Source organism: Dromaius novaehollandiae, chromosome 1 (genome assembly GCF_036370855.1).
Source record: "Dromaius novaehollandiae isolate bDroNov1 chromosome 1, bDroNov1.hap1, whole genome shotgun sequence".
NCBI lineage: Eukaryota > Metazoa > Chordata > Aves > Casuariiformes > Dromaiidae > Dromaius > Dromaius novaehollandiae.
This window is the reverse complement of record NC_088098.1, coordinates 173,185,718-173,246,665: the sequence shown is the minus strand read 5'-3', so window position 1 is coordinate 173,246,665 and position 60,948 is coordinate 173,185,718. Positions and strand designations below refer to the sequence as shown.

Here is a 60,948-nt window from a genome sequence, read left to right as displayed (position 1 = left end):
ATAAAAGTTACCTTATCTGGAAGTCAAAAATCTTCATGCCCTGTTGTATCTTCCTTTCCAACCATTCTTGTAGTACTACTTGTTATTGTTTGCACTGTAGGAGTACTTAGAAGACTAACAAATAATAGTCTTGTTGTCTTGTGCATGTGCAGAAGAAAGAGAGTCTGTTTTCACAGAGCGTAAACAAAAGAGAGAAAATTGTGACAGGCTGGACGATTTCAAAGCTTACTTATGCCCTGAACAGAGAATTAGGGCCTGTCCCTCCTCACATATGAAATCTGAGACAGAGAATAGACGTTGTGAATAGGCAGTGGTGATTGCTGTTGTTACTACTCTGTCCAAAGTCTCTGTTCAGTAACTGGGTAGCTACCCTATGTGTCTTGATAACTATCCATAGTGACTCGTCTAGCAATTTAACTGCTTGCTGTGATTTTGTTGTGTATTTTATACTACAGCTTTAGGAAACTCCAGGACACTAATTTAGAAAGGTGTCCTCTGTAATTCTAGCTAGGGGAAACGAGCCAGAAAATGGGTAATCCTGGGTGCTATAATGGCCAAGTTGCCTAGGGCATAACACTGAATCGCTATTGATCTTATTGCCTCCAGGGAAGAGCTGACTATGCTTACCAGCGCTAACCATTTGGGATACTCATGTTCACAGCAATGAGCTCAAAGAAGTGCTCAGGATTATGAAGTTAATTGCAATTACATTATCCTGTGTGAATAATTCAGACCCAGCGCACCCCTGTGTGGTTTGGCTGTTCTCGCACCAGATTGCTCTGGCCCGTGGCAAGGGCACTATGGCAGATGTCTGGAGGTGATGTTCACAGCTCCTGCTTTCCCCACCACGCACATGCCTGACAGACCGAGCTGCCTGGTCACCTGCTAGGCAGGAGGGAGAAAAGCATAAAATAGTTTCTTTAAATCTCGGACAATGAAGGATAATACGAAAATATTTCCATGTCTGAATGTTGTTCATCCCTCTCAAGCAAAGACTCAGCGCTACAAACCAATATATGTATCTGGACCGTGTTAAAGGACCGCATTTCAACATAGGGCCATTTTTAATCTCAGGGGCTCTCCTATACATGAACGATTTGTTTATGTGGTTTTCTACTACACTTGATTCAGTCTTCATGCTTCATCAGCAACGTATCTCTAAAAATACATGCACTTTCCTTGTTGTGAATCAAAAGTCCTAGAATCAGCACGTTTCAAAGTCATAAATGCGTGCTTTGGGCTGAATTCGTTTCTTTCAAACACAACAAAGCCTCGATTTGTGATTCTCATTCCTATCACAGCCAAATCTGCATAATTACAACCCTGACACCACCAGGCTCTAATTATATGGCTCACAGGAGGAATGACAGCCTGGGACGGATCCAGCTCGGAGTCCGCAGCGGGGTCTGGGCGCCGCACCTACGGCCGGGCGGGGACCTCTGCGTAAAGCCCGGGGCTGGCATGGCCCTGCCGCCCCCCCGCCAACCGCCCCGGCCAGGCCCAGGGCTGCGGGGCGGCAGCTCCACGGGTCGCCGCGGAGGGGGCGGCGCGGCCCTCGCCCCCCGGCCGTGGCGCTGAGGGGGCTGCCGGGCTGCCGCCCTCCGCCCGTCCCCAAGGGGCGCCGCTGCTGCCCGCCGCCGGCTGCCGGCAGGGGAGCCGGGCGGCTCTTTGTTCCCTCTCTGCGTGTGTGGCGCCGGCTGCCGAGTGGGAGGGGATCCCACCGGCTCCCGCGCCGCCGCTGACAGGAGGCGCAAGAGCAGAGGAGGCGGCTGCTGCGGCGCCGCGGCGGGGCGGGGGGCGGCGGCGCAGCGCAGGGAGCGGACGGGCGAGCGGCGCGAGCCGCCCGCGCCAACGGCCGCCCGCGCCAACGGCCGCTCGTCCCCGCGCCAACGGCCGCCCGCGGCGGCGGGCGCTGCCCAGCGGCGGCGCAGGTGCCGGCCGCGGCGGCGGAGAGGGAGGATGGAGGCTGCCTTGCTGAAGCCGGCGATGATGGCGGAGGTGAAGGGGAGCGGCGCCGGCCCCGCGGCGGGCTCGGTCGTCAGCGCCGAGCTGGAGGTGAAGAAGCTGCAGGAGCTGGTGCGGAAGCTGGAGAAGCAGAACGAGCAGCTCCGGAGCCGCGCCGCCGCCGCCACGGCCACTGCGGCCGCCGCGGGCCCGCCCAGCCCGCACCTGCTGCTGGCCCCGCCGCCGGCCTCCGGCGGGCTGGGCCCTGCCGGCCCCCCCTCGGCGGTGGCCGGCGGGGGTGGCGGGGCAGCGCCGTGCGTGCCCAGCGCTGTGCCCACCCTGCTGTGCTCCGCCGCGCTGGGCCCGCCGGAGCCCCTCGCCTACTTCAAGCCCTCGCCCGGCCTGGCGGCGCCTTGCGGCGGGGGGCAGGAGGCGGGCGGCGGCCCGGCGGCAACGGTGCTGGACGAGGTGGCGGTGCTGGAGCTGGAGGACGGCTGCTGCGGCCAGGACGAGGATACATGGTACATGCGGCTCGCGGCGCTGCCCTGCCCGGCGGCGGCGGCTCCTCCGCGGTGCCCCTCGCCCCAGCCCCCCCCTGGGGCGGCGCCGGTGGTGGCCGCCCCCGCGGGGCAGCACAGCCATGCTCCGGCCCCCAGCCGGCTGCAGGTGCCCCCCGCCTCCCCTCTAATGTTCACCCAGCTGGTGCTCTCCAGGCTCTTATAAGCGTTATCCTCCAAATCTACTTGATCTCGTTCTGCTTAAACTTAAATCTGCTTTTATTTTATTTTTTTTCCCTTTAACGTGTCATCTGCTTGGTGTGAGCAACCCTACGGGTGAATAGGGGCCCCGCGTACGGGGACCGGGTTTTGTGGCCCGGTTCAGGTCAGGGCTTTATCGCCCGCCCCTGCTCCCCCGGGGTGCCCGCCCTGGGGCTCCTGCCGGCGTGGCCGGAGGGCGGCTTGCACGGCCACAGCCTGCTCGGCAGCAGAGGCGACGAGGCAGCACGGGAGCAGCCGGCTGCTCCGGCCGGTTTTGCCCAGGGCCGCCCGGCAGCGGCGTGAGGGAGGCACTGGCACCGGGCAGGGCCAGGGGGCGGGCGGCGAGCGCGGCTGCGACCAGCGCACAGGCTTCCCGTCGGGAAGGGCAGGGATTTGCTATTGTTTTTCCCTTTGGGGGAAAAAAAAAAAAAAAAAAAGGTCTCTCTTAAGTTTGATGTCAGCCTCATTTCAGCCTCCTGCTTACATAAGGAATTAAAAATAGTGGGACCGTTCCAGTAATCCTTTATCTGAACAGTGCTTCCTCCCCATCCTAAAATCTCTGCCCATTTGGGCTCAGGTCTTCCGGGATTTGGGAGGGCTTTTGTCTTTTAGACATTGATCTGCGGGGTTGTTTGTGTGTCTTAGGTGCTTACGTAGTTCCAAAACGCATGGCTCTGTGCTAGTAAACGGAGGTTTTTTTTAAAAAAAGCAGTAAATAAAATTGGTCTAGAAGAATAATTGTGCCCTTTTAGAAACAAAGATGAGAAATTATAGACTAAAGATCTGAACGATTGTTTGGTGTTGCATAACTTGCCTCAGCAACTGGTACAAACGTCTTACGGACTATTTAAACACTGCAGAAATATTGTGGGAGTCATTGTCTACATAACCACGTTAAACATAATTGATGCTCAATCGTATTAAAGTGTCAGTAGTAAAATGGATATTATCCATATTTAAATAACCATTTTAAGTGTCTGTCAAAGCCTCAATATAGTTCCTTAACCTGTTACAGTTTTTAGAACAAGCTGGAGTTTATATCAGCTTAGAATAAAATACAGTTAAACATCCTTATTTTGATAGCAAAGGAGGGATTTAAAAATCCAAATATCAACAGGATTTCTTGAACATTGATTATGTATACTTCATAGTACAAAAGTAATACAGTGCATTAGTTTTTGAAAATTGCTTCTGAGAATCATCATCATCGAATTTTATATAAATTTTTGTGAATATTGTTTCATTCTGTGTGTATGGGCTATTCTGAGAATGTTGATTCTGAGTTGAATCAATTTTTCCTTCAGTCCTAACCCATTACTTATGGCAAGTGAGTAGAAGTGATTAAACTTTCCTTCGCATTAGCGTTTTTTCCAAATTTCTTTAACCCAGTCTTGTTAAACCCAGTGTTCTTCCTGCTTATGTTTCAGGGCAGCACAAAGTCGGTGTTATTTTACGCGTCTTAATACAGTGATGATCCTGATCAGTTCCTATTCCATTTGCACCCTGGAAGCAATCCCAAGTGCATTTTTGGGGCCAAAACTTATGTTCATGTTGCTTACCTGTAGTTCCTGCTCATGTCACACGTGTGTGTCTACAGGCAAAATCTGGTAATAGGAGTTTGTTAACTTATTCAGCTCAGAGTGAGTTGTGTTAGCTGTTGTACTTTTTTTTTTTTTTTTTTTTTTTTTTTTTTTTAAAGGATGAATCTCCATCATTGTCCATTAGTGGTCAGCTGTATAATTTCAGCTGCTTTGGGGTTTTTATAATTTAAGTCATTAAGGCAACCTGATATCTGGAAATCTAAAGGCCAGTATGTTCCTAGTTGTTAATTTAGTATTTGGGGTCTTAAGTACCTCTTTATTATTTTTAACTGCAGTTACAAAAACAGGAATTGACTTTATTGCAGACAAGCCAAAATTTCTTTTTGCTTGTCAGCTTTTTATACAAATGCCTGATCATTGAGAATTCATCAGTCAGGTGTTTAGCTTTCAAAACACTTCTGCAAGCTAACAGGAGACCTCAAAGGTTTTCTTTTTTCTTTTCTTTTCTTTTTTTTTTTTTTCCATTTTTCTCAGTATCATGTTTTTAAACCTGTAGCCAAGCACTGTATGAAGTAAGGGGAAATGAGTCCTCCTCTTGGAGAAATTCAGTAGTTGAACTCTGCTGGGATTGCCAATAGAAATACCAGTTGCAATGAGGATATTTACTCATTGTGAGCTGGATAGAGTGTGTCGATTTACTTCACAAAAAAGAGACTAAGCAGACATTAGAAGTGGCCACCTGAAGAGTTGATTCCTTTTTTGTCTTGCCTTTTGTGCTCCCTATTTGCATGCCAAATTCCTTTGCAGAATGTGGGTATTTTGCTGGAGTCTGACAATCTGTGTAAGAGTTTGTCAGTAGTCACATTGATCAGAAGCAATAAGGCATGTTGTCCAGCCAAGGAGCTGAGAGCTGTCCTCAGTAGCTATTAATAGTTCACTCCCTGGAAGATTTGTGCTCTCCCAGGTGAACTGATGTCTGCATGTGTACATTAATCTACAAGGACAACAGTAGCAACGCAGATACCAGCTTCAAGAATTTACTCATGAAAGCGGCTTCGGTACCTGGTTTCCTAAATATGTTTGATCATCTGATTAGTTGCCTACTGTATTCTGAGAATTACAGATATATATACTAGTTTTTCTTGTGTATTTTTTTTCTGCTGGAATCAAATATCAAAATTGGATTTTCATTTCTCAGCAAATGTTTTCTAATCTTCAAAGTCTGACTTATATAACATTTAGTTCATTTAGGAGAAGATAATGGGTATGAAAATTACAATCCGCATTCTGACACATTGATTAAATTATTAAAGGTAATCATATGAAATAGATCACAGTAAAATTCTGATTTAAATGTAAAATAAAATGCTGAAATTATTTAACCTCCAGTAAAACATAAACTTTTAAGTATTGCATATCTTGCTGATATTTGTGTGTATTTTGGTTAAGGTTATATGTCTTGCCTACCAAGACTCTCACCCCTCAAGAGAAATCATTGAGTCCTCTGCAGTGGTGCAGACGTGTTCTGGATCATCCAAGTCCTGAGATAGAGGCTGCAAAACGCTCTCTGTGCTTTAGATTGGAACAAGGTAATCTTATTCTTTGAATTTCTCTACTATGAAGTTGGCATTTTTTGCCTAACATATCACTGGTACTCAGTGACTTTGACAATTCAGCAGATTTCACAAATGGCAGGCATGCAGTTCTATCATGTATGCAAGTCTTCCTCTGCTCCCTGAAAGCAACAGTTGTTTCAGATATTTTTTTCTGATCATATAATTTTAAAGTATTCTCCTTTGTCATTATTCTTTTCCTCCCCTGAGTAACTCCTCAGTTTTAAACTCCTTAGCTGTGTTAAACATTGATTAAAATAGAAATTAGGGACTTCTTTGGGAGAGAACTTTGATGCTAGCTTTAGAATTGGTCCAGCACCGAGATTTGAAAAACAGTACTTTTGTTTTTCTGTAAAGCCAATATCATCACAGTAAATTTCATTACAGTAAATATCTTCACAGCTGTAAATTTGTAAGCTATATTTGACCACATCTCACTGTAGTATCAAGACTTAGCGCTAAGTATAGGATAGACAAAGAGGAACTATAACTTGATTGCTAGGGCTGCTTTTTTGGGGTCTCAGTAGCCTGAAGTATTGGCATGAATTTGATGGCTGCCAGTGAACCTATACAGAATTATGTCTGGGAGTGCTGAATTTTGTTCTGAATCATTTTTATTTTATCTTTTATTTTTTTTTAACTATCCAGGGGCCTATTAAGATTGTAATGAGTGTTGTTGAATAACGTGATTAAGGTAGGAATATTATCTTAAGATTTATAAGTGGCAATGAAAAAAATGCAAATGAATAATATAGGAGGAGGGTAGGAGAAAGAAGTAAAGCTAATGGCAATGTGGGTATGTGGTTTTATACTTTAGCTACAGCCTTCATTAAGATAGATTAAACATGTAGCTATATGTTTTGGAGGATGTGAGAGTTGTGGATTAGTCTCATTCAAAATCAACATTTAACTGAATTGGTCTCTGAAGGTATCTGTCTCTTTGCATTGAGTATAAAAGAATCCTGCAACAATTATTGTCCTGGCATGCATCTGAGCTCATTTGCCTAAAATTAGGTGGGTCAAACTGATGTTCATATAGTAGTAATCATCCCAGCCAGCTTTAGGGTGGGATTTGCCTCCGGATTCACACACTTGAATTTAGGTGTCTGCAGTGTGAGCTGGTATCAATGCTTCCTTTGAAATCAATGGGAATTTTTAGCCAGGGGAATCTGGGGAGCTATTCCGATGAGGTGATGGAGGTGTTAGCCTTAAGATGAAATCGATAGCTTCATAGGGCTCACTGACTCCTACCTCACAGCTGGTCGCCTGAATGTACATGTCTGTGATGTAGGGTGTCTGAATCTGGAGCTGAATCCCAGTGTAGAGGCTCCATTTGAATTCCCCCACATAGGCATCCAGTGCCATTTGAGATGCCCTGGGTTACCCTGGCTGACCTCTGTTTTCCCATCAGGAAGGAAACAGATCTCCAATGGGTCCTGCGCCATATCTGCTGTTCCTGTAAAGATTTCTTGGCCTTGGTCCCAAGGGCATCTCAGATGGGCTAAGGCATCTAGCTGTGGGCAACTGAATCAAGTCCATAATGTGAATGTAAAGACGAGCCAGAGGAATGCATGATATATTTTCCCCTTCTAAAGTTAAAAAAAAGACTTATAAGATTTAAATTAATGGGAAATAAAGACATGAGAAAGGCAAATTTATTGTTTGATTTGCTGCCTCTCTCTGGTTATCTGTTCAGTCTATTCTAAAGAAGTCACAGCAAGTTACCTTGACAATGAGTCACTTTGATCCATATGTTCTAGTCACGGTGATGGCTTCATGAATTTCCTGGGCTTTGTATGCCATATATAAAACCCCATTATGGAACTGTATGTTTAAGGAGGGAATGGACTCCTGTTTCTACCGAAGCAATTCTGTGTTAAAATTGTTTTCATTAATAATTGGATTAATGAATTCTAGTATTGCAAAAGATATTATTCTTGTCAGCTTTACCTCTGCAAATAATAAGCAAACGTCATGTCATTTTTCATACTCAAGCATTGTAGAAGTGGGTTTCATAATATTTATTTCTTTTCCAGTTTTGAAACAAGATGAGGCAACTGGAAGAACCTAATAATTATGTTTTAAACAAAAACAACATTTCTGTAATCTGACCTTCCTGTTTTTATTTTGCAATACAGTCTATCAGTAAGCACACACAACTTTATTGTGATTTTACAAGTGACTCACTAAGAATAGTGTTCTTTTCTGGTGCAAAAGACTGAAACATTTTACTCGTAAGCTGAAGAGTGTCTTTCCCCCTTTAGCCATATACCTTGAAAGGGCATTTTAGAGGGATTTTAAAATCTAGTTGTATTTCTTTCATTTGGCACAAAGTCAGTGGTAATGTTGATGTACTTCAGAAATACTAAATGTGTAGTCACAGCATTTAGAGTGTACCAACCTGTGCTTTGTGAAATAGCTTGTAGGTAGAATTGGCTTAATAATTTTGTCTATGATGCATAAACCAAAAATTAATCCAGTTTAGATTTTCATGGCTCTTAAAGTACTATAGTGCGCATAGAAATAAAAAGCAGTAAAAATTGATTTTTTTTTCTCTGGAAAGTCAGCGTATTTGAATGAGGGCACACAGAGAGAAGAGCTGTGAACCAGAAAGTATAATCTTGCCAGGCTGTTTTTTTTGTTTATTGAAGTTTTAACTCATTCCTGTTTTATTTGGGTGGGTTTTAAATCTGTGCTCATTTATTCCAGCTCTTGTAAGTTTTCCTTATTGTATCATATCATGGTTTTCATAAAAATATTGATACGTTGCATGAAATATCCCAGCATTAGAACAGCTCATAACAAACCCAAAGGTTTCATGAGAGACTTATGCCAAAGCAGTCCCAGGTGATCAAATGATAAAATGACTGACTACCTGGTCTTTCAGGCTGGAGTGTCACTTGAATGATGCTTGTTTAATTTTCATCTTGTTGTGCTTAACCACATGTTTCATTTCTGGTGGAAGTGTCTGTTCTACATATTCCACAGTGGGGGTAAGGTTTCATCTTGGAGTAAAACTTCAAGGGCATGAGCATAGTAGTCATCTCCAATAGGTGGTTCTTCTGTGAAACACCGTGTGAACTTAGACAAGATTCTCAACATTCATCTGGTCTACCACTCATTCATTAATGCATATATTTAGTTTACAATGAATGAGGCTCATTACAAGCTCCATTTCTGTGGATTAAACATGCTAGCTTTGAGGAGGTTGACAATTAAATGTAACTTCATTTAATAAGACTTTTTTCTGAGAATATTTCCTGTTTTCTATGAGCAGTTCTAATGTTGAGGTAATCTTTGTTTGATTTTACTCTATGGCCTAAGCTGGATCACTTCTCTCTTTTTGCTTCTTTTCAATTATCTTTTGTTTGAAACCTTTTGTTTTCTTTTATTTAGCGCACTTTTCTCTCTACTGCAGAGTCAGCTCCCTCTCCCTTCAGTTTTTAATATTTCTGTTCCTTTAGATTCATTCAAATCACCAGGACCACATAATAGATTTAACAGTTTGGTGGAGCTTGTTCTGTATTTTATTGGTAATACTGGGAGATGTTGGGATATGTCAGTGGTAAGCCCAGTGAGCAGAAAGATGCAATGTGTAAAGTTCCCAGCTGGTGCAGATCAGTATAACTCCTCTGAAATCAATGAAATGATGTTGATTTACACTCTGGCTGAAGATACACTGTATAGCTTCACTTCTGTAAAAAGCTCTGGAGCAGCCGCGTGGATAAACTTAGGAGTTAAGAGGCTTAGCAAGGAGTCAGTCTGTAGGAGCTCAGGTTTTATGCAGGGCTTCAAACCATATCTCATCCAATTCAGCCTTCCAGAGAGAAAAGCCCTCTTGCGGAGAATATGAAATACTGGTTAGATTCAGAGTTTGTCTTAGCTGAGTTCTCATTCAGTAATGCTGCTTCAGCTGTTTAAAAGCAGGCAACAGAAATCTGCAGATTTGCAATTGGCTCCAATAATTTATAGTCTTTCTTTTAAGATGAAACTGCTCTTCATTTATTGCAATGAATAATATGCTTCAGGATGAATGCCTTTATGTGGTCTGTGGACGATAAGGCATATAGTGAAGCAGATACACTGTAGTTTTTCTAATTGTTTATGATCTGTGGTGTTTTAGCCCTTATTGTGTTGGATCCCAAAGTCATGCGCTAATTGAAGTTTGAAATCTAAACATGTAACATACCCAGATGAAAATCTGAAAAAACAAGGAAATGAAAAAGGCGTGTCATTCAACAGTACTATGTTCTCTTTACCTTTAAAAAATATCTTGCAGTAAGGCCCCAGACAGAATATTTTACCCTGATCTCAGCAGTCCAGGTTGTGTCCCATTCTCTTAATTCTCTCTCTCCTCCCTAAGGGTTCATGGTGAAATTATACATTTTGAAGTCCTTAAGATATATAAAAAAAAATCTCATGAACTGTTATAAATTGCAGTTACAGGGAACTTCTACACTGTAGTCTGTTAACAGCAGAAACACACAGAAAATATAAATAAATGAAAGCCTATGTTTCGTATGATTGAGCTGCATTCAGTGCTGTTTTGAACTATGAGTTGAGTTTTTTTCTGAATATAAGTTAAAGTTTATTTGATGTCCATTGAGGCATCAGAGATGTATGTTATGGTGCTCAGGATTTGATTAATAAGATTAATACAGCTTTTTCATCCTTATTTTTCATGTGTGATAGAGATTAAAATTCTATGTAAAATCTTTTAGGGTAGCAAATGGTAATGTGCTGAAGTTGCAGATGATAAGGTTGTTGTTTCCATCATAAATAATATAATTTTTAAAGCTCCAGAAGAAATGGCAGAAGTGACAAGAGTGATTCAGTTCTTTTTTGTACATCGTTCTGATAACAAAAAGTGCTGAGTACCTGTAACTGCTCTGAGTATCTGAGCACCTCTTGGGGATTGTGGCATTTTGAAGGACAGGATGTATAGCAGATTCCTGCTGAAGTACAAGTTCAATGCTCAGAGCACACACGTATATGCATAGGAGTTATTTCCTGTTAGATTTCATTTATTTGAAGGAACCTGTTCTTTGCATCTATATAATTCCAAGCAGTTCTTGGAGTTTTTGCAAAAGCTGATATTGCTGGATTTTCTAACACAGCTACTGAAGATGACTTGTATATTTCGATGTGAAAAACTCATTTTTGGTACTCTATTTAGAAGCATGTGTTTGCATTTCAGACAGAATATTTCTCTCTAGGACTGGAACATTTCTACTCTGCAAATGTACCTCAAGATAGAAGTATTTTTTTGAAAATCCTTGTGGCACTAAATGCATATAAAATCAGACACTTCACACTTATTTACTTCACAGATATGCCCTCCTTTTTTAATTTGGCTCTGACATATTGCACCTACTTTTTATCAAATTTTAATAAATGTGCTATTTAAGTAGTTGATTTCACATGTTAGGAATTGATTGTTGTACAGCCTGTAGAATTAAATATTTTCTTAGAATTGGTTTCTAGTTATTATAATTACAAAAAGATGCTGAATTTGCAATCTGAAGTCCTTTATTTAAAGGTACAGAAGTAGTGTTAGATATTACCTCGCTTGAGAAGGTATCTATCCTGTTTTAGAATGGAAGTGTTCTATTAACACGCACTAACTATGGAGCTGGGATTATCAACTCATCATGAGAGGCAGAACAACTAGAAATACTGTCAAATTTTATTTGAGGATTTCAGTAGGCTTACTTAAAATAAGAATAATGTATGCTTGAAATATTATCTCAAAGTCTGTAATGTAGTGTATGCCCGAAGGCCATAGTGATAGCATCAACTCTAAGTTACCCTAAGAATACAGGCACAATTATTATTATGTAGCAGACTGCTAATCACTGTTTTTGTTTCCAAAGTATACAACTACTTGCCCAGATAGAAATTAAAAGTAAAACTAGGTTTCACTAATGGATGTGGATATATTTGATGGCTCATCCTCTCTATGAGAAAAGAGACCTTTTCAAAACTGGGCTATTTTGGGACCCACATTTCAATTTTGCTCCTGATTGTGTATGTGGTTTGTTTATTGTTTGCTAGTCCTCAAATTATTGTTACAGCTTTGACATAAATTCTCATTTTACTTCACTGCCAATTTTTGATGTCTACAAAAGAGAACTGGGTATAGCATTTTACAATGTAGACAAGCCTCCCCCATGCGGTATATAGAGGTAGCACTGCTTCTTTATTCAAATTTTGTCTATTTCTGCTTTTTTACTTTCAGGGAGCACTTTGGTTCTTGTCTTCATAGGTATTGCTTATTTTGGGGAGCTCTTGTTCAGATTGTTTTATGCTATGACATAGCTACTTTTTTTCAGAGTTGTTTAGTTAAGGATATAGTCCACAGTCTTGTAAGTGTGACATACATTCTTTGTGTTTGGATAGCTGACCTCATATTTTAGTATATTCAAGCAACTTGATTATCTGCATATGTTTTACCAAGTGTTCCACATCCCCCATCTCTGTCTTCATATTTCATCAAAACATAACACTTATACGAGGGATTTGTATTTACCTTGACATTATAAAAACATTCTTTTAATACAATAGATACTATCTGACACTGAAATGTGGCCAGTAAGCTCCAATCTGAGTATTTGTGAGGCATGGGTATTTTCAGATTTGCGTGATCATTTTTTTTTAATATTGCCAGGCAGAGAATAAGTTAGTACAACAGCTGAGGTATAGGAGGTTGTTAAAATGAAATTCCTGAGTTTCTTACATAATTTTGTTTCATGAATCTCTCCTAAAATATCATTTTCTTAATTTTAATTTGGAGTGGGATATAATTGGAAATGTTTATAATTACAGTAAATGTTTTATTGTGGGATATTCACTTTTTGGGGGTGTCACTAAGCCATTCTTGAAGTCATTGAATATGGCTTGGTCAAAAAGTGTAACAATGCTTGATTAAAAACTTCATGTTCAATGTTTTGATAACATTGAGGGAGAAAAACAGTGCAAGTCTGATTGCAAAACAAGAATTACTTTTCTTCAGCAAAACCTAGATCAGACCTAGATGATTCATGTTTGTAAAGCCATTTGGAACAATTTAAAGATTGCATTAGTTTTAGGATTTTAGTATCACCTCAGGTACTGCAGTACTGTATTACATAGGTACTACTACAGTTTAGAGGACTGTAATAACCAAAAGAACTTGTGATAGGGATTCAAAGACATACCAGCCAAGCCTTTTTAAAAAGGCCTGTGTATTTTTTTTTAATAAGGTAACACCATTTTTGGTAGCTTTTTCTTGAAAGGAGGATACTAGAACTACAGCCGATAACTGAACATACTGAAGCCTGTATGTTCCCCTACTGCAGAGAGGCATTGCAAATGCACTTTAACTTGGAACAATTAATTTTTTCCACCTTCAGAAAGAAAACAAGCTTTTCCTTATGCATGTGTCTTCCCCTGTTATGTAGTAGCAATGTTGATCTTACTGAACATGCAGTATTAGTTCAGGTGAGGTAACTTGTACCTTGATGCACTCGTTGCTCAAATAGCTACAAATAGAGCCAGAGGTGGCTAACTTTGGTGAAGACATCTTCCTGTAGTCAAATAAATTCTGCCATAAGAGCTGATGGGTTATGTCCTGAGCTGCCTAGGAGACAAGATCAGTTAATTTCTCTTCTCATTTGATTTATCTCCAGCTGCCAGAACACAGATAGTTTTTGAACAAGTATGATAATCTTTAGTTAGGGTTTGAGAAGTACAGAACTTACAAATTACTGAGGTTAAATGAGATTAATCATAACCTTTAATACCCACAATTATAAAAGGTTATATACCTAGGAAAACCTAGTTGTCCACTGACTATAAAGAAACCGAAGGACAATTCATCCATCCTTATTCCATTCTTAAACAGTTGTCTGAATTGATTCTGGAGGTGCTCATTTTTCTCCATTGATTAGGAAAAATTTTGGTAGTACTTCATATTGGAAGGAATTAGATGACAATTTTTCTTTATATTTTGACAAGTCATGAAGACTCTCTACATTTTGACCCTGATGCCTCATTTTTGTTCATTCAGAGAAAGTTTCTCATTGCCTCCTATCACTTCAGTCAGGGCACTTTTGAGCTTACTCAGAATCATTTGTTCAGATACCTAACTTCATATCCCAGAATGGGTGCACTCAGGAGACGTGGGTTTTTTTGGTGTTTTCATGTGCTAGTAGCTAGTCTGAGTCTTTCTCTGATAGTTAGGCACAAAAATTTTGTGCTGCAGTCGATACATTGGTGAAATAATTGGCGTAAATATTGTTGTATGTGTCAGTTAGTATTAACTGACTTACAGGAGGTATTGTTTTATGTTGGATGTGAATCCCAGAGGAAAATCTAGGTGACTGAATCTCTTCTGGAGAGACTCACTTACCAGAGCCAAACATTGAGCTGTTTCTTCTGTGTCCAACTATAAGCACCTTGTCCTTGGATCTCAGCCGTTTATTATGTGAATTCATGGAAAGTGATGTGGCCCAGATTTATTCCACCTAATTTTAGGCACATGTATAGTGTACCTCACTTTGGCCTTGATACTCAGCACCTTTTTTAAGATAAAAGTATAATTTGACATGCTCTTGGGAACTTAAGATAATCCAGATAGGGCAAATAAGTATGACAGAGGACCTGCAGAAGAGCCTCGCTCACCTGGACCGGCATCTGGAGGCCTGATGGGATGCACTAGAACACCCCCAGTGTTGTTGTATTCTGTGTTTAGACAACTGAATCATAGCCCTAGTGTTTTGTGCTGAGAGGTGCTCTCTGCTCCAAACTGTAGGACCTGCAGAATGGAAGGGCTTCATCTTCTTCTGTTTTGTGAATAGCACCTGGGTCCTCCTTGGGATCTGTATAAAAATGTCACACTGTTTTATTCCCTAAACTAATCCTTTCAACTTTTTTTAAATTTTCTTGTTTACATTGTGATTGAGTCTTATCACCATAGTTATCATATATTCATGAGTAGTTTTAGTTGATGTGAAATTTCTTTCTCCTCTCCCCCCCCACCTTTTTTTTTCTCTGGAATGGCATTTTTATTACTGTCTATTCCAGTCCTTTATTCAGCTCCTGAGATGAAAGCTGCAAAAAGAGAGCCTGTCCAGCAAAGTTCTGAGACTGCTGTGATTACAGTGGCATAGTTTATAATCTGACTTCACAGGAGGATAAATATGATGGCACTGACAATTTTAGACCTGCCAGTATGTAGACAGGAAGATTCAAGAGGTCACAAAGCAGCTGTTGTTCCTTGGGGAAGGAAACGTTGTTCCTTTCATCCTTGGGGGATGAAAACATTTCCAGATGAGTGGACGCACTGCTATCATCTGTATCTTAAAACTGCTTTTGGGTGATTAAACTGAAGCCTTCTAACATACAGTTGAAAGAGATTAGAGATTTATTTCTGCACTAAAAAGCCCTATTAGATTACCTGATTTTGAAAAGAAACCTCCTTCTCCTCAGATTGACATTAGGAAAATGCACAAGACCTGTAAATTTTTGTTACATAAAAAGCAGACTTCTGACAAGATAAAAGCCTCTCATGTTCGTAGCAGCCCTGAGGAGTAAGCATATATACAGAGCATATGCAGGCAGCAGACCTCCCCCCTCCTTGTTGTGTTACTGAAACATAAGTAGACCCTAAGGGTTAATCCTGTCAATACGTACAGCCTGTCTACCCTATGCAGAGGTGTGTCAAACAATCTAGCTCCAGTACATCCACACACTGCAGTGCAGAGCTGCATGGATGATATACATCAGTATATCTGTCACTTGGATCCAGTTTGAATGCTTGACATGATACCTCTAGCACTTCAGCTTTCATATCATGTCTTATATAGCTACCATATATGTGTCTGTAACTGTGTTAAACATGCTATAAGTGCTTTCAGAATCAGATTCATATTACTTTACTTAAGCCATCTTAAACTTTAGGTTTGTTTAGTTCATGGCAATGGTTGTAAAGTGTTCACATAAAAAACAACTTTCCCACTGTGTTAGGAATCATTTAGAAATCCTACTGCACTATATTGGCAAAATACTCCTGTACCAACTGCTTACTTGGTCTTTGTTAAGTAAACCAAAGGAGTGACTATATGTGTGGGGGAGATTGGTTTTGGAAACAAATATCTTTAAACTGTGAGAGAGATGCCAAGAAAAGCATCTTTGTCGTGAGTAGTAGTTCAAGGAGTAATTTGATAAGGAGACTTGTCCAAAAATGAATTTATGTTTACCAGCTATGAGGAGCTTTTATTGCCACCCAAAAAGAGTTGTGCCTCTTAGAACACAGCTTAAGAAAAAGCCTGTCACCACCTCATCTACATGACTTGTACGAGGGTGGATGCAGCCCAAGTGTGAGTAGAATACATGAAACTGCTTCTCCTTCTCTTTGGATATTGAGGCAAATTCCTGTACATCAGAGTAGTCCCAAGGGATGTAGCTATGTGGTTGGGGAAGAAGATGACCCACAATAACTGATGTGCGTACAGGTGGTATACACATTAAGAGTTTGAGAGCCTACTCGTGAATAATAGATAACCAGGCCCCCCAGATTTCTTGAAGTCAGCTGCATCAGCAGATCCTTTTTAGGATGATGGAGGAAGATACTTAAGTGCATAGATTTGTAGTAATGAGGCAATATTGCAAACAAACAAACAAAAACCCCAGCGTGCATTGTTCAACTTATATGTAACTTCAGAATCTCAGCTTGTGAGGGTGGCTAATTAGAGCATTCAGGGGTGCATGCCCTGGAAGGCTTGTAGAGCTACAACTTCCCAGCTCCTTTTTATAAAGTTGATTGTGGTGTCTCAAAATAGCAACTCTGGTAAATACTCTCTGTCTCAAAATGGAATGACACATCCTTTTTGATTTGGTACTGGAACAGCAAATGCTTCTTCTAGGGCACAAGGAGTTTCTGTTTCCTCTTCTGGTTAATGTAGTTTAATTAGCATTTTTATTGAATACCTTAATTAGCTGATGATCCTAGCATTAGAATTTAAACTATCTTTGCTTCTTCAAAGTATACCTGAAACTCAGTGGCATGATTTGACACATTTTATATAGAAATAGGAAATGTTAATTGTATATATTCTGCCCAACTCCTTAACTTACTAGAAGCTTAGCACAGGGTCAACACGTACAATATAAATCCTACAAACAGCCTGATTTCAGGCGAGATTGCTGAGACTGAATCTCCTTCCCCCTCCACAAACACACAGCATTGATCCCATTGTAGTTAAAGGCATCTCTCCAAGAGGCAATCACAGTGTGACAGGAGTCAGAGAAAACAGATTTAGGTCCTTTTCCTATTTTTGATAATACTGTGCTGTGTTGCTAATAATCTGTCACAGTAAGCGTCAAACTGTTGGTCATCAACCCTTCACTATGTGGGAGCTGCATCCTGTCTGGGTGTGTCTCACCACGATGCTGGAAGGCGTTGGGGATGGAGGCTCTGGAGATGACTCCTGCAGCTGCATACCCCTGGCTGCTGCCCAGATTCCCCTGACTCCTTCAGATCCTATGCTGTACTCTTCTGCAGAGCTAGTGTTCACTGGATTGGAGCAGTATGGATTATATGGGTGACACCTCCAGGTTTCTTCAAGCAGCAGACTAGTGAAGAGATGGTCTGAAAGCAAGGTGGGCTATGTCACAGACCTGACAGATGCGTAAGACCTAAGAGCCCGTATTTAAAGAGAGAAAGAAATTTTTCAGTTCAGGAGTTGGTTGGTTTTGCTCTTTGTGGAATATTGTTGCAAATGAGACATTTAAACTAGCACTGAGTGATTGCAAAATATGATTCCCAGATTATTCTGTGGGATTTTGCTTTACCATGCTATGATTGAAACATAGACAAAGCAGTTATCAAATGAATCCATGACAGAAGATGTTTTTCACAAAAGTTATGCAATGAGTGTGAGATTTCTCATATCACTTATGATAATGTTACCTAGTATGAATGGCTCTTTTATAATGCTGATGTTAAAGTGCATGTAGTCAATGAAGGGTGCGTGTTTTATAAAGGAAAATGTAAACCATTGCACGAATTGTGCCAAACAAAATGTTTTCCCTTTAGATTAGCAGGCAGTGTTAAGCAGATGGTGAGTGAAATGTGATTTGCACTGATCATTATGCTCTGAAAGTGTTAAAAAGGTATGTGCATCACAGCCTCTGACTATATGAGGAAATCTGTTTAATGTTAGAAGAGTGAAGACACCACTTATAAACTTGCATGGCATGGAGTTTTCTACAAGGTTATTTGAACTAGTTAAGGCAGAATTAATTACAGATGCCCAACTTTTTGAGAGCTTGTTTGGGACTGCTGGACAGTCTGCTCTGTCATTGTATAGACGAACCTGCAAGTCTCTGTGGATCCACTAATTTTGTAATAAGATGATCTTAGGTTGCCATAGTTGAGTCTTCCTCTAATCCCTTTACATGGAAATGCAATCTACTTTCTCTTTGGCAGAGTTATATAGTCTGTTCTAACTTCACCTGTGCCTACAGGAGTTGCTGCCACTTCTGATCTACTAGCTGAGATGATAACATTATGACTTCCTTGCCCTTTTCAGTTAATACATGCTGAGTTAACTTAAGCTGTGGTCTGATAATTCATAGCTAGAAGAGGCTGATGCAGGAAGTCTCTCCAGCTAGCACAATAAGAACTGGAAGAAGATGTTTCTGTGGTCACATGTAGCTTGTCTGCACGTCATGGTGATATATTTTTCTTTATCCCATGAGAAGCAGTTATGAATTTGTAAGGTGGTTACTGCTTTGTTCCAGTTTTCTGTTGCTAGTTGTTAAAGGTAAAATATGATGAAATTGTCAGTAATGTAGCTTTGCTCTGTGCCATGTACTGTGTGTAAGCAGTGTAAGACACTGAATTAATCTCACCCAGCTGTAGACATCTCATAGAAGTCATTCTCTGACAAGCATTTCTTTTGGAGACAATATTGGCTTCAGCAGGCTCACCTTTCTGCTTCTGTTTTCTGCTTCTCCATCCCTCTCTTAATAGTCCTGATATACAACTGGATACCAATTTCCTGTTAAATGGGACTGAGGATCTCTTCCATCTCTTCTCCCCCCCCCCCCCAAAAAAAAAGGGTCTTTTTAATACAGATCAGATCACTGATCTGATTTACCATGCAGTCTTTTGGGTACAGTTGTACCTGTACAACCAAGAGGCTGGCATAGGGAGGATTAGGGTAAAGCATCATGATGTAGGAAGGTAGCTAGGATTCTCCTTTAAACTGGAACTGCTGCCAAGAAGGATGTTCGGCAATTTTATTTGGATTGCTAAAGCTGTTTAGGTAGGATGAATACAAGCATTGCTGTGCTCTCTAGCCCTGCAGAAGAGAGTTGTCTTTTTAAATTGCTAAGAAAATGGGAAAACTGAAGGCAGCCTCTGAAATCTGTTTTAAGCTCTCTTTATAAAATGTTCTCTGTAAAGAATGATGTCAGAATGGGTTTTGTTTGAATATATGTAGAGATCAGTATCTGAGCCAGTCACATGAGCTCTCCTTGTAGTCAGCAGAGATAAACAGACGCATTTCATGTCATTTTAGAGTGGAGGTAAGGTGAATTGTGCCCTGCTTTTTCTTTTTTGAGTGTATTCTGTCTTGTGGTGACTAGGTCAGCTGTGTATGTCTATACATAAGAGCATCTTTATTGTGTCTGTGTGGCTCGGGATCCTGTGTCTAAAAGTGCAATAAATAGATGTTAGGGGAGAGTAAGAACAAGGGGAAAGAACTTATATGCTTGCCATGATGCTCTCCCAGATGTATTTTCAGCTCAGACTTGAAACCAGATGTGGTTTCTGATTTAGATGTGATTTTGTAACCTTTGGTGGATTTCTCTTCTGTGAATTTGTGTAATCTTCCTGTAAGACCATGTAGACTTTTAACATTAAAAATGTCCTTTAGTAAGGATTCCTATTATGTGGCAGCCCCAAAAATTGCATAGGATGAACGCTCTTAGTGACTGAGATGATAATAGTGTGGCAGAAAGATCAAAGATATATTTAGTTCCAGGTTCCTTTATGTAATGATACATGTGAACGAGTTGTATGCTTAGTTAGAAAGTTGTATCCTATTGCAAATCAGTTAAAATGTGAGAGCTTGTACATGCATGGACTCTGCTGAATAATCCACCAGACAGAATGAAAATATGTCAGACTAGCAGTGTATACGAAATGCCACGTACTGAATAAAGGAGCTGGGGAGGGAATAGACATTTGGGGCCTATGTCCTGCCTATGGTGTAATAGTTCAGCATGATATTTGACTGATCCCTTAAGAAAGGGAAACTTGGAAGCCAAGTATGGCAATTACCTCTGCTCTGAAAACTTGCTTTGAGTCCTATTCATGTGGGGAGAGTTGTGCACTCAGGAAGAAAATGAACACAAAGACAGCTACATTTTTCAGAAAGCCTACGTGCTTGTTTGTTTATTTAACTCATTGGTGAAAAGTTTGTGCAGTCAACAAAAAGAAAAACCTCAATCCAACCCAAAGCGTATACCTATATGTTATATGCTGTATGGATATAGCATATACTTTGCCTAGCTATATGCTTCAGATATAGCTATGCTTTTTTTGTAGAAACTGTGTAATTCATACCTCCTAATTCCAGTTTCTTTCTAGTCTTTTGCATAATACTTTGCAAAAAAAATCACTTGAAAAAGTTGGGTCATGGAAGGGGCTTAAAGTTTGTGTGCAATACTGTGCATTGCATTTGGAAAATAACAGTGTCATTTTCCAGTATGTGATGCTTCCAAAGACTGTTCTCAGGCCAGCCTTTCACTATTATGTTGGGATAGAGGAGTTGTGCATCGGTCTTGAAAAATATACAATCTTCCCACTCTGATAAGTAATCATTGGCACAATTGGAATGTTTCTGACAAAGTGCATCACTCCTGAATCTTACTTAGATTTACATTTTTTTTCAACAGTTGCAGTATGTCAAACACCACCACTGTTTGCATCGCTCTGCTGTGCTAGGTGAAAACCCAGGACTGCTGCAATTTAGGTAGACTTTCTGACTGAACCTTTAAAAGAGGGCTATGCTATTTTCGTTGGGACAAATTTTGAGGTGTAGAAGTTATTGCAGTTCTATATGTATATATAGTAGTATACCGATCCATAGCAGCTGAACTGCTTTCTTATTGTATATTAATACTGAATCCTTTTATATTATTTTTTCCAGAAGGATTTACGTTATGTGAAATGAGTTGGGGAACAGTTTAACTTTTTCAGGTACTCCTACTTCTGATGTATTTAAGCTAATATTGTTTTTCAGTTTTCATAGATTTAGAGGAAAGTAGGCAGTCTTTATTAATTTTCTCAGCTGCTCCTCATCTATTACTATATGGCCTAACTATAGTGGCAGTTGTTTTCATCAGACATTTGCTACTATATTTGAGACTGAGCTTGATTGCTCCTGATTATTTTGAAGTAGTGTGAGAAGAGTATTTAATCTCTCTTTTTTACTTGACACAGCCATATCCTATGTTCATTGCTAAAACAATGTGAAAATTTAGAAAATTTTGTAGAGAAATTATGTTGCAAAAGACAAGTGACATTTCATTGTTATGTAGTTTCTCACTAGCTATAGATAGAGATATACAAGAGCTTTTTTAGGCTTTAGAAAGGTATTTGTTTGGCAGATAAAGTATTGTCTTGTATGTAACTTGTTTATTTACAGCATGTCAGTATGTTACAGTGTGTTTACTTTCAAATGTTAAAAATATTGGTGGGTTTCTTTCCAAAATCATTGCATGCACTTTCCAAAGAGGTGGAGTTTAGAAAAAATCTTTTCTTCTAAAAGAGATTTTGGTAATAACTGAGCTGTCAACTCATCTATAGCATCTGTGGGAAAAACAAAACCAAAGAAGGTGGTTGGCATGTTATTGTTCTACCATTGCATTCTAATTATCGAGGCTCAGTTTCAGTCTTAAATCAAAGGTTCAAGAATAAAAATGTACAGGAAATGTTATTGCAAGGACTCTTATTTATTGACTCTTGAAAGGACTCCTCTTGTGCACTCTGCATTTATGGAGTTTATTTGTGTATCATTGTACCGAGGGAAGAGAGGATACTTTGCCTCTCTTGGATGAGAAATCAAGGGACAGCAAATGAGCCCTAAGAGCATTCTGTTAGCTGGGTATGGCAGCATGGGGAAAGAGTTTCAGACAGTGACAGATTCAAAGTAACTGAAAATGTGCGTTGAGCAGATGAAATGTGGCTCTGTGCTCATGGCAGAGTTCCTACTGCTGACTGGCTGGCGGAGAAACTTGTTGCTATGGTTATGAAACCACTGAGCTAAGCAATGAAACAAGGTGTTGAGACAACCACGGCTGATGACTGGAGGAGATTGCTAATCTGGAAGTAGCAGGGTGCTGCCTGGAAAGTCAAGACATTCACTGTACAATAACATTCAAAAACATCGGAATATATGTGTGTCCCAGACTGACCTCAAGTTTTGCAAGTGCAGCTCGATACTCTTACATACAGTTGCTGGAGCAAGATGTTGCTATCCTGAGTCATGCAGTATTTCTTCAGTCCTGGAACTTGTAGTCATATAACTAGTAAAAATCCAAATTTTTCAAAAGAGTAAGTTTTTAGGACTTGTAATTGCAGAGGAAAACTTGGAAACATAGGCTGCAAATAAACCCTGAAGTTTAAAGATGTTACAGTTCTTCTGTTTTGAATACAGAAGCTGAACATCTCGCCATGTGAAGCAGATCTAAGGATTGTACATATATACTCTATTTCCAGTGCAGGATTGTGAATTTCACTCCTGAAGCAGGCATTTCACTTTCAAGCTAACTGCTGTGCAGCCATGCATATGCAGGGCTTACCAAGGAAATAATTTGGGTTTTTTTCTCTGAGGAAACCGTGTCAGTAGGGAAGGGGTATGTGCCCTGGTATGGAGGCAGAACATGACCACAGTGCAGAACAAGATCCACAACTTCATGTATTCCTGGATTTATCTTGATTTACAGTTTTGAACTTGCTGGATTGACAGTATTGTAAATACTCCTCCTATTGTGGGCTTGAAAGAGAATTTTTATGCAGGCCTTGTAATTAGTATCCATCTTCAAATATGAGTATATGTGCGATTTAATTTATTTTTTTTAACTTGAATCTAGAGAGTATTTTTGAATCTGGCCTGAAGTCTTAATGTGAAACTTAAGCTAATTGAGAGGATAAACAAACTAGCTAGAAACTTCGATATAATTTAGTATGGCTAGTCAGGCGTACAACACAATTATTTATGACTTTATTGTTTTCTGTCTATATAGCAAAGAACTATTTATTTGTTTTGTTTAGAGTGAAATTGAGTTAGCGTGTTACAGAATTTGGCCAAACTGGTTCAGGTTGTTAGAACTTCACAAAAATAATAGAGCTATGAAAAATAGAAGGTGTTTGAAATGTGTGTACTGCTTTTGTTTTCTTGGAAACCTTGATAACCTGAGTTAGTATAGAGTACATTTGTGACTTAAATGAGAAAGTACTTCTAGTAAAGTAATTGTTTTAGATACAATACAGCATGCTCTGGTTTTGCAGTGTGCTCCATTCCTTTTGAGCCATGCAACTTTGTAGCTCTGCTTACTTGTTCAGGTTTTCATGTGAGATTTTTCATCAGTTCTTGTCACGTGCTCGTTATTAACAGGAGTCAGTATGACCAGTATTTGTGTAGTTGCTCATATTTTTATTTGGAAATTATGATTCTAGTGTATTTTAGCATTTTGAGATCTTCAGGGAAGTTGTAAAAATACGGCCTGTCTTCATTTTTAAACTTTCAATTGTGTTAGTAAATATTTTAAAGTTGTGAACAGGCTTTCTTGCTGCTGTTTTATTTTTTAAAAGAAAAGTTTTGTTTGCATGATTTTGTAGTCCTTCTTTTAAATATTATACTAGCCATTGTATAGCACAATATGTTTTCGGTAATCTAGTTCTGAGAATTGATCAAGACCGAGAAAATCATATCCAGAAAGATGGACAGTTCTGATCTAATTGTAGACTTTGAAGACTGGGACATGTAGTAATTGTGGTTATGTGGTAGAGCTTAAACGGCTTCATGCATCAAAAAATCAAATTGTTAATGTATCCAATTCTTTACCATCAGTAAATCAAATGGATTTTTCATCTTTTTGCTTATTATCTATGTATCCCTGCTTTCCTTTCCATGGCTGATGCTTTTTCCTTCTTCAGTACATCTTCAATGTAAGGTACTCAGGGCAGGTTCTATCCAGCTACAAAGGCTAGAAACTTGCTTTGTTTTTTAAGAGCAGGTGAACCTCTTATCTGGTCTGTGGACAAGCAGAATTGAGGCTTTAAGAAAAAGCTATAAATACTATAAAACTGAGAGCTGATCGGCTGGGCTTTTAAATTTAAAATAAAGGTCTTAACAACATTGCTTCTCTAGAGATGACCTACATGGGACAGTTGATGAAATGCAAATCCTTGCATACTGTAGTGATGTTTTACTGTGCTAATCAGGGCAGTCTCAGAATCAAGTTGGAGTAAAATAATATCCATTGTGCAATTTTGTAATTTTAAAAATTTTACATTTATTTTATGTATTTTCTTAGAAGTATGCACTACTTGCTTCCTATGTACTTTTGTATGTTTTTGGCATAGCACAAGACTACACTAAGTCTAGTTTTGCTGTCTTTGTTAATATAGAAATATTCAGTTGCTCTTTGGCTATTTCCGTTTCAAACCTCATGAAAACATTTTTCTGTGCTTGATTCTAAACAATGGAGCTAACCAGAAGTATAAAATATCAATCCTCTGTTGAAATTTAAATAGACATATAACTCTAGAGTCAGGGATTATTTCAGTCTAATATATCTCTAGGACGTATTCACTTCCTCTTCTATCCTTTTCTGAGACCACATGCTTTTTGAAAGGGTAATTTGGAATCTTGTTTGCCATAAATACTAATTATATTCTTACTGTGGGTTCTTGCTTTCATAGTCACAATAACTGTTGCTTTGTGCTTGGTGGGCCTGTTCACAGCGGTTATTGTACAGAGTAATGAATGATGTTTATTTGTATTGTACGGTTGACCACATCTGTGGGTGAGGACATGCAGGCAGCTAATTGGCCTGACAAATGATCAGACTGTTACAAAACAGGATCTTGTGCTAGACAGAGGAATAGAATTGGAAGGAACTATCATCCTTTGTTCCTTATTGATAACTTGTAGAGGAAGTGACAAATGTTAGCTGTAGATATGATATTAAGACTCTATCATGAACATTTCTTTAAGTGACTGCTTCAAATCAGTTAACAACTTTTAGCAGTTAGTGAGTGAAACTGACCCCTGACTGTTGTGTTAATTATTATTTGGCAGAGTAGCATTCATTTGTGCTTGCTTACGTTTTTGTCCTGTAGCACTTGCATACTTGAGTTTCAAGCTGATCACTTGAAGGCTTGAGAGGATTAAAATCATGAAAAATGAGAGAATTGCAATAATTCTCTGATGGGGTGACAGCGGAGACCACAATTTGCATTTTTATGTCTTATTACTCCTTAGCCCCCTCCTATGGAGACTGAGCATTGCCGATATTTCCCTTCCATTGTAGACTGCTTTGTTCTGGTGCTGAGGCTGAGCAGTTTCCTTTATTCTAACTTCAGTAACACTAGTGAGAAGAGTAGAAAAGGCTGGTTATCCCTTACAAATCCAAGAATACCTTTGAGTGGGACAAAGCAAAAGGATTTTTGGGGAAATAATATCTTTTGGACAGCTGACAAACTACCCCAAAAGGCTGGCACCCTGAATTTGAGGACCTGCCAACATGATATACTTCCCTTCTGTTCCTGTGGCCACCCACTGTGTTAATGTTAAAAAGAAGAAAGAATAAAGTTCGTGTGTTCTGCTAAATCACATTGGTGATACGGAGATATTTAAAATAGAGAGGGAGTGAATATTATTTGAATATCTGTAAATGTTTAAAACAATTGGATCAGCAGGTCCAAATAAACAGCAGATTTGTGATATGAATTAACCATATGTTAGAGACTTAGCTTTTGGACCCTTCTAGTTTTGGGAGCTCGTTTGCAGCATCTGACAGAGCAATGCACCCTGTTAAGCACTGAGGTTATCCCATGGATTTCTAAGTGAGGCATATGTTCCTACCTCCCTTCTTTATATTTCTGTGAATGACATAATATCTCTCAGGACAAAACAGATTCTATCACAAATAAATTTCATCTGTACATACTTGCCCGTATCTGAATGGCTTAATTGAAATTGAAATTTTTAAATTTTTGCCTTTTCCTTTTACTTATAATGGCTTTATTTATAATATTTATTTTCTTAAGAGCATGTGGATATTATTATGTATACATATTTTGGCTCTTGGACACATGTTAAAAAATAAGCAAACTAAATTACAGATTTATTAATTTTTTCCTGAATGGGCCAAGAAAATGTAAATTAAATAAACCTTTAGCTTTTGCCTGTTGTGAGCTCTCTGTGATGTTGCAGACAGACCAGATGCCTAGAAACCTTGTTGCAAGTAATCTATAGAAAAAGAGATGCCCTGTTCTATTATTTGGTTGATCCTCAAAAAACAGTGGAAAAAAATTCATGCTTATGTAATCAGGAATTTGATGCTGTAAAAAGAAGGAAAAATATAGCATGTAGCTTAAAAGATTGCTATGGGATTACAGTTGTTTTTAACTTTTGACGGTTAAGCATAATATACTGTTGTGTCTCTGAACTCTCATAGCTGATAATTCGGTTGTGTGATGACTGCTTGCCATAAACAGTTCCTTGAAGATCACTGCAAATTTCTTTTGGGAGTTTCTCTATTAACTGTAATGAATGATTTTTACTTCCTGTATTTTTTTGTATGTTGACACACAGTGATATAGGAGAATAATATATAATAAAAAAAAAAAGGTGTATACACAGAAAAAGGTAAATAAGACATACTTACTACAAAATTTTTTTGGAACACACTTGCATGTAGAAGGCTCTGCTAATCCTCTATTTTGTTGCTGAACTTTGGTCATTATTTTTCTTTTGCCCTATGTGAGCAAGATATAATGAAGAGATTATGATTAGATGATTTTTTCTCTCTAAAAACACTATTCTATTTATAACTACAAATCTTTTTTTTCCCCTTCTCCCTCATCTCTGTAACAGCTAGCCGATGGCGAAACCTCTTCTCTACACCTGTCTCCTTGGCTTTTCCCTATAGTCCTGTTGCAAGACTCACCCCGTATACCAATGGCTTTAATAGTCCCAGCTTCTCTAAAACCTCCAGTAAAGCAATACTAACACCTGAACGGACAGGTAATGCTTAACTTTTTATTGACTTACAGTGCTTACAGAATTGCTTAATTAAATCTAATTTTGCTACCCTTTAGCTGAAATACACTCTAAAGATGATTCTAATAGACTCTCATCTCAGAGGGAAATTTTTAAAAGATAACCTCCTTTTAATTGTCAAATTTTAGGTAATCTTCTTTGTTACACAGCATGTTATAGGAAAGTGGTGGTAATAAACAGAGCCTAGCTCTCACTGATAGATTACGTGAGAGTGTGGTTGGCAACAGTGTCAACTAAAACAGTCCCCAGCTTTTTCTGCCCTTCACTGCTCATTCCTACCCCAATGTCCCACTTCTTTCTATCTACAGAAACAATTGTGCAGCCATATAGTGAAGTTGCATGGAGAATTTATCTACTATGAAAACAGCCGACAAAAACACGACTGTTTTGAGTCTGGCTTTATTACCACTATTAAAGAATTATTTTCCTTTTGCCACCAGTTTTGAGGGGATACTGAAGAAGTTTAGTTAAAACATAAATATTACTTCCTGTGCATTGTAAATGGCAGAGTTGCATTTTTTTTTCCTTTGGTGCAGATATCAGGAGTCAATTTATGCTGTGACTTCTCTTAAACTGCAGTGGTAGTAGAGAAAATAATCTTCTGGGGAAGAGGTATTTAACATTTGATTGTAGGCAGTAGCAGCTGTGGTCCAGGGAAGTTAGCATCAGTGTCAGTGATCTGTGCACAATCATCTTCTTTACAGTGCCTGAAATCAGTGCAGAAAGCGCTGTTAAGGTCATTGAGGGTGGGATACAGCTCCAGACTCTGAACACCTTGTGTGGGTGTCTGTGTGTGAGCTAAATGTCTAAGCTCCCCTCTTCAACAGGACCTAGTTCAGTTGCCTGAACAGAGGCATCTAATGCTCTTTGAGACACCCTCGGGTGTCTAGTCTGGCCTTCTACTGATGCTCTAAAAGAGCACAGGTGTTACTACCTCTGCAAGTCCCAGAGGACTATTGTAACTTGCAAATTTAAAAAAGCAAACACAGTACCTCTTTACAATCCTTCCTAAAGCAAAACAATCCTCTGCATGTGCTTTTTTGGGAGAAAGTATCGGAGAACAGCTGATTTTATGATGAATTTTAGGTGAATACTTTGTGCAGTGCTAGAGGTTAGCAGCACATCTGCGGTGTAAGCACAGCTTAAGAACCTTTGTCACAGTGATTCTCACACTGTAGGCTCAGGGCCTCTGGTGGTCCGAAGGATATTAGAAAGTGATTTACATTTTTATTTGAAGAAGTTTTCTTTAAAACTGGGCAAACACTAGCTCTAACACTAATAAAAAAGAATATTGAAAGCACAAGCCTCAATTCCCCACAGCTCCAGTTCTCTTGGTGGACCTGCACCCATTTAACTAACTAATTTGTACATTTATTATTATGTGGGAAAAAATTGAATCAAAAGGCCTTTCCCATAGTTAGATCTGTGAAGGAGGCATTGTTTCCTCTATTGTTGCATAATGCCTAGTTTGGTCTTTGTTGTTGTTATCATTTGTTTCTCTTATGATTATAAAAAATTAGGAAAAAAAAACCTTAGTAAAACCTAGGTGAGTGGCTATGATATGGAATCTGAGTACTGAACTTTGGGTGGAAGTTGGTAACGTATACACAGTTACTTACAGAACAGAAAGAACCACAGTCTCATAAAAGGAACTGAAAGGCAGATGTGTTTAGTTTACTATGCTAACTAGTCTGAGCTAGCAGAACTGTATTGGGTAAATTATTCATTGCGTGGGCTACACAACGCTATTTTGGGAACAGAAGAATTCATGAACCAGTATTGCATGTACTACATCTCATGAGCATCAAATCTCTTTGCTAATTGTTAGTAGATTGCTCTATACTTCTGGAAGTTTTTATCTATTATATGGAAAATATTTTAAGCTATGGAATCACAAAGGGCAGTTAGCTGTAAATGAAGAATTGCCATAGTATTCACAGACTAAAGATTATGTGTTCTTACGTAGGTTACACTTCTCGAAGTTCCCCTTTGAGTCCACAGTCATCAATAGACAGTGAACTGAGCACATCAGAGCTGGAGGATGATTCCATCTCCATGGGATACAAACTGCAGGACCTCACTGATGTTCAAATCATGGCTCGTCTACAAGAGGAGAGTAGGTGGCTCTTTTCATAAATGTTTTCTAAAATAGTCTCAGGAAGATTTCCCATAACAGCCAAAACTGCTAATGTCTGGCCTCAGTCAATTAGATCTTTCTTAAAAAATGTGGCCTCTTGAATAGTAGGTAGAAAAACTCCTTTAACTTTCAAGGAGAAGGTGTGCAAGTTGTTGAGTTCAGGTTAAGGGTATTGGATCTTTTAAAACTTGATCCTTATTGCTAAATCCCAACTGGTAGCTCCATACCCATTGAGTACATTTAGGTTTAGCTGTTTTATAGTGTCTTACCATATTAATTAATATTAGTTTATTTTGGGGGAAGGGAGAAGCTGAAGCATCCTTTTCATGCATACCTTTAATGAAAAAGTTAAAAATAAACAGTTCTCATTTTTGCTCATACTTTGAATTGCTCAATTATCAAGTGAATTTTGAAATGAATTCCCTTTTAAATCCTGAATTGAGACATTTAAATTGAACAGTTTGTTTGAGACTAGTGGTTATGCACAAATCTGAGCCCAGAAGCTTGTATGACATAGATTACAGGTTGGCTTGATAGAAATTTATGGAAAATATCTTTATTCATAAATAAAAGACATTTTGTTTAGAAGTCACTGGGACAATAAATGCAGTATCTTTCTGCCTTCCTGTTAGTGCCAAGCAAGACATAAAAGAGGAAATGATGAAATAAAAACAAGAGAAATTCAGAGATGATGACTGAAGGAAACTGGAAGATAATAAGTGACTAAATGGAATAAAGATAAAATGTGAACAAGAAATTAGAAAATAGATCTGGCTGGAGCAACCAGACTGAACAGGCCAGAGTCACCACTTGTCAGCTGTTGAACTTGCTGAGAATCTGGTAGCACTAGTTATGTTTCCCAGGGAAATTAGCAATTGTGGGACTTTCCAAGATAGCTGCATTCTCAACTGGCAAATGTGTATGGTCAGAACTTGTAAAATTTCTGATGCTATGTGCAAGTGATAAGAATTCAAAAAAAATTAAATTTTATGACTATCAAAGATATGAAGTATTGTGTTACCTAAGTGACAACTGTGCTCTTCTTCAGAGTGAGGCTTAAAAAAGACTTCAGGTACTTAGCCTTTTAGGAAATCAGGTCATTGGTAAAATGGAAGGAAAAATACTGTTTTCCTTCTAGTCTATTTCAAATATAAATGTTGTATCTCATTTTTGTAGTAGCAGTCAGTGCAGAATATTTAAACACATGACAGTTGTTGGCTGTCTGCTTAATCCTTCGGAAGGTGGTAGTATTATGCGTGCATGCAGGCACACTCTCTTCATGTCCACGAATAGAAACTCCCACTTGAAGGGGAGGGGGGTGGAAAGCCCATTAAGAAATTTCCATTATGAAACCAAAGACATCTGTCAAAGCTGAGTGCTTTTTGTAACTTCATCTGAAGATGCAGTTATTCACAGCTATTCACAAAATTGCTCAGCTCTTGGAAATACGATCCATTCCAGGGCTGACTGAGGTGCAGTCTGGGAAAAGAGGGATATACAAGGGCTGTGGGTGCTTGCCTCTCACTTGATCTGAAGCAAACAGGCTCTTTGGGACAGTGCTAATAGTAGGATAGTTTTCAAAACTTGGCTTTCTGAGAAAAGGGTAGTGAAATACATATGTATCTAACATATGAGAGTGTTACCACTAAGCCTTTGCCATGATACCAGATGCTACCAGGAGTTAATTCTGGTTCAGGGAGGTTGGAGAGCCAGAACATTTACATGGAATTTATGTTTAGCAAATGTCATTGTCTTGTTAGCATTTTGTTGCATTACCGTAGAAGTATAATAGCAATAATTTAGAATAATAATAGATGAGAGTTAACTCTTCTAATTTAGGGTATTTAAAAGTTAAATACTTAATATTCATGTAGTCTTTTTGTTGGCAGAGAAACGAGCACCTCCTGAGGGCTATTGATCTTATTTTGAGAAATATCTATGATAGCTCAGAAGAACTGCATTTTGGAGATGCCAGTCTTTTTTCTTTTTTTTTAATTGAAAAGAGTTCTCAAGAGAAGTAGATCAGACTTAGATATCTAAAAGGTAGACACCTAAAGTTAGATCAGATGAATTCTACTTCAGATCTTCAGCTTGCTAACACTGTAAATTGAGTTTTTTGTAAAATAATGTCTATTACTTGTTTAATTTGCAAGATTGAAGTGTATGCTAGAATTAAGCACTTAGCAGAAACTGAATCATCCTCTCCTTGAAATTTACAGGCCTTAGGCAAGATTATGCTTCTACTTCAGCATCTGTATCGAGACACAGTTCAAGTGTATCTCTGCATTCAGGAAAGAAAGGGACATGCAGCGATCAGGACTATGATTGCTATAGTCTTGAGGACGAAGAAGAGTTTGACCACCTCCCACCTCCGCAGCCTCGGCTCACTCGCTGTTCCCCCTTCCAGAGAGGAATTCCACACTCACAGACTTTCTCCAGTATTCGGGACTGCAGGAAAAGCCCTACTTCCCAGCACTTCCCTTCAAATAATTACCAGCAGCCGTACTATTCTCCTCAAGCCCAAATTCCAGAGCAACAACCAAATAGGATTAATGGAGGTGGGTTCCATGCTTTTCTGAGAAATGTTTTTTCCTTTGTTCCTCTCTTTGCAAAATGTCAGTACTATTTTAAAGATCAAGTTATGGCAACCAAGTGAAATGTGTTCAGGTTATGACAGCTAGACCATGAACTATGACAAGCAATTTAAATCTTTGTAAATAATTTTGACTGCATTATTTGAGGTATGTTGTTATAAACTAATTCACTACAAAGTATGATCTGTGATGTGGTCATGAAAGTTGTCGTTTCAATCAGTTCTAAAAGGCTGCAAGTATGAGCACAAGTAAAGAAGAAAAAGGAAAAATGAGCATCTTTTAGCAGACCAATAGTTATCTGGAAAAACTGGTCGGGCTTTTGAGCTTGGCCTATGTATGTCCATCATGGATGTAGCAAAATACAAAATAGGGTTTTCAGATTTTCATTCTTAGCCTCATTCCCGTTCTTACTTCCTGACTCTGCCAGTAATATACGTACACTATGAATCGATGATGCTTATCACAAAGGTCGACACTCTGCTCTTCACTCTGATGGAGCCAAGTCTAGTAGGGCAGACTGTTGAAGTAGTGAGAGGTAGTGTCACTCCCAAACCACCTTGAGCCACTGCTGCTTTTTTCACTCCATTTGAGTTGTATTTCAGAGTCTCTGGAAGATATTTTTATTTCACTGCTTATTCAAGATTTAAGTTCCCCTTCATTGTTTCTGTTACCTTCTTTTTCATTCCTTATTGTGATCTTAATTTGTCCTCTCTGCTGCCTCTTACTGTCCTGTTCCTTCAGTCTGTTCTCCAAGTTAATTTGAGGTAATCAGTTTTCAATCAAGGTCTTGTTTGTAATATTACGGGTTATATCTCACCCTTGAGCAAGAAAATAAATGTGGTGTTCAAAATAGTTACTATTAATAGAGCGCCACAGGTATGCATATTGCTTACCTGACAAATAACACCTGACAGGGTGCTGCCAAAAGCACTTGCATTCAAAGTAAGACATGGCATGGCATTGTATAAAGAAGGCTGAGGTTAACATTGAGTATAGTGATGTGGACATTTGTTGGTACAGCATATGTGCCGTATAAATTTCAATGTTATTTTTCTTGTCAGTGTGATACAAGAATGGGGAAGCACTGAAAGGTTTGCAGAAAATCTGTTTGGGAGATAGAATTGAAGGGTATGTGAAATTCTTGATTCAGGAATGTGGGCAGGATGTGGTGCTGAAATCTTTTTATATGATTCCCTAGCTATTTTTTAATGACCCTTTCATGTTCCATGTCAGTGGAGCGAAAGCATTGGATTCCCACATGGAAACCTAAGGAAGTACTTACAAGGTACTAAAAATACTACCTAACAAGGAAGTGTGGCAAAGTGTCCTTTTCCCCTTACTCTCTGTTGTTCTCCTTCACCCCCCTCCTGACTTCTATTTAATAAGTGAAAGGTGACTGATTTTATCCCTTGCTTGACTTTTTTCTCAAGAAATTTGAGGTGTTGGATATCTGTTTGGTATCGTTCAGAAGATCAAAACACATGACTTCAGTTAATTGTTTTCTGGAATGGCTGGCAGCCCTATAATAGCTTGGTGCACTATGTCTAGAGGAAAATTATCCCTTTAACTAACTTCAGCATCTTTAGCATCTAACTCAGGCAGCAGTGATCAAAACAAATATTGATCATGAGAAATTTTTTACTTTGGCTGTGTTTTGTTGGCAGATGAGTAAATTTTTTGCTGTACTGAGTATATCTGAGTAGTATTATGACAATATGGTTTCATCACCACTTTTCATTATCTTGGCAACAATTTCATTGTCTTTCAGGAACTCCTACACTGAAATGGAGACAGACTGCAAAATAAGAATTTGTCTCAAGCTCAATATGATGGATAGTGTGTTTCACACTGTTTTTAGTATATTAAGGCAAATGAGAAGGGGGTGTGTGTGATAGATGGAGAAGCTTAACTAGTTGGTTACTGCTTTCAATATATGTGAAAAATACCATTCTTAATTAATCAAAATTGCATTTGGAGCATGCAATGCTGCATTCAGCCATTCCAGCAGTTTTTCCAAATCCCTTTTTCCCCATCTTCCTGAAAAGAGATCAGCAGTGCTCTTGTATGTATAGTCAGCAGTCTGGCCAATGGATCATCTGATCATTCACATCATAATCTCCATCAAAGAAAAGTGGCAAGTAAACGTTGAAGTTTAGTGCTCACTGAAGGGTGAAAAATGGTGTTTAGCAGCTTTGACAGAGTGTCTCTCCAAAACTTGGCTGTTTAGCTCAAATACAACTTTTTGCCTTTAAGAGCAGATGGTATCAGTGATGCTGTCCTACCTGATGTTAGTGAAGTGTTTGTTTGTTTAAAGTATATAATATCCTGGTTGAAATACTTATTCTAACTTTAGATCTGTACTACTTGTACAGTAAAAATGTGATGAAGATGTGATAACCTGGGAAAATCTGAATAATTTTCTGCGACTGTAATATTGGGTGCCTGATGAGTAGCTCCGACATGTTACTTGCTGTGGAACTGGATTAATTGTTGAAGAAAACAAATGGGAAAAGTAAAATGTTGACCTAGACAGGACATATCCCAGCAAACACTCAAGACACTAGTAGCCAGGTTCCCAATAGCTGGGAAGAGACAAACCCCAGCCATAATCCCTGTAACAAAGTTGTTTTGACAAGGCTGAGAAGAGCTTATTGCTGGCCTGAAGGAAAGAGTAAGGAGAGAGAACTGTCGGCAAATGGAGACTGGCACTCATGCTGATCGAGATGCAGGGAGGCATGGTTTCTGTGATTAGGAGTGGCGGCTGCTTCTTGCCGTTTCTCTTAACTGGGTTGAAGGGAGCTTGCAAAGGTCTAAGTAGACATGACTTTTGGTTCACAGCTCTAAATGCTTTTAGACTTTTTGAAGGATGATAATTATTGCTAGAATGCATTGTTAGTGTCAATATGCATGTATTGGATAGGATCCACCTTGCTGGTGAAGACATCTGCGTTTAGATGCTGAGATATATGTGCCCATATGTGAATGAAGGGCCCATTCAGCTGACCAAACAGAAGCACTTAGTGATGCATGAGATACTCTGGGGTATCTTGCTTGGCTTCACCATGTGGCAGTGCTTTTTGGATGTCTGAGTCCCTGGGGTACTTCAAATGGTGTTAGATATCTGTACATAGGCACCAAATTGTGTACTAGGTATCTATTCTATCACTATAACCAACAGTCTACTTGTTTTTCATTCACAGGATTACATTATACGTAGCATAGAGATTGATCGTCTGTATCATGTTTCTGGTGCTCTGATAACCTACTGCATATGCTTGGCATGTGAATACACTGACAGATGTTTCCCAGCTGTGTTTCAGGCCATAATTTGAAATTGCACATTGTTTTAGCTCGCTTATTTTAGCGAAGTGCTGCCTCATGCTGTTACTTTATTACTCTGCCCTGTTTTATTTTGCCTTATCTGGCCTTATATTTTAAAATACCATCCCACCTAGCCCTCGCTCTAATGCCCAGGTTCTTTTTCCTCACCTTATCCCACCCGTACATTGCCTGAATGAATGATACCTGACCTATTTGCAGCCAGACTCCAGCAGCTTGTTGTACTAAAAGGCTGATGGAAATGCTAGCGTAAAATGGCAGATGTGTGCAAGTGTAGATGTGTTAAGATGTGTTATAAGTGTATTTTGGGGCCAGCTGTTGCATAGACTACAGACATTCCCCTTAAACAACATTTTGTAGCAACCACCCATAGCGTGTGTATGCTGTGATTGCTTTCTAATAAGTTTTATTTCCAGTTCTGATGAATAACTCACTAATACGAAAATTACGCGTAAAACCTTATTCTTGTTTAATTGCATCCTCTCCTTAACTCAGCTGAATGTTGTGTAACTATGGGTTTCATCAGAAAAGTTCCATCTCTGAACATCGTTAAGGCAGTTTGTTTTTCAGGGGAGCAGCCACTTTATTTTTGTAATCTAACATGTTAGTGGGTTTAAATGGATCATTTAAAGATGACCTAGAGAGAGGCAGAAAGTGAATAGCTTTTGAGTAGCTGTTGCAGTTAGCTGAACTGAGTACATCTCAATTATCGTCTGTCTCGTAATTTAATATATCGACAATGGAAAGGTTTGTGTTTGTACCTCACTGCCCTTCCCCTGATTTGAAGAATTTCATGGTTAATGTGGCTAATTCTACTAATATAAAGAATATTTTATATTTAGTTATTTTTATATGAAAAATACTTTTATCACCAAATTTTGTAAAAACAAGCTGTTTTCTGCTTCGTGTTGTCCATTAGTGTAGGAGTTATTTTTAATTGTGACACAAAAATAATCTTTTTCATTTTAACTTAAAAAATATATATATTTTGTAATTTCTCTCTGGCCACTTTTTTTTTTTTTAATAGATGTTAATAAACTGTAGTACTGTGAAAACATCCAGAGCAGTCAAATCCAGGATAGTACAAGCTACCAAGAAGGAGGCTTTTCTTCTAGTAATCAGCCCACTTTCCAGATTTTCAGATAAACTTGTACTTGAACTTTTATCTTGCATATTATATCTTGGCAGTCTTATTTCATGTGCATTTTAAAGTGTCCATTGGTGTAATACCTGAAGATCAGAAACTTTGTTATGGAAAAATGATTCCAGACAAAGAAGGAACTTCTTATAATGCAGTAAGAACAGTCAGATGAAAAATACATCCTTTACTGAGTAGCAGTGTGTGCAATTTGATTAATTTTAATTTATATTTTCCCCTACCTTTTCATGATAATTTTTTACTTTTTAGCTTGGTTGATACCTTCAGGCTACAGGTATCATTCATTTCAAAACTTGTAGATTTATTTTCAGAAATTATTAATTATGGGCTACTTCATTGCTTACTCTTCTGGGAATACATTTTCTCAGGCAGAGTTTGATGAACATCATTGACTGTTGCAACACCCTTGCCTCGTTTTTTTGAAATATTTGTTTTAAGCAAACTCCAGGGAGATATAGAAGAGCAGCATTCTGGACGCAGCAAATCTATGTTTAGATATCAGTTCAGCATAGACTGACTTTGACTTGTGTATTTGTGGAGATGGGAAAAGGTCTTTTCTTGTCGATTGACTGGGCAGCAATGCTTTCCTGAGCTGAGCCTCTCTTTTTCAGTATGGAAGGGAGAAATGACTGTGACAAATTATTGTAGACTCTGTATTAAAGAAAAGGAGAAGAAATCTTTCTCAGTCACCTCTGAAATTTTGTTGAGAGTAGTGTTCCATGGGGAGAAGTCATGGAAAGATCATGGAAAAATCATTAATTTGCTTTAAGTATCAGTGGAGGGATATATATGCCTAGGAAGCCAGGGGGAGATGAAGTAGTACTTCTAAATAAAATGGAAGTGTTCAACATTGATGAAAAGCGGATATTGACAGTTACAAAGAATGATGTCTCCTGCTTGAACTGAAAGATTTATTTTTAGTTCTTAATTTGTATTTGTACTTTTATGTACTGATGTCTCTATTTTATCAACAGATGATTGCACAGACCTCTTATCAGACTCTGACGTATTTAGGATGTTATAACCATTAAAAATGTAATGCAGACATTGTACTCAGGTGTTTGAAGATGAGGAAGAGAAATGAATTTACAATGTATTACCATTAAAATGAACTTGTAATTGGATCTACAAATTTGTTAAGGATTTTGGAATGAACTCTGAATATATACATAATATAGAACATATTATTTGCAAATAGAAAAAAACATCTTCTGACACTGACAGGTTTTTTTTCTTTTCTTTAGTTTTTCCCTGACTTATTTGTGTGTACAGTACAGATAAGGCAGGGTTGTATTTGCAGGGATTGTGTGAAGGATTTAAATATGTGTAAGAAATTGCTAATTTTGCTTAAACGGAAGTATAGATTTCTCTGAGAAACTAATAGTTCTAATTCATTGTATCACATTCCTTAACTATAGTGTGCTTTCTGCCAGGCTTGTCAGTCCCTTTGTTCAAATAAAATGTTGACAGCATTGTTGCAGAAAATAACAGTAAATGAATAAACGTGTTGTAAGACACTTCACTATAGGGTCAGCCTAAGCTGTCCTTGCACTTAGTCTTGTTCCTGCCCAGAGGCATTGAATGTCTGACCTCGATTTGGTGTATTTCAAATCTGGGCTTGTTAGTCCTTTTGAGTCCTGTTGAGTGTTAAACAAAATACCCATGTTTTGCAACACTTGAACTGAAAACCTGCCCCTTTTGTAGATCACATGCAGACTAATCAATGTACAAACAGTTGGCCATCCAATTGTAATCCTCCAGTATGTATTCCCATAGTTCACTTTAGGTTCTGTTTTCTTGGTGTCTGCTAACTCCTTCCTTCAGTTCTAGAAACCACTACCAAGTTTATATAAAACATTTTGGTATTTTAGCCTGATATGGCATACTGCCTGTTGCATGAGCAACATTTTTACATTTTCTAGAGACTCTTCTGCTCAAGAAACCTATTCCCTCAAACTATGGACCACTTCTGTGAGATCTGTAAGAATTGTTTGTTAGAGGCATTTATCCGTAATCAGGGACTGCCTCCGAGAAGCTGATAGAAGAAATGCTTCACTGGATGAGGCATTCTGGCAGAGAGAAGATCATATTTATCAAGAACCTATATATGAAAACCAAAGATCAGAATTTGCAGTCTGGCAGCCCACCAAGACCATACCTCTTCTGGTGCAGCTTTACTCCCAAGTTCAGAGTCTGTTTGCATGCTAGATGAGCATTAATCTTCAGATGAGGATAGTATTTGATCAGGAGAAAGAAAGAAAAATGATGCAACTGGGGCAGACAGTGACACTGCTGGAACCAGAAGATATAAGGCAGGTGCTGTCTGTTTTGGAGCCCAGCCAAAATGAAGTTGGGCCATAGATCCCAGGCTGACTTCCGAGAAGAAATGGCATGAGGGGAAAAAACTTCTTGGAAAAATCTGAACTGAAGCAACTGGGTAAGAGGCAAACTGCTGTCTTTACTGTAATTTTGTGGAATATTTTACAAAATAAGGGACCTGCTTTTTTACCAGTTTCTTTACTGTAGTGAGCAGGATCTGTGCTGTGGGGTGGTCTTTTCATGCATACTTTCAATTTAGGGCAAAGGACCCTACCTTTTCACAATTTCTAGTTTGTCCCGTGCTCTAGGCAATGTGTGATTCAGCACAGATGCCAAACGTGAAGAAAAAGTGTAAACATGCAGGAGGTGATTTATTGTGGATCACTCTGCTGCAGATATGTGAAACAAGGACAATTAATACAAGCTGAAGAATACTCATAAGTGACAAGCACATATGTGTCTATGCATGAACTATTCTAAGAAGCTGGTAATAACCACAAACAGATTAACTCCCTTGCATGCTTTGGTGCTTTTGCTCCCTTGGTGCTTTTATATGACTGCATCTTACTTAAACAGCCTATTTGTTTCAGCACAAATTTTAGTCTAATCTAAATAGTGAGTCACAATAACTTTTGATGCTTTAGAAGCTACAGATGCTTCAGAAGTTCTTAGCCAGTGTTAATATCCATATCTTTCTAACAGAGTAAACTGTAAACAAGTGATGATTTTTAGGCTTGTCACTGAAGCAGATTAGTGGGTAAGAAATAGCAGAAACTATAGCAGAAATTTGCTATGTTCTACATGGACCACAAATTGGATTTTTTAGCAAATTACTTACTTCCTTATCTCAGAATACATTGCAGCTCTTCTTCTTCACTCTTTTTCTCTATTAATTTTCTCATCAGGTTTAGGAGAGCAAAGAGCTTCTACAGAGGGAAGGTTTGCTTAGAAAAATATTTCTTTTTTCTTCTCAGAGATTTCCAGCAAGCTCATATGTAGCAATGTCTCTGTGGCCAGAGATAATGTTTAAAATCATGTAACATTCACCTTCCGGTTCGATCTGTCAAGCTCAAAGGAGCCAGTTTTTCACTTAAAGACAGTACATCAGTAAGACTCTTGCCACTGTTTTTTGGAGAGGAACAGATGACAGAACAAACTTTATTAAAGAGATGAAAGAGAATGCATTATCCGAGGACATGAAAGCAGCAAAAAGATAACAAGACAAGCATTTCTGTTTTTTTCCCAGGCACAGAACTGACCTGTTGTTTTCATTGCTTTTCAGGGCCATTTACCTCAGCAGACACAAGGACCCAAAAACACAAGCAATGGAGATGGTCTATCGATGAGAATCCATGGGTGCAGTAGGAATCTGTTGCTTAAGGACAGAGCCAGCAGCTGAGCAGTCTGCTGGAATGATAAGGGACTAACGAACAGGGGGCAGAAGTGGCCACCCCTGGATACGGATGAAATCCAAGCTACTTCCATGCCTTTTTTTCTACTGTTGTAGCTGTATTTGGTGGATAATTGTAGGAGTAGAATATGCCTGTTCATGGCTGATGCAGTTGCTGAGTGGTACATGGATAGTATTAGACAAAAGCTTATTTCATGCAGTGCTGTCTTCCCTACCACCATCCTGCTGCTCAGACCTTTTTATTGACATGTTAACCTAGGGTTTCATTACCTAGGGTTTCAAAGAATAGACTAGGTTTCCAAAATCAACAGCAGCTTCAGACATCCATCAGTAATATTGTTATTTGAGAATAAAATCTCTGCTTTTCCTAATGTGAAAACATCAGAGTTTCTGCTACAACTTAGGGTCATGCACCATGAATCCCATGCTGATGTTTGTGAGTTTGCTGCCACTGTGAACCAAGACTTGCATCACAGGAAGGCCAGTTTCTTTCCAGTTTGCAAAATCATAAGTATGTCAAGAATAGGGACATACAGCTATTTCATACTGGAAAAGCTTTATTGGGATTTGGCTGTACTCCAGTTTTGGGGATCTCAAACTTTGCATTCCATTTTCTTGCACTGAAATTCTGTCTATCACACCTCTTGTACTTACTGTTTGATTTCAAAAATATAAAAATGTAATGTTTTTAATTCATAGCAACATTTAATATTAAACTATTTTCTAAACAGTAATATTTTTCTATGTCAGACTATCTGTGATAAGTGAAAGTCAACCTTAGCTGGGATAAAAGGGAACTTTAGAACAGGTGTGCATGATCAACTGTCAAGGGCAAGTAGGCACTAGTAATAGGGAATGCGGACATGAGGATATTAGATATCCTGGACCCTTGAAAATAAAAGAATGATTTTGACTGTTTGTGGGATCCTATATGAGTTTGTATGACAAGAATGAGTCATAATGAATAACTGGAGTTGTAGCTTTGCTTAACTCCGTTCACTGGAGTTACATAGGCATCATATGTACTAAAGTTACGATTTTACGATAAAGTAGTGACTACAAATACAGTGTTTAGACAGAACTGTAATGTCACTTTTTCTTGCTCTTCAGTTATTAGCAGCTTTAAGTATCAGAGTTGGTCACGATGATGCTAAATAGGATATATATTTATATGAGCTGATTAATAGAGACTCCTAACTCAATTTGTTGCTATTTTGAATTGAACTTGCCCTGTACGGGCTTAGGTGGATACAAAACAGCTATTCCAAGCTGTATGTGTGATACAAGTGACATCCTTGTGCATAAATCCAAAACTGCAATCTTGAAATGCCCTGCTTGCAACTGAAGAGAGTAGTTGTAGCTGCCTTTTACAAGAAAAGCATACCCTGGCTTACTTTTGCAGTGGAACAACTGGAGGCACATCTGTACCATGCACTGGAATGTGCTGCAGGGACTCTTAAGCTAGTGGACTCCACACTGACTGTGGACCAAAAGTGTAGCTGTGTCAGCAGAGCACAATACTTGCGTTAAAGAAGGTGGCTAAGGGGCCAGGTTTAATGTTACTATTAATGGTAATTTAAAGACTGACCTGTTACCTCCACACAGTGTTGCCTTACTGAAGTCACATCACAGGAGGCAATTCAAACCAGGTCATTCAGTGTGTGTCTTTCTGCCTCCATGTCTTTTCTGGTTATACAGAATTCAGTCACCCACTTTTCTCTTCCTTTGACCCAGTGCCAGAAGAGGCTGAAAAAGCTTTGCCTTAGATTACCTAATGCTGTTGTGGTTGAGACATTTTGCTCAGATGTCAGACTTTGTTTCAACTTCTCTCTCTAAATCAGGTAGTGTGAGGGATTACAGGCATCTTCTGATCTCTTAGGTATTTGCCTTAGCTGTTGAACATGCCCCCAAACATCTCATTTCCAGCTTTTGTTTTGTGCAGGGCCTTATCCTACAGGCCTGCTCTGAAAATGCCCGCCAAATCAGGCACCACAAGTGGGATAGGAGGGAGAACACCAGATTTGAAAATCCTGATGTCAACCCAGGGCTGCAAGCAACTGAACAGCATCAAGACTTAGCGGGTTTTGTGCATGATCACCTGCAGAAACTTAGATGCCCAAGGACTTAACATGCTGATAAGGTTAGGTACTGAATGGAATTTTTTAGCATCTCATTGGCACCTGAAAGCTAGACTTAGTCACTTCGGATGGATTCATCTCACCTGTCTTTAGACATCCACGATGCGGAAACCTGCATCAGACTTTGTCACTGCAGCCTTGCTTTTTATTCACTGAGAAGAAATAGGCACATTTAGGGCATGATTCATCTGACCTACTTTATACATTTACATGAAACTCATCCCTATTGTGACACTTTCGTGTTTAAATCCTTGTGATACCTAAAATATGTTGTCTAATGATGTCTTTAAAGTAATTTGTAAATAATTATGCTATTACAATAGTCAGAAGGGTTTAATTAGTGGGATGTCAATGATGTATTCATATTCTTCCTATGGAGAAAAACCTTCCTTTGTGTTTAAGTAATTTAGTTGTAATTCTGATTTTCTACAGAAATTATTCAGTGTCTTCTTGCGTTTGTTGGAAATTCTGATATGTCTATGGATGTTGTGCTCTTTTGCTTCAGATAAACTTCGAAGAAGCATGCCTAACCTAGCTCGGATGCCAAGCACCCCCACCATTAACAATAATGCTAGCTTTGCTAGTTCTCCAGTCACTGTGAGGAACAGTCAGAGCTTTGATTCCAATTTACATGGAGCTGGTAATGGAATTTCAAGGATGCAGTCATGTAGTAAGTACCTAAATTCTTTGGCTCTGCACAGGGAACTGATAGAGTTGTAAAATACATGTCCCAGTCACTGATCTTCTGCTTTATGAAAAATTAAAAGAAGGCTTTGTGTCCCTTTTGCACTAGATTTTAATCTAGCTCAGGATTTTCAAAGTTTTTACTTTGGAAGGCAAATTCTGGCCAATCTTGTTATGCAGCGTTGAGTTTCATCACCTCCTTTTTTCTCTGCTCATTCATCTTGTACCAAACAAAAATAAGATAACCATAATCATTATTATTACTAGTAATGGGATAGAAGCACCAATAATGCAATTAATTCACATAAGCTTACATTTTTAGCTTTGGTATTGGATTTTAAAATGTTGCTTTTATTAGTAGTTTACACAGTGCTGTTTTTACAGTATACTGTATAAATATCATCTTAAAACACAGGACCTCTTTCCTGTTGAAACTGAGCCACTTTGTTCCAAGCAAATGTGTTAAACAGAGAATCCTCAAGTATAACATACCTGTTGAGTGGGGGAATTACTCTGTAATTGGTTTATTAAGGTGGCTTCTGGAGTGGGGGGAATGTTGAATATTGTTCTAGTGGATGTTGAATCATTAATGTAGAATGTCAACAAGACAGATCAAGAGCTGAATCTACCTTTTATAGCACAATGGTTGAAGTAGTCTAGCAGGAAAGGAAAAAAGTGGATTTCATTTGACACAAGCAAGAGGAAGAATTGAATGTGTAAATCTTACATCCTGTGAGATTTTAGGAGGGAGAAAGTGGCAATATGTTTTCTTGTGGGTGTTTTTTTTTGGATCTGGGCAGAATTTACAAATGGCTTCAAAATGACTGAACTGCATTCTTTTTGGGCACATATACTTTACTGTTGGATTTATTATATTTATTTTTTGCCCAGCTCTATTAGGAGAATGGAAATACCTGTTCAGGTTCCCGCTTTGAATTTGCATTGTAGTCTGCTGAGGGTTTAATTTTATTTACTGTTTTAAAAATACTTTTATTCATCTATATATTTGTGTGTGGGTATACATATATATGTATGTGCATAAAATGTGATTTTCTTAAGCATATTTACAGGAAACATTCCTTACAAGTGTCTATGTTGTTTTTTTAAGAAGGTTTGTTATGATAAGAATTCTGTAGCAATATATTGCTAGTATTGTTTAATTGAACCACACGACTGTATTCTCTCCTGTGTCTTTGAATGAAATTAAGATGCCCTTTTTCAAAGGCGTGAAACAGAATTGGCCTATGTGTGGTTGTTAGTTTAAGTGCTTGAGGCTTTTGAGAGTTAGCTTTTGATACGTGGCCTCTGAAACAGATGCGTACCTGATGTACACCAGAGGGCAGGATTGCGTAGACAGTCTCTATATAAAGCTTTTGGAACTGGTAGTGTTGATTTAAAATGATAGTTTACATAACATCCGTGGAGTGTGTTGTTTTACTGGGACCTTTTTATAGCCTTTTGGTTGTTCTTACGTATAAAGCTTAGACATCTGTTATGTTTTATAATGCTTTAATGCAATGTTCATTAAAAAAGAACTAGTTATTACAAGCAACTTTACAAAAATCTAAGTGATCTAACTAATTAATTTATATCTTCAGCAATTTCTCCTGTTTAAAGATCTAGCTGGAATGAAAATGGGTGGATGACAATAGATGGAATTAGTTTACCTGTAATGACTAATGAAACCTCTTTGAGAGGAGAAAGAAGGAAGAATAAGGGGTGGGATATTTGGTTGGTATGGGGATGGCATAGAGTTTATTTTATTTTTTATGCAGTGTTATTGGATGCAGTATTGGATGCAACAATTTTTTCAGTAGTTTATAATTAGCAAGTAAATTGCATAATGGATGTGTCTATTCAGACCTGTCTAGAAATGAAAATTACTACATGGCCTCACCTGTTGCATACTGACCTTGTTTCTTCCTTTCATACCACTCTTTACAGTTCCCTCACCAGGACAACTTCAACACAGAGTTCATAGTGTGGGACATTTTCCAGTGTCTGTTAGACAGCCTCTTAAAGCTACTGCCTATGTAAGCCCAACTGTACAAGGCAGCAGTAGTATTCCTGTATCCAACAATTTACAGTTATACTCTAACACTGGAATCCCAATGCCAAACAAGACTGCCAACCAAGGGATTGTAGGGCGTAGTGCTCTTCCAAGACCGTCGCTGGCCATCAATGGGAGTGGCATACCCAGAAGTAAAATTGCACAGCCAGTTCGAAGGTAAGAGTTAAACATGCCGCCTTTCCTGGATGGCTGATTTTTGGCTTAGGTAGCTTTTTGTTCTCTTGAGTATGAAGCCAGGCTATAAAGGAGAAATGTTTCTAGCTCCTCATGGTGAGTCACTGAGCAGGTGAAGATGTCTCTCCACAAACAGTAATAGCCAATGCCTGCTGCTAATTCTTGGTAAAATGTGATACTTGATAAAATGTAATTAGATTTAAATAGGAATTGAATACCACCTGTCAGTAAGAGATCAAAGCAGATGGAAATCTCACATCATTTCCCTATGTGACTCACCTTCTTCAATACTTGTGTCAACTACTATTTCAGGGTAACAGGATGAGCATTTTTTTGAGAGTACCGAGATAGAGAGTTGCCTGCCCATTGTTGTAAAGGCTGTAGACTGTAAAAATGCACATTTTGACATTACAGGATCTCGAGGGAGGATAGTAAGGTCTTGGGTTGCAACCAACATCTTTTAAATTCCATCTGGGGAACAATAGGCAAACAGGAAATCCTGAGATATCATGTACTTGCAATGAGCTATACTGTTAAGCAAATGCATTTTTGCTTTTTGCAAGAAAATTTAGTCTCCAAATTATTTTTTGGTGTAAGCAATAAAATAAGCTTGAGGAAACAGACTATGATGTAATCACCTAATCACAGCAGGGAGTTGAAATAAACTCTTAGCTGTATATTCATATGATTAGTAAGTGATGAAGTTTCTCAAAGAGAAACTTCTGTCAACTTACATCAAGCTCCTCCAAATATTTCTTCCCTTTACATGCATCCTTCCCATTGCGAGGACCCACTGTGTGACCCCTTGGTTCTGTTTTGAGTGAGCTGTCACTAGTCCTCACCATTTTTCTTCTTTTTGCTTGATACTGGCTAGGTCCAGAATAAGTTAAATTGCTCACATTCTGTCTTCGGTTGAGTTACTCAGAGATTACACCAATGTGACTGACAACAGGTTTTGACCAGCTACCATGAAACTTTGACAAAGAGCTGTCAGGTTGCTTTTTTGATGAACGTTGTACCATGAGATTTGTATTATAACCTTCTTTGCTCTCTGCTGGAACTCTCTCTGTTAGAGTTCTTTATAGTAGAGGTTTTTCTTTCTTTTTTTCTTTGCTTATCTTCATGTTCTTCTGCAGAGCTCTTAAATCTTTCATAGCCGCATGTGAGAAAGACAGAGGCTTTCTGGGCCATGATGACTAGTCTCTTGCTATTTTTTTAACTTTTCATACAACAGACAATATTAAAGAAAAACATAAGTGAGAGTTTTCAGACGGTGAAATACTGTACTCTCAACACTGTTTTTATTAGAAGCTGATTCAAGTCAGTAACAAAGCTATTTTTAGTGCAGAAAATCCAGGCTCCTGTCTTCTCACCTTCAAATGTACCATTAGTAGTATCATATGCTGCCCTAGAGCCAGACCAGTGCTCCTAGAAGATAGATTGTGTTTGCACTTTGTGAATGACAACTTTGTAGGACTCTAAAAGCACTGACAGATTGCAGCTCAGCCTGGAGCTCTTTAAGACCCTGGTTTCATTTTGTTTTTTAATATGGAAAATAAAGGTGGTTTCAGTTCATATGTAATTTTCTTGGAAGAAATTCAGCCATGAGAGGCACATTTCCTCAGCATTGGTTTTGTCACTGTGGTCATTTCTAAGGAATGGCATTTCAGATTATCAGTTCAAGAGTCTAGCTACTATTAGTAGACTGAAAATTAGACAGTGTGTTTAGTCATAACTTGATTAAAAGTAGATTTTTTTTAAGTAAATCATATATTCAGGAAGAATTGCACATTCAGAGCAAAACAGTGTCTTCATTCCTGTGGCCAGACTGGTAGATAGCTAAGTTATTAGTATTTTAGAACCTTAAAATAGGTTGCTAGATACCTTGGATAGGCCCTCAGTATGTGGAGCACAGGATCAAACCCTTGAGGGAGTGCTTTTGATCATTTGTAGTATAAAATGGTAATAGCCAAAATAACCCATCTTGGCAAAATATTAATTGCTTTCCTCCTTGCCATCAGAGAGCTGCATGCATCCAAAAGCGGAGTAGAGACATTGTAAGGGACCCAGTCCATCTGTCCTTGGCCTTACAAGTGAAGTACTACTGTATTTTGGTGAGGGGAAGGTGGAAAGCATGCATTCTTCCAGTTGAATGAATCCACCCAGCCCCCCTTTCCAACTCCACGCTCCTGGCTTATTACAGACCTGCTTTCTTTCCTTACCCAGGAGCACGATTTGGGGTTGGCAGGACCTGCTTCCCCTAAAGGAAGGTGAGCTGGGAGCAGAGTGTGACAGCAAGGCAGTCCCACAGTATCCAAACCAGAAGAACAGAGCAGTGACAGTGACCAGGGTCAGTCCAGATCTCCAGACAACTCCACAGTGATGAGGCAGGTCCAAGATAAAGCCAGGAAGTGAAGTCAGAAGGTCGGAACCAGATCTGCGAGGTACCAGCCAGGCACAGGCACGGCTGCAACATAAATGCAGCTCCTGAGTGAAGGTGGGAGCCTTGCTTATTCCTGCTGCCTTGCATAGGAGCAAGTCACTGCAATCCAACTACCCTAAATTGATGATGGGAGAGTAGGAAGGGACTACTGACCACCTAAAACTCTTATCTCAGACTTTGTAGTATCATTTTGACAGCTTTTGCATCATTGACAATTTTCAACTCTTGAGTGTGTTTTCCTGTTTGCTCCCCTGTAACAGAAGTTCAGTTCTGGATAAGTAGCAATATTCTTACATTTATTTTCAATTTAGTTAATTCTTCTTTACTTTTCATCCTCTCTGTTTTCTTTTGAAGACTGTTAATCATACTTTCCTTCCTTTTCTTTCTGGAAAAAAAAAAAAGTGAAAGCAGCAGTTGTAGGTAGGTCACATTTTCTGAAAGAAAAGGCAGGTCACATTTTGTGCCTCAGGTAGCTGGTTTTATAGTAAAGGTAAGTTTAAAAAAAAAAAAAACAAAAAACATGGAATTGCATAAAAGCAGCTTGGTTAGACCACCCTAAATTGAACCATCTTTTTTAAATAAGTGCAGTTTTTTGGCCACTAGAAAAATAGTTATTGTAGAGAGACAAGAATCTGTTCTGGTTACCATTCTTAACTTTCTTGTTCTGTCTGCCTTACAACATAACTCTGCTTTCTTCCAGCCTAGGGCATTTGGAAAGGAGGGGAGGCATCAGTAACTTGCAGCAATTATAGCTAAAGGCAAAGATAAAAAGAGAAGGAACTGTAAAGAAGCTTGAGAAATCGTTTTATAAGAAACATTTTCACAGAATTGGGACAGTTTGTTTTCAGCAAAATATGGTGCAACTGAAACACAGTGGCCACAAATTGTAGGTAGCCCATCTAGCCACCAGTGACTAGCCTGTCTAGCCACCAGTGACTAGATGCTCTGACTGTTATGTCAGAGCTGAGAATTTTTTTCTTTAATTTGATTTGAAATAGTTACCTTGGTAGTACCTGCAAATTTGGAAGATGGCCAAGAAACATTTTTTAATTAGTCCATATTTATTAAGGACAGATGCAACCTGGGAGCGTGAAGGTGGTGGTGGTGGGGGTCCTGGAGGATATGATCTTTCACGTGAAATACGGCTTCCTTTGTCTTTTTTTTGGTCTGTTTAATACAGTTTTCTCCACCCTCCAAAGCCTCTTTCATCACTTAGCACGATGCGGGATGGGAATTGGAGAGATGGCTGCTATTGAGGAAGAATACCCAAGAACAATGGAAGAAAAATAATGTGGATTTCATTACCCAGCTGGCTGGGTAACAAAGATTTGGGAAGGGAGGGTCATACACTATTATTTCCCCAGAGATTTTAATATGTAAACATCCATAATGCAATGTCATTTTTAGAAAATGAACATCTTATTAAATACTGAATATTGCACTTAATCAGTTACCTGAACAGCTGCATTGTTATCAGACTAACAATGGCAGCATTATCATTTAGAACTGAAGGGAATATTATATGTGTGCAAAGTACCAGAATACTTCCTCTGAAACAACAACAGGAGATAGCCCTATTTTGATCAGCTTTGCCATACTGAAATTCTAAGATAGTTTTTTCAGTGTAAAAGAATCATGCATTTTATTTTGAATTGGGGGGGCCTACGTATGTGCTTGAATTTTTTTTTAGTGTTTCCAGTACATTTTATTTTGTATACTTAAGTTCATTTTAACTTGCCTGAACCTTGAACAACAAAGAGATAATTTAACTTTTCTGTGCCATAAATAATATTTTTGGGGTAATGTACTTTTTTAGCGCTAGGAACATATCTTACAAAAATGTACCACTGGCAATACAAAGCAGTATATTTATGTTGCAGAAGCACAAAAAAGTAGCATTCACTGGAAATTGCCATACAGCTGAGTCAGCATGGTTTTGTTGGTCTTTCACTATTTGTTCAATTGTTAATTTATTGTCACAGTGTTTTGTATTTAAAAAGGCAGCATAAGTCACATGGCAGTTACAAAGATACAGTGATCTCTAAAGCTGCAGTTGGTTTTCAATACTTTATTATCAAGAATAAAATTCTAATGTTTTATTAACAGTTGCTTATGGAAAATGAATGAGTTTTAATGTGAATAAATCTTTTTGATAGATCTTTTACAAAATCCAATTGCACTAATCAATGCTTTCTTATAATGGCATATGACCTAATATTTGATTACAACTGTGTATAGTGCTGTTTTGGAATGTTTCAGAAATAAAGAATCTATTTCAGCAATAATGCTGTTCTTGAGTGTGCAATGGAAACATTATCGGAATTTGGCAACTGACAGCTACTGAAGTTTTTATTACTTGGCATTTAGATTATGCTGCATTTTTGCAAATATATATCAAGTTTATCTGAAAATTTAGAAAAAAATTGTGTTATGAAGACATGTTTTGCATAGAAGATGGATAAATATTATTTTTAAATCAATTTTGTTACGGTCTCAAGAAAATAGTTCAATTTAACATCCAGGTTTTACAAGTACAAATGTCGTGACTTATAGTAGGAAACAGAGCTTGAATACAAAGTGAGTCCTTGGCCATGGATTTAGCCTCTGAGTTATGCTTGAGGACCTGTTGTCCTTAAAAAAGCCAACTAAAATAAAAAGCAAAGAAGAATTTAGTGATGAGTAAAACATTTGTTAAAGTGAGAAAAGATTGTATGGTAGTGCAGTAGTATCTGCAGCACACAGCTCGATACTGTTAACTGAGATAAAAGATTTATTTCTCACAGTTATGTTTTTTTAAAATCTGGTTAAAATTCATTTCTAAAAGACCAGAATCATTAAAGAAGGCATCAAGAAAAGTTCCAGCATGGAAATTCTCCCTGCACAGTAAGTCTTTTAGCATGAGTGCGTGGAACTCATTTTGTTCATCAGAAACTTTAATTTGAAAAAATTACTGCTGGTTAAAGAAATCAGTCATCTGTGGACAACTCTGCTTTCAGAGACAGTATGTCTCACGTACAGATTGATTGTGACAGGGAAGCAGAGCCAGCTCTGGTAGTGTTTTGATGTTTGCCTGTGACATGGAGGGCTAACAAACTCCAGAAGACGCAGGCAAATGATTTCACTTGGGGGCTGCTGATGTCTGGCATGACTGCTAAGGTAGTGCTAACCCAACCAGACTAAACTGACCAGTTTGTTCTGTGTACATACATTTATATGTATGTGGGTCCCAAATTAATAAGCTCTTCTGGCTTATGGTGCTGGGGAACAAGTGCAATCATTTTTGGAAGAGATGGTTGGAGACAAGTCTCAGTGGTTCGCTTCTGCTCATTGCTGGCCATATCAGGCCTGGTCTGAGTTGTCTCTTGATTGTGTTTCTTAGGGCCAGCATTTTATCCCCGTTTCTCCATTACTTGGGATATCATAGCTCCATGTTACTCTGAATTACTGAGATGGATTGCATCTCAGCTTGTTGATGGTAATAATGCAGCTGTACACAGGAGGGCAGTATATACTCTGAAAGTATTTTCTTTTTAGTAGCTAAAGCTTTTTTATCTCTTTTCCAGGCTTTTGGTTTAAACTCAGTGCATATGTTTCTTTCCAGTGTTGTTTACATGTGATGACAACCTGTTAAAGGAAGATGCCCAAATGTTTGTGATTTGCGTGTTTAAATTTCACACTACAAAATACGTTATGAAGTGGAGAATCAAGCAACTCTTAAAAAAAAAAAATGCAGTTGTTCTTTTTTTTTTTTTTTTTTTTTCCCCCCCTATTACTAATTGTTCTGTTCTCTTGTGATACATTCTTTCCTCATGACAGGCTTTGGTAATTGTATAGTTCTGCTGCTTTAAAATATTTTTGTGAAATACACCCATCACATCACATTGGATGCCATCAAACTTCAGGAGGAAACCCACGGTGAAAGCAGCTTGATTTCTTTTCTACACTCCTTTCAACCATAGACTGTGGCATTGCTGCTATCTCTCTATAAGTGGGATAGCTGGCTGTTTCCCTCGACTTTAGTGCTGGCTAACCAGGTGCTGCTCAACAGCACTCAAGTGTCATATATTTCACTGCAGTCTTTCACTGGGAGCAAAATGTATGGAATATGCAACGCAATTATTTCTGTCACTCTCGATTTTGTGTGAGGCAGAATCTCCTCCAGGGTAATGTGAAGCAGTAATGGCTAGGCAATGCAGCTGTTATCTTTAAAATAAACAAACTGGTGTTTTCACAAGTTACCACAGTTATTTTCATTTCTAAATATGAGGCAGTCTTTCAGGACTCTCTCTGTGGCCCCCTTTGGTTCTTTCCCTGTCTTTTGGTCTGTGAACACAAATTCCACTCTTGTCTCTTTGTTGGTGAATCCCAGAAATGGCTCTCTAACCCAGACCTGCCTCCTTCTGTCCAAACTGTCTTGGGCTCAGCTCTTGCACTGATGGCAGAAACATGACTCTCAACCTTTTCTCTAAGCCCTCCCCTCCTTTTTCAGTCACTGGGGATAAAACCTCCAACTTCCTAGTCAGTCAGCCCTGTAACCTGGGTACTGTCTTTCTTTGACTTTTCCATGACCTGATATGCTGGTCTAAGTCTTGCTGGCTCTGCATAATAAGTTGAAAATACAAATCCATCCATACAGATAGAGCATTCATCCATGACCACCTTACCTGAAGTCTGAATTACTGCATCGTCTTTTTCTTTGGCATTAGCTGCTACAGTCTTTTGCATCTTGTATCTGTCCAAAATACAATTATAAGATCATTTTCCTATCTTTCTCCTTTTGACTGAGTCACCACTGCTTTTTGTAGATTGCTGCTGATTTCCCCCTCTGTATGGAAAATAGTTAAAAATAGTTAAGCTATGCGTACTTGATTTCCAAGCCATTGGCACTGTCCCATCCCACTAACAGTTTTCTTTCAATATTGAAGTAGATTTCCATACCTAAGTCCAACGTGCCAGCCTGTATTGCTTCTGTTGCAAAAAAAAGCACCTCCTAGCTTCCTTCCATGTTGTTTACATCGTGGGGTGAATACCCTATTAGCATAAATGGATTCTCTTTTTTTCTGCCTTCAAATCCTTCCTTAAAGGCTTTCCTTTGCTACAGTACTGCTAAAAGCAGGACGACAGTTAAAATAGTGTCCTCTGATTCCTCTTGATCCCATTAACCAATGCTGGCTCATCATTTTTTCTTTCTCTGATTGGTGTTCTTAACTATACCTAAACTGCAAGTTGTTAGAGACGTGGACTCCTCTCTTTTTTCCTTTGTGTTTGTATAGCATGGAACCCAGTAGAATGTGTGGTCCAGGGCTAGAATGCCTGTATGCTAACACAAACATGAATTAATAATGAGCATCTTCATATGAAAAAGCCCAGTGAATATTTAATACTTACAATGAATGATGGGTTAGCTTTCAGAATTAAAAAAAAAAAGGGTGAATAACAAACACTGTCTCTTAAAAACATACTTGTTATGTTTAATCTTAAGGCACAATGTATTTCAATATTAGGAAGTTCTGGATAAAAAAGGAAATGACTAAGCCTGGATGGCTTCCTCTGTCACCATTCTCGTGAAAAGCTTATGTCCTGACTGATCTGGTTTAATTTCTTTGTTCCCAGCCAATTGGAGTCACATTTCATGTGCCATAACCCCTAAAGCCCTTCTGCTCAGCCTTCCTTTCCCCATCATCTACACTTCCAACTCTCTCTCCCCAGATTCCCACCCTACTTGTGACTTCTGACAATAATTACAGATTCTGACTGGTGCAGTTCCTGACTATCTGTTTGCAGATTTGGCCTATGTTATGCTACTGGTCTATTCACTCTGCAGCCCCAGGAGCTGATTTTCTGTGCATCCTGTATCACCGTCATTGGGAATTTCATCTGTTATCTTGTAAGGTAATCAGTTATACTTAATCTGTATTAATGGCAATGAAAAGAAAGTTTAAGGCATGGAGAGATGTTAACATGCTAATAGCTCTGTCAGGCTGTTAATAATGGTGCACGGGTTGGGGGTCCCTCAGTGGGATCAACCACGTACTTTTCTGACCTGACCAGGCTGCCAGCTAGTTCCAAGCGCAATTCAAGGGGTTGGCTTGACCTAAAGAGCCCTGAGAAATTATCTTTTTACTTGTGCAGTACAACAACATTTTACAAAGTGTCTCACAGAAGGAAGGAAGTGAGAGATTAGATAGGTTCATTCTTGAAACTGGAACTTCATTCCTCTTTTATATATGCCAAACTTTTAGGTATTTTTGGCATTTACAAAAGCTGTTGCCCAGAAACCAAAAAATTCTATAGATATCTAGAGTCCTCTGGTGTCTAAATGCTGACTGGCATAATCCTTACAGTAGCTAGATTTCTGTCAGGGGACATAATCACAGCTGTGCTGCAGCAGGCTTGGCAATACTGAGCAGTCCATGTACTGGTGAAGAGCTCCATATTCCAGAGAATATGTGGTAGCATATTCTAAACACTCCAAGTCAGAGGGGAAAAGGGGAGAGGAGAAGGACAGAAGTTGAGGAATCTTTGCAGGAAACCTGTTCTGGCTGCCATTTTCTGAGCAGCAGCCATGTACGTTTGAAGTGTCATTATGATATATCATTAGTTACGGAATCAGATCCCAGATACCTTTTGGTTGCAGCTAGGTCAGATGGCTCCCCAATCCATTTCATAGCATGTGTAAATTAATGCCAGGTCCTTTGCCTGTACTCTGTGCTAGGGTTTATTAATCTGGGCATATTAAGAGGCAGGACATAGTATCTAGAACATGGCATAAGCTGAAAGCCACTGTACAGTTCTGGGTGAGATTTAGCTTGATTGTTTTACAGGAGAAGATAATTTCTCAACCATTCCTGTAGACATACTCATGGGCATCTCATCTTGCACTGTGAGCATATAGTGCCCAGTTCCCCTTTTTGAGGGTTACCCTGAGTTTAGCAGCCTTTATTCCTCAGTAAAAGAAGCTAGAATATTGAAGTGATGTCTATGAATACGAATAGAGGAGATAGCGGAGAAGAGAATTTAAAATTTTTCTGAGACATAGAGGTACAGTGACGAAGAACATACGAACCTAGATCTAGAGAGGTAAACAGTGCATTCTTTCTTGCTTCATTTTTTGAAGTAGCGCTAAACAACATTTCTTCATTCATATATTACCCTGAGCAGAGTATGAAATAATAGCAGACAGATATATATGTGTAAAAGCAACTGGTTGTCTTTACAATAGACATGAAAAATGGATGAACAGATAGACTGGTCTCTCTGAATTGTGTTAAGAAGTTTGGACAATGAATGGTGGTTGGCCTTCAAACTTTCTGTACAGAACTTTCTATCACAGACAAAAAAAGAAGTGTACACAATGCCCAGATGTAGCTATCAGAACTGGATAAAACCATAAGTAGACAGACTGTGGATAATACTCACAGACAATTGAATTACTCTTACCTGAAAAGAAATGTCACAAAGCACAAACAAAATGAAGGCAATTCTGTCACTGCCATCTTCTTAACTATTTGGTGATGCACTGCTGAGTTCATTCCCCTGAGTATAGAAGGGTTGGACAGCTGAGGCTGATTGGACCACATATCTTGTTCTTGTGGCTGGGCAGAAGTAAATCTCGTGGCTCCAATCTAGAGTAGATTTGGTCATATGGTGTGAAATAGCAGCATGCATTCACCCACATGCAAAAGTCGGGCTTCTCAGCAGCACAAAGCCTGCCAAACACATTACCCAGACGCATGGCTGTTGCTGTCAGCTAAGCTCGTGTAGGTACCAGAGATCTGACAATTCCTTTGCTTGTTAAGTCGAATGCTTGAAAAAGGCCAATCGTTAGAGCAGAGTCCAAGTAGATGGTGATACTCAAACACACTGTTTTTGTTCTGTGAGCATAGCCAAAGGATAGTATTTTGTCATTTCAGGCACGTTCTTTCTGTTTTGTAGAGCTCTTTACTTATGCCCATGCATTTAATATTATATTTTTCCTGCTGAGATTATTTTTTCATTTAAAAAATGAAAATAATACTTCTTTTTAATGGCTGCTTCACTCATTCAGCAGATTTCTGTTGTTCCCCCAGATAAATAAAATTATTCTTTTGTCCTTCTGGCCAGACCTACAGAAAGAAAGAGTTTGTCCTTCTGGCCAGACCTATAGAAAGAAAGAGCCTGCAGCAAAATTCCCAAATGGAACTCTTGCAATCCATCCAATCTTCATACTTTACAGACTGCATGTGGATGTTTCTAAACAAGGTATTTTATATATACCAAAGACTGAACTTTTCAATAGTAAAAGCAGCAGAAAATATGATCTGGATGGCAGCTACAACACACCTAAACTGGAATATTTGGAACTATTTGTTTTCTTCAATAATAGAAAACAGAAAAGATACCGTTATGGTTCTACCACTTTGCTTTTCAACCGTACTACAGGGGGTTATAATAGTTTCATTTCTAGATATCCTTGAAATGTCCTTTATACATTCTGAATATGAAATCAATTGAGCCAGTGTTGAATTCTTCTTTAGCAAAACATTTAGTGGCTACTGATCTGTTTAGACAACTTTCTTATACTGGTTCTAAAATTGAGATTCTCCAATTCCAACATTAGTGTATAATCCGTTTTCTTTGACATAATTAATGTTCTTAATATCATGCCAATCAGTTCCTTTGAAATGTAAAGCAATAATTGAAGTGAAAGTTTTTTTAGATCAGAAGGAAAATTAATTTGGAAAAAGTGAGTTTTTTAAGCCAAAGAAAAGTACAAGAACGTGTTTTGATTTAATCCATGTTTTTCTGGGCAGTCACTGACTGTTCTCAATTAAGCAGCTCTGATAATATATACATATACAATAGGAAGGATTTTTGTTTGTATATATTAGAGTAAGAAAAAAACATGAGACAAAATGATGTTGCTGTATTCATGGTTTGCTATTCATTGGAACAGAATTCATGATAAATAACCTACTTCCGTCTCTAAAAAAGGAACTTGTTCAGCACCTGATTTTTTCAGTCAATATGAAATAGCGGTGATGTAAAGTGGGTCGTAGCTCACTTAATTTACAGCTGCAGCTACTTGGGTGGGTGCAGATCACTCCTTTTGGGTATGCTGTGGTCTGGGTGATATGAATGAAGTCTGGATCAGAAGCTATTCAGAGTGTTAGTGGAGCTTATCTTGCTTCTCAAGATATCTTATTACTTTGGATGCAGTTTCATGCAGATGGAGATCTGAATTTGGGTAGGAAGAGCACATGGGTCTGCCTTACCTAGTTCATGACCATCAGCCTGCACTGGCAGCTTTGTTATCAGGCCCTTCAGTTGTAAGCAAACTATTGAGAGATATTCTTTGATGAAGAGCCAAATGTAATTATGCACAGTCTTACAATATGGGCTTGCTTTTTTCTGAAGTACTGACTACTCACAGCTCCAATTGCTTCCAGCTCAAATGATGAGACTCTTAGCACCTCTGAAATTAAACATTGAACAAATTTTTTCTTCCTGACATTCTCTTGCTGAAGTCCCATTTAAACTGAGATTCCATTATTGTATTTGCATAGGGAAATATCTTAAACTGGTTTCTGAAATAGACTTTATGTGATGACATTGAGTGAAAATGCTTTGGAATAGAATTCACTGCCTGGATAAGGATATTCTGTCTTTTTATGGAATTCCAAACTCAGTGTACAAAACATTATGTTAAAACGATTATTTCAGATTTAGTTTTGCATTTTCAATGATACATTTTCCAAAATAAGCAGGAAAAAAATGCCATTTCTTTGACAAGCTATTCCAGACAATTGGAATGATAGGTTTCCGTGGCACCCAGTTGCTTCACACAGAATTAAGTGTAAATTCACAGATTCATAAAAAGCTCCAGTTATTTATAAAAGTCCCAGTTAACTGTATAATACAGCACAGCAAAAGCAAAACCTAAGGTGCATTTATGTAAAGAAAGACTTTATCATAGTAAATCTAAGCAGTATTCTAAAGAGCAGGCTTACAGCCTCCTTTATAGACTAAACCAACAGTTTGCTCAAGAAATTCATGTCTTGTTTCAAAATATTAATCATAGGCACTTGTCAGGCTTATATAAACACAAGTATACTTCCAAGAAAGAGATGTAGATGAGGAAAACTTAGAGTTTCAACAGTGTTTGAAAACATAAACTGCTGAAAAGAACTTTTGTTTCCTTCTGCACCATTTTGTAGCCTCACTCAATATCCTGTCTACTTTATATCCTCACTGTGAACAATATATGATAAGATGAAAGTCAGTTTACGTAAAAGCAGACCATATTCTTCAAGAGAACTTATAAAGTACATCTCCTGTATATTCCTTTAATCCTTTGTGTAGCAGTAAACTGCAGTTTTACCCTGAGTTTTGAAACCTTTCCTTAGTTCCACAAAGCAGATAAGCTTGTTGTGAAATAGCTTTTTTTTTTTTTTTCCTTCTTTCCTCTGGGAGGAAAAAGATACGGGAAAAAACAGTTTAAGAGCATGTGTTAGCCTGCTTACAAAATCACAAAGTAGTGAAAATGAATGCATTTTATAAAATCCTCATTATCCCTGGAAAACGCACTTCACATGCCCACACTTGTGTAACAGGATTAAATGTTTCTTTTATGGAAGTGTCTGTGGGCTGGAACCAAGTTGGACTTCATGCAATAAAAACAAAACGCCATGTCTGAAGCAACTGGCAGTCTAGGTGAGTGTATTGCGTGAGCTCTGTTTGTGCACCTTGTCATATGAATTAAGCTGTTTCAGTTACAAGAGAGTCCCGGAACCAGTCCTGGGGCAAGAGTAAATATTCGAGGTAGTAGACTGGAAATCAGGAAGCCTGTATTTTCCTCTCCACTTAGCCAGTGATCTAAGACTAAATATTTTTATAGTCTTTCGTACCATAGACAAGTCTCCCCTGAAACAGTCTGTGCTTTAAAGAACTTACCATGAACTCATAGAGCCTAGCATAATGGAGTTTTAATTTTATTTAGGATTTACAGGAGCTACAGTGAAGCAAATAATAACTTCTGATGCTAATGAACACAGGTAACCATTTATCAATAGAGAGAAGCAGTGGAATAATGCAACTTTCTAATTCAAGTCTGACAACACTTTCCTGTGTGAATAGGTACTGAGGGGATGGGATTCTGTTGTGTTAATGAGCAAAGGGTTTGCAGTGAGTTTAGGTATCCATGAGGAAATGACTATGTACAGCTTGTTAAGTTTTATACTTTATTGCATAGATTGGTGAAGGTTTCTTACTTTTATGTCATGGAAAAAAATAGGCCAGACAGAAGTGATAGGAAAGGAGAGAAAGGGAATCAGAAACAAAGTTTATTGATGAGACTGGTACTCATTTGGAGACGAGGAGGCTGCCATAGCAGGTCCGTACCTGCTATTGCGTCAGCAATCTGGGTTTTCCTCACTAGCTTCAAATTCCAGCACAAGAAAGGGTGTTTAAAGCTACACTTTCCTTTGTTCTCTCCTCCTCCCAGGCCCTTTATGTGTTTATGTTGGTGGGTTAAGAATGGCTGTGCATGTTGCTGAGAAGAAATAGGTTTTTAATGTTCTATAGCAACTTTGTAGCTGCTGAAGTAGCTTTGACGGAGCAAAGAGTCAGAATTTTCCCTGCCCATATAATCTGAACAGTGAGAACCAGTATGGATGGGGCAGGAGGCTGGCATTCTTTTTTAACCTCACAAACCATATTTGGGCTGGTTTAATTTTTTTCATTTTATTTCTTATTTTAAAATTTAATAGTAAAGCAAGAACTGTAAGCCAGTTCTTTGACCCTGTACTGTTTCCTTTGAGCTACAAGCAGAGCTATCTTAAAGGATCTCCAGAGACCTTAAAATCAGTATAAATTGTTGTATGTGTCTCATCCTTATCTCATGCATACTCAAGGACAGTGGACTTTCCTGGGATGTTCCAGAGACAAGATCATATAAGATGGGACGTGACCAGAATTCAGGCAGAAGAAAAGGTTTGGCTAGAATAAGAAAATATAGTGTCCTTAAGTGTCCACTCTTAATATGTACCAGCTGCTAATCCAGTTGTCAAGATAGAGGGGAGGGGAGAAAATGCTAGAAAACTGAAGGAACTGCAGTTGTTCACCACATCGATTATTATGTTATAGTAAGGTGGTTCACATGTGTTAACAGTGAGCCAGAGAATCTGGGCTAGCGCACACAATGTTCTGATGGAACATAGCGTATGCACTTTCCTTTCCATCACAAACCAAACACTTTGTTGTCTTTGTGTGCTGTCTTTCGGTCATGAAACAAAATTGCTGCTCTGTTTTCTGAGGTTCGATGTTGTTACTCCAGAACTGTGCCTGTTGCTCAGCTGCTATGCACATGGTGCAATTAAGGAGGTAAACTGGATCAAATCAAGAATAAGTCCCTGCCTTGAAGAGATTAAAAAATGAGGAAGCAATAACATAATACTGAACAAAACAAACTGTGCACCTTTATAGAGCAGTTCAGATAGATTTTAGATTTTGTTTGAAAGGGAAATGTCTCTGGCAGTTTTATTTGGCATCCTCTTTTTGTGGATTTACCACAGAAGCTGACCTTAAAGCATTAGTTCTGAGGAACAGGGGCTGTGAGAGTCAGCGATCACACAGCTGTGGTCTGCCCTGAGCTGGCGTAGACCCCTTAAAAGGGAAAAGAAAATGCAGGATTGATGGCATCTACCATTTCTTGAAAAACAGCAAAGGAAAAGGAATATGATGCTGTTATTTGATGTTTGAAAATCTTATGACATGCTTTTTCCTACCATGTTAGCTTCTGTTCTTCCTGGGCTCTTAACCACTTCTAAACAGTTCCAAGCTGGAAGCTTCTGTTTCTCATCTGAATTTGCATCAACAGAGACTGCATGAACAGAGATTAATTCTAAGCCTGGTGGAATCCAATAAAAGAAAAACTCTTCGTGAAGGAGTTTAGAGATGGATCTAATAGTGGAGATGGGTGTCTACACAGCAGAAAATACGAAGCCTGCATTTGACATTCGTGTCCCCCTAGGAGGTAATCCAAAATCCTGAATAAAATAAGGAAGCTTCCTAATTGCTCATGGAGAGCAAGAACACTTCAGAGGAGTGCTTATGTTTAGGGCTAGCTAATAAGAAATGCTAATTAAATCCTTCCCTTTTCTACACTGTAGGTGCCTGAAGTAAAGCTGCAACAGAGATGACTGCACACTTGGGATTCAGAACCACAAATCCTCTAATGAGGTTTGACACCCACAGATGTTTTTGAAGCTATGTTTATGCTACTAATTAAAAAGGGACCCTG

At 38.7% G+C, this 60,948-nt stretch overlaps 1 protein-coding gene across 4 annotated transcripts; it reads left to right on the top strand.

Annotated features, from left to right (window-relative positions):
- The first annotated feature begins 1,858 nt into the window (after positions 1-1,858).
- On the top strand, positions 1,859-49,772 carry SLAIN1 (SLAIN motif family member 1). Of its 4 annotated transcripts, none has more exons than XM_026120877.2 (8): positions 1,859-2,465; positions 5,693-5,832; positions 27,015-27,164; positions 29,167-29,316; positions 31,557-31,895; positions 42,803-42,967; positions 44,926-45,208; positions 47,453-48,840. In XM_026120877.2, the coding sequence occupies exons 1-8, from the start codon at positions 1,960-1,962 to the stop codon at positions 47,607-47,609; spliced, it is 1,890 nt and encodes a 629-aa protein (XP_025976662.2). In that variant the 5' UTR covers positions 1,859-1,959; the 3' UTR covers positions 47,610-48,840. The 4 variants fall into 4 exon arrangements, with proteins under 4 accessions (XP_025976662.2, XP_064360798.1, XP_064360797.1 ...); XM_064504727.1 differs by lacking the exon at positions 47,453-48,840 and adding an exon at positions 48,850-49,772 and having other exon boundaries at positions 1,896-2,465; XM_064504728.1 differs by lacking the exons at positions 27,015-27,164; positions 47,453-48,840 and adding an exon at positions 48,850-49,772 and having other exon boundaries at positions 1,861-2,465.
- The last annotated feature ends 11,176 nt before the right edge of the window (positions 49,773-60,948 follow it).

Coding starts and splice junctions, on each gene's coding strand:
- SLAIN1 (XM_026120877.2), top strand. CDS start 1,960: ATGGAGGCTGCCTTGCTGAAGCCGGCGATGATGGCGGAGGTGAAGGGG. Junction 29,317..31,556: donor GGCTCGTCTACAAGAGGAGA/GTAGGTGGCTCT, acceptor TGAAATTTACAG/GCCTTAGGCAAGATTATGCT. Junction 45,209..47,452: donor ATTGCACAGCCAGTTCGAAG/GTAAGAGTTAAA, acceptor TTCCTTACCCAG/GAGCACGATTTGGGGTTGGC.